The sequence below is a fragment of the Macrobrachium nipponense genome, chromosome 39 (genome assembly GCF_015104395.2).
Source record: "Macrobrachium nipponense isolate FS-2020 chromosome 39, ASM1510439v2, whole genome shotgun sequence".
Taxonomy (NCBI): domain Eukaryota; kingdom Metazoa; phylum Arthropoda; class Malacostraca; order Decapoda; family Palaemonidae; genus Macrobrachium; species Macrobrachium nipponense.
Genome location: NC_061099.1, coordinates 41,895,970 through 41,968,058, shown reverse-complemented (window position 1 = coordinate 41,968,058; position 72,089 = coordinate 41,895,970). Strand labels below are relative to the sequence as shown.

At 37.0% G+C, this 72,089-nt stretch overlaps 1 protein-coding gene across 1 annotated transcript; it reads left to right on the top strand.

The window, feature by feature from the left end:
* The first annotated feature begins 17,680 nt into the window (after positions 1-17,680).
* LOC135210316 (uncharacterized) lies at positions 17,681-66,135 on the top strand. Its single transcript, XM_064243197.1, has 3 exons — positions 17,681-18,013; positions 59,882-60,025; positions 64,673-66,135. Exons 1-3 carry the CDS (start codon positions 17,720-17,722, stop codon positions 64,748-64,750), a joined length of 516 nt encoding a protein of 171 aa, XP_064099267.1. The 5' UTR covers positions 17,681-17,719; the 3' UTR covers positions 64,751-66,135.
* Positions 66,136-72,089: the final 5,954 nt, after the last annotated feature.

Genomic DNA, 72,089 nt, shown 5'->3' with positions numbered 1-72,089 from the left:
AACACAAAGAAAAAAAAGGAAAAACAAAGGGGGAGTTCACCACATGAGAAAAAAAAATTTCTCCCCCCTGTGTGAGAACAACCCCTCAGTCAAGCGGCAGAACAGCCCGAGGCATACCAGCATACCCCCATCTCCCTTGAAACAGTGTCTGAGGACCCTTCTCAAGGTATACACTAGTGCCCTCCCCTGCACTATCTCTCGAGGGAGGCAGTGGTACCTTCGCAATACCCTCCCTCCTCAAGGCAGGCCATACTCCCCTTGCAACAATGTGCTGAGCCCGTAAACGTTGTGGCCCGCTCTTGTCTCCTAAGCCAGATATGCTTATCTAAGCACAGTTCACATGCATAGAAAAATACACTCCTATGTTTTAAACAAAGACGAATGCATACGTCTATTATAAACACGTGCAAATAAAGAAAACACGTCACTATGGGGCAAAGACAAGAAAAATTGTTGACCTCTTGAACCAATACCATTTCACTGAAATATTTAAACAAAAACCCTCTCCCTTCAAAACAATAGTTTAACACTCACCACTCCATAATGGCAAAAAAAAGAACTCAAAATTCTCGTAAAACGCGGCAGTGATACTAACAACGACCGCCGCACGGGTATCTCGGAACACACTCACCATTGCACAAGCAAAAGTCACACTGGGTGCGCTACTGCTCTAGGCTGACTCCCTGGGAAAAATTGCTGAGTCCATAAATCCTTCCCTCCCTTTAGCACAGTTAACTGACAGATATTTTCTCATTTTTTCTCACTAAGTAACTGAAAACTAACAGTTTTAACGATTTTCCACAATCCCACAAAGCTTTGTCGTTCGAAAACTATCGCTAAGCCATAACCCCTTTTATTTTCTAACTGGCCACCATCTCTACATTGGCGTTCCTAGGCATAGAAAAGAAAGAAAACTTTTATATCCCCTCTTAACCGTCTGCCACCACTGTAACTGGGGGGATTCTTCCCCCCATTATTCATAAGGTAAGCGTGGACACGAAACGGAAGGCAGACCCCATTACTCATAACCTTTCTCTCTCTCTCTCTCTCTCTCTCTCTCTCTCTCTCAACCTACTTTCTACCTCTTTCTCTCCATTCTAACAGGTAATGAAAATGAGAGAGTTGCATCATAACATTAACGTTTATTAACAAGAATAAATAAATCAATTAACCCAAGTAATCCAGTCTTACAGACTAACTCAAAACAGTACAATGTCTAGTCACAAAACAAGTCTACACCCCTCTGGGAACTCTTTGTCCCCCCCGCATTCCAGATCCGTCTGTTTCAAAGATACAGAACACATCCCCGGTAAGTACACACACAAGTTCAAAGACAAAGTTAATAAAATGGAACATCTTACAGGATATCAAACAAGCCATCCCTTTGGCTAAAGCACTTGAACACTTACCTAGACAACCGGACACTTAAAACACTTAATAAAAAACTCCCCCCCGGCGAATGCCACGGATCTTGCCTGTGACTTGAAGCCCTCTATCAAAATCCCTCCCATAGGCTTGGGTATGAACCTATTAAAGGGAAGAGGCACACACGCACATACGAACACACAGTTCGCTAGCGCCTCGCGGTTCTAGCTGCATCCAGTTTCACAAGGCACTTTGAGAAGAGTTCATAAAACTGTCTGTGCATTGAACTTGTCGAACTAATCATTTTATCTCACGCCATCCCCAGAAACTCATTCATCAGCTACTCTCAGGTCGTCACCTCTACACTGTTCTCCACATTCCATAGGTCACAGAGAACGCATGGATGATATATTATTAATCAAAAACCCTAGGCCTTACACATGTATATTAGACACCTCACAAGGGGATGAAGTACTTGACATAAGCCCTGACACATCAGCCTTAATAAATCATTTTTCGTCTAGCAGCCTTTCAAAAGTACAAAGGACAGCAATTCTATGTACAGCTCATGGTTTTATGTCGTTAAATTTCCAAAACGTCTGTTATCCCTTTACACAGAATACTTAAAAAAGAAACAGCCATTCTAGATGAAAATAACAACAATGGTCCCATGGAAGAGATACGCGAGAGAGCTGCTAATATACAAGTTTCACAATGAATATGAAACATGTGAGAAACGTTCCTGGAAATAACGTTCCTGGAAATACTGAACCCGAGAGTCATTCCCAGAGCATTTCATTGAGCACGTACAGAACGTTTACCACAGTTCTTAGATGTCTTTAGATTTCACGTCTCGACCACAGGTATTGAAAACAGCTTGTCTCGTAAACACTAAAATGCACGAGACTAAATACCAGGGAGGAAAAAAGATGAATTTGACCTACACTTCTGAAAATCCACAAAGACGCTGAGAGAAACGAAGCGTAAATGAGAGAGAATATGTTGGCAGGAAGGTCCTTCATGTAACTGTGGTTCTTATTAACATTCTTCTTACCACGCCCCCCTCTTAGAATTGGTCCTTCCCTCCACGGTCCATTTGCATCTATAAGTACTAGAATTCCCTCCCAGATTTAAAGGAAAATAGAAAACAATTAGAGAAAGAGAAGAGGTTTCGAGGGACAGGGAAGGAAGTAAATAATCACAAAACATGGTAAGCCCAACGAATCGAACTAGAGAACCAGACTATAATAGTTATAAGCTTCTGAATATCAGTTCCTGACTCTTGTTACGTTTGTTTGTTTGTATTGTGTTTTTACGTTGCATGGAACCAGAGGTTATTCAGCAACGGAACCAACGGCTTTACGTGACTTCCGAACCACGTCGAGAGTGAACTTCTATCACCAGAAATACACATCTCTAACACCTCATAGCAATAGCCGAGAATCGAACTCGCGGCCACCGAGGTGGCAGGCCAAGACCATAACGATCACGCCACTGAAGCGTTTTTACGCTTGTTAAGGGAATAACGAATAGAATTATATAGTTTTTTTTATTTTCCCTAGAGCTCGCGCCTCCCCCCCTGGAAATAACGGATGCCCCCCCCACCCCGCCCCCCCCCCCCCCACCCCCCCCCCCCCCCCCCCCCCCCCAGTGTGGCGCGCCCCTAGTTGAAAAACCAATGGAGCTATAAAGGCCGATGCGAGGAAGACGAGCATCGCTATTGATGGAATGGAAGTTAATGTTGATTTTAACTTGCAGATGATGTAGTATTGACTGGAGACAGTGGAGAGAAACTCCGAAAACTAGTGAGTTTATGAAATTAAGAGAAAAAGGATAACTGAGAAGGAAAATAGATTCGGGATAGTAGAGCTATAGCGCTGGAGAAATGGAAGCTGGGATGCACATTTAATAAAAAGTAAGGCAGTAGGGTCTTCACAAAAATTTGCACAAGAACACAAGCGTCTATTTGGGAATGTATGAGGGCATTGTTGAGCCACCTCTCCTTTACAGAAGTGAAGTGTCGTAGATGCCGAGTGTAAACGAAAGAGAAAAAAAACAACATGAATTTTTTTAGAGGAACTTTCAACTTGGCAGCTGCGGAGTAACTTATAATGAGAACGTAAGGGATGTCGAAATACGAGAGAAGATAGTTAGCGGAATTTGAGTTTATGCTGCAAAATGAAGACGATGATGCTGATGCAAAGAATGAATCATCTGGGAGTGTCAGGAGGAAGAAGGAGAGAGAGTTACGTACACAATGTGTGTTTTAATTTTTCCGCGAAGCAGTTTCCCTCTTAATTAAACCAACAACGCAATGATTCCTATAATGAGCAGAAGTATCTCTCGTTCCTCTGTTCTTTTGGGCATAGAACGAGACACCAAAATAATGAGGAACTCTTTTCCAGATGTAAAGGAAAACTCCAAACCAGTTCATCTGTTTCCGCGAAGGCTGCGACCCATATAATTCGCGGTTCAAAAAGAGAACCGTGTATAGCGTAACGCAAAAAGGGGTGGACAAATGAGGGGTCAATACTGTTATTTGGATCTTAATTACCGTGTAATTAGCCTCGCTATACGATAAGAACGTGGTCGTTAAATGCATCTCCGTCTGGTTTGGAAATCTCGGTGGAAAAGGCGATTATTATCATTTATTTATTATTTTTTATTATTGTTATAATGAACGAATATTGAAAAATTATAGGATCGTCGGTTCCAGCTGCGTCGATGAGTAATGACAATAGAGATAAAATCCATTTAATTCTTAGGTCAATCTTTTCGATTGTAGGGAACCAGTTGCCTAAAAATGAGAATTTGCGTAACTTACCTAAATGAAACAGTAAAATCATTAAAAAGAAGATGATTCAATAACGTTTATGTATGAAAAAGTAATGGCGATTTTATTATCGGAATCCAAAGAAAGAAATATATTCAGTGTCTGGAATGCTTTGTTGTTCTCTCAAGTGGCCTCCTGATTTTTATTATGTTCATTCTTATTTCCTTTTCCTATAAGACTTACATGATTAGCGTGGGTGTATACTGTACGTAGGATGACTGGACTCCGAAAACGGCAAAATCAATGAATAAGTGGATTGTTAAACATTTCCTGTCATGGTTTTTCCTATATCCTGTTACTCTCTCTCTCTCTCTCTCTCTCTCTCTCTCTCTCTCTCTCTCTCTCTCTCTCTCTCTCTCTCTCTCTGAAAAGACTTTTTGGAAGCGTGAAAAACGAATGTGTTCTTTGTGGAACTTACGTTACTTGTCAATATTTAAGGTAGAATAACGGATGTATTGCATAATTTTGGAATGTATTAGGAAAATTTTTCCATAAAACATAAAACCTATATAACCTTTTATATATTTAATACTATAAGGCATATTTTTTTAGTATGATGGCTGCTCCATTTGTATTTGCTTGTGACATATGTTGAATTAAAGTGTTAGCTCCTTTCATAGCCACCATCATTGGCTTTGAGGGCTCGTGTTTTGCGTCGTTATGCAAATTGGATGGGTGGTTCGTCTCGTTTTTGTCAGCGCTATCTGTAATTCTTGGGATCTGCATCCCTGTCATGTCTGTTTGCATATGTCGCATCCGAAATTCAAGTAGTTCTCCCTTTCATTTTCACATCAGTGTATATCATTCCTTATTTCTATGTATAAAGTAGCGCGGTGATTACTTCTTTATGAATATCTAAGACAGAAATTATAGTTGTGCGACTTATCCGTGTGATCTCAATTTTAAAGACAGTAATATCAGTTGTGCGTCGTGTAATTTCAATTTCAAAGACTAATATTAGTTGTGCGTCGTGTAATCTCAATTTTAAAGACAATATTAGTTGTGCGTCGTGTAATCTCAATTTTAAAGACAGTAATATTAGTTGTGCGTCGTGTAATTTCAATTTTAAAGACAATATTAGTTGTGCGTCGTGTAATCTCAATTTTAAATACAGAAATTTTTGTTGTGCGTCTTGTCCGTGTAATCTCAATTTTAAAGACAGATATCTTAGTTGTGCTTCTTATCCGTGCAACCTCAATTTTAAAGACAGAAATTATAGTTGTGAGTCTTATCCGTGTAATCTCAATTTTAAAGACAAATTTTAGTTGTGCGTCTTATCCGCGTAATCTCAATTTTAAAGACAAATTTTTAGCTGTGCGTCTTATCCGTGTAATATCAATTTCGTGTAGAATTTAAAATAAATCATGATAATTGGACTCCTTTTTCCATTTCCATTTTCATTATGAAGGTGTTCTGATAATAATTATTCTGGAAACCCACTGGGTGCTCGCCACGTTCAAAAGGTTGGGGAACCCTTCTTTTAGATCATGGAAAGAGGATGCGACAATGCCAGTAGAAGCGCTATAGGAAGGTGAGGGTCCCGTATAAACATTGCCTCAGCGAAGCTAAATATTTGATCCAAGGGATGAATGACTAGGACCCGTACCATTTCAGAGGGATGAATGTAGGAAATATTCAGATATTTTGGCAATAAAGGTGGGACCAGGGAAAAAAATGCCTTAGTTAAAAAAAAATGGCCGGCAACCAACCTCCTTCAACGGTAAGTCCTATAAGCATTTTGTAAAGAATATTTTAGGTAAGTGCCCCTGCTTAGTAACCAACCAAAAAATAATGTTAAGGACACTTTTCTAGTTTTAAATGTCAAGTGAACATTCTGAATGTCTTGGCCTCACGATTTGACGTCTCCGCACAGCCATCAACATATAGATGCGATTCCTGAACGAAAAGCAGAAGAGAAACTTCAGGAATACTAAAAGATTCTCTCGAGAAGCCCAAGATATGAAAAGCAAAACCACGACATTGCTATCGAGGGCTTACGAATAAGAACAGAGGATTTTCTTTTAAGAATTCGTCAACAACTTAGACTTTGCAACCAGACCTTTTAGTGGATTTCAGTCAAAGGGCGAAGGAGAAATATTTGCGCTTCTCTGTCTTTGAAACTAACATCGAATAGGAAAAACCAGCTTTCACGACGTCATTTTTGTGTAAAACCTCCAAAGGATTTCCGGGTGACCTCCTTCGACGCGAGAGATTATGAAAATAGTGGGAAATACGTAAAGGTGCTATTTCGAGTGATGGGGGAGTTTGCAAAATGTCGACATCAAATTTTATCTGAATTTACCACAAAGGCCGTACTATACCAATAATTAACAAAATAGGTCTACGTGACTGATAAATTTGCTGTTTCACTTTCTTTATTCCAAATCCAGTGAAGTAACTCCCACGCTTTCATATATAGCTTCATTGGTTTTCCAACTTGATCATTTTTACTATAGTGAACATATTGTAATGAGTAATTCAAAGAGTATATTTTCATATGAATGCCTTCAATATCATTCCCATCACGTCAAGTGCAAATACACACACACACACACACACACACACACACACACACACACACACACATATATATATATATATATATATATATATATATATATATATATATATATATATTAACTTAATCACAAACAATTGTTCGTGCAATATTACAATTACTAAAAGGACCTAATTCAAACTGGATGGCAATCTAACGGAGCTATTTATCAAAACGTGTAGCTTTTTTTTTAATGAATAACTCCGCTAGATACCATCAAGTTTGAACGTCCTCTTAGTAAATATATATATATATATATATATATATATATATATATATATATATATATATATATATTATAATGTGTGTGTAGAATCACGCTCAGATATTATTATACAGTATTTAAAGTGTTGTAATCATGTAAATTCTTTTTAACTACTCAAAGAAAACGTTACTGTGAGGTGGGAGACTAGTCTAAGATATCTTGGAAGCAATTTCTTGGCCAGAGACCACGAATTATGTTCTCAAAACAATTATCGATTAACCTATGGAAGCCCTCTCTTCGGCGATAAGGTTCTATAAAGTGTTTGATTAGACATTCAAGTGTCCGTAAATATTGTTAACTTTTTTCAGAATGGCTGGAATCTTTAACTGGTGAATGTGTTGTCAAAAGTCTAGCTTCCTTACATTCCCGCACAGCATCATGAATCGTGAGTTATAGCTGTTGTCTAAAATATAGTTTATTTGAAAGCTTATTACCTAATTATGTCAGTAACCAAACGGAAGAATTAACACATTATATAAATATAAAGCTACATAATTACATATCCTAAATATTACCACCACAAATCTCGAAATAATGAGTGGTTGTGCTTAGATAACTTCCAAACCATTTTGATTACTGTCACTTAGTATTCTTTTAATTAAACCACGTAGGGTAAATGCAATCTTTCAAATGTGCAGAATGAACTGCTGTTACGTCCCTAGTTTAAACCAGTTTGTAGTGTACATCGCTGATTGTTAAACAGCCGATTAATCAGTTCCACAATATATTTTACTTGCTTATAAAAGTATACATTCTCCACTAGATACAGTACCAGGAATTCATAGGTATATTTCATATGCTTTGATGCTGCTAATGCCTAATTGGAACTATTAAAATTTAGGGTATTAAGTGCTTCTCTTTCAGTGGGGGTAGCGGGGAGTTATTCGTGTTCTCAAGTATGAGAGAAGTAATGAGCAAAATTTGCAAAGCTCTTCTTCTGAGAAAATATCTTCATCATTATATGATCATAGAAATGTGCAAATGTTAATGCAGTCTTGAAGGTCACTGTAGAATTCTGGTCTATCAGTATAGCCTGGATAACGTTTTGTTAGATTTGAACATTTTCCTTGGAGATTTCGGTCACAATCTCCAAAAAAGGGTATTTAGCACACCAAGTAGAAATCCAAATGAGTATCTATATATCTCTTCATGATTTCCTGTTCAGCTTCCAGTCTGCATTTTCAAGGGATATATTCGTTTATGGCGTATTTTTCTTCTTTCACTGGTCAATCCTTATTTTCCATCTTGAGTCTTGGCCGCAGTAACGGCTTTTTGACAGGGCTTTTCATCCTTCACTCTTTTAAAAAAAGGATCAAGACCGGCGGCTACCTCTTGAAGATATTTCTGAACGCTGTTAATGGATGATGAAAGACTTTTCTATAAATGTAAAAGCACTAGATAGTCAAATTATAATCATACGCTGCAAAGTATTATGAGGATCACAAATTATTTTATGAACGTTGCTTTCTGTTTCAGTCGTGCTGGCGTTCTCACTTAATCGCTCTAACAGTCAAAATAATGCATCTTGTCTTCTTTTCTTTTTTAAGTTGAAATTTTAATGTCAGTTTTCTTGCACTTGAATGCGTTTTTTTATAGGAAAAACGCAAATATTTAATAAATATTGTATCCTGACTTGCAGCATTAAGACATTCTATGGCCAAGCAATGGCTGTTGCAGTTCACAAGCGCAACTTGTGGATTTTTGTTGAATAATTACATCTGCAGAACGCTTAAAAGATAACCTAACGATTTAGGCCAACTGTTCACGCTGGGCTAAATCAGCTTTGGAACCAAACAGAATACTGTCAGATTTGCTTCTACGAATTGCTAACAAACAATGATGTAGGATACGTGAAACCATGAGACTTAAATGAAACTATTTTGGATTTCAGGAGGATAAGATGTTCATATTTGTTCGATTCTCACACGTTTAAAAGTTCCATCATTATTATTGGGTCATATTTTAATAAAAACCGCAGAAGTAATTAAATTTTTTCAGGGTTTTTATTCGAGATTATATCCTCAGCATGACTGCAATATGCATGATTCTGAGAAGCTGAATAATGTGTACATCTCTCCTTTTACTTTCTCATTGCTCTATTTGCTATCGTGGCATTTTCAAGACGAATATGATGCTTAGTTTCTTTGTACGGAACAAAGGACTCATTGTGTATATTACCATTTTCATGAGCATTTAACGTCTCATTTTTCCCCTCTTTGAGAAAACGCCCTGCCTTGTATGTACAGGAAAATACACTAACCAGTAAACTAAAAATTCAGTCTATTTGTTATTAAATTTTTTAAGGTGTTGCTATTCGTGAAGCTGAACCACAATGATTTCACAGTAGGTGTCCTACTTGTTTTTACAAGAGTAGAAATTATAACTCGGCCATTACACGACGATCCCCTTGCTACACCTCTATCTGATGGTCTGTGAAATGTTTAACAATGACATCTGGGTTCAAGGATGTAACGAAAATTTTAACAATCAATTTATTATTACGAATATAAACTTTAATACCTAAATAAGCATACCCTAGTGTACTGTAGACCAAAATAATCTTTTAATTGTTTATAAACAGTTATTTCACGAAAGTATTTCACAGTTCAGCATTACCACCGGATCGCTACAAAATGTCGAAGTGCGCGACGGATGTTCGAATGTCATCACCCGATAGCTTTAGATTAGTTCACCATTCATAATTACCACTTTCTCTCATGCCCTATTGAGAATGATATAGAAAACGTAAAATCTTGTTACTATTGAGGCCTAGCTACTATAATATATCATATCTTTGTACGTACGTGATACGTACACAATACCGTAGAAAAAATCATTTGAAAATATAGTACCTACTTGATTGCATGACACATACTATATATGATAATAATACTTATACGTGTTTATGCATATATATATATATATATATATATATATATGATATTGCATATATATCTATATATATATAGATATATATATATATATATATATATATATATATATATATTATACGATATCCATATACAGAATACCACAGGAAAATAAGAGTCAGAAATCCAAGCGCTTTCGTCTTTACTCAGACATCGTCAAGGAGTTAATGCCTTGACGATGTCTGAGTAAAGACGAAAGTGCTTGGATTTCTGACTATTATTTTCTTGTGGTATTCGCTTATTATGAAGTCACGTGCATCTACAGTGATTTTTAAGCATATATATTATAATATTATATATATATCTATATATAGATATATATATAACTATATATATATATATATAGCATTATACGTGACCTGTTTCATTTAGACCCCTGTATTTGTAACATGTTTAAGAATGACCTCAAATATATAATTACAGAATTAAATAAAAATTAGTTGCCTTAGAGATAACTTCGTTGTATATGGATGTTTAATATGTATTGTGAAAATGTATTGTGAATATGTTTTTGTTTACCAAAGTTCTGAATAGCTGTCACCTATAATAATCCTTTAATTGTCTTGTCCTTGTGTCTGAGGAGATTGTCTTAAACTTTCAATTGTACCCATGTTTTTGCTTGTTTGGGAAGGTTACTCATCTTCCAGGTGTGTCTGATTCTAGGTACTAATCTCTTTATAATCCCTATCTGTCAGTTATACGACCTTTCGTGCATTGTCATTTCCTCATGTATGTCAGTTCATCTGCTTAGTAAAGGACGTTTGAACGTCGAAAGATCTCGCAGATACTCCGTTGTTTATTTTCCCTTCGTGGCATATACCTTTATTTATTGATTTATCACGTTCCTAACTTTCGTGATTCAGTTATATATACACACACACACACACACATACTATATATATGTATATATATATATTATATATATATATATATATAATATATACATATATATATATATATATATATATATATTATATATATATACATATAAAAATATTATATATATATATAGGTATGATATATATATATATTATATATATATATATATATATATATATATATATACATATATATATTAGATATATATATATATATATATATACATTATATATATAATAATATAGATTATATATATATATATATAATATAGTATCTGTATATATATATAGATAATATATACACGTATTATTACGTGTATGTATGTGAGTAGTTGTGCGTGGGTGTGTAAGTATCAGTGCCACAGCGCACTAAAACAAACAGCCTATACTCTTTCCGCGGAGGAGAAAATACCCTAAATTCGAAGATAAAGGCGTAAAAAAAATTAATAATAATATTAGCCTTCAGCATACGAACCCCTGGTGAAAAAATCTATGACCTCCCGCTGGTACACTGACCCAGCTCCGGCTCCATCTCCCTCACCTAGGCCACCTCCCCCCCCCCCCAACAGTGAGGAGTCATCGCGACGAAGAAATAGGACGGGACGTATAAAGGACAGCAAAGTTTCAAATAAATGTTTTGCTTTTTATGATTACATGAATAATAAAGAGTGTTTATATCCAATACTGAGAACAATGATTATATATATATATATATATATATATATAGTATATATCTATATATAGTATATATATATATATTATATATATAATATATATATATATATATAACTAATATATATTATATAATATATATATAAATAAAATTAAATGCCACGAAGGGAAAAATAGACGGAAGGAGTCTGCGAGATCTTTCGGCTGAAAAGGGCTTTCAGCCGAAAAAGATCTCGCAGACTCCTTCGTTTATTTTTCCTTCGTGGCATTTATCTTTTATTTATGGATTTATCACGTTCCTAACCTTTCGTGATTCTGATATACATATATATAATAATATATTATAATTATATAAATATATATTATATAACCATTGGCAATTAAAATAAATAAATTTTCATACTAGACAGGTTCTCAAAATAAGGTTCCTACAGGGGAATGTCTGCAACACCTAAAAAGATCAAAATGACGTAACATTAGTCAGTCTCTTCGGAAAGAAATGAGAAAAGCGATGACGGCAGAAATCATATTCGGGGGGAAATAATTCGTTTAAGAAGACTGCGTGTATATGTGTATGTTTTTGTGCTGGTTAGAAAAGGAGTGTATTTTTTCTTTTTTTTTTTAATGATCGAAAGGCAGAGTCTAATGAGGACATTCATCTCTCGCAAGAGGATTTACAGAGTCCAGAATTTGCTTCTTCTCATAAGCACTAATTACAAATGAAAGTGGGGGGGGGGTGGGGGGGGGGGCAGGTGTTCCAGTCTCCACACTTTAAACACTGCAGGGAATTTGAGGAAAAATATTTTCGAGCGATGAAAGTGAAATTGATCTTGGAAGTGTAGAGCTGAACATGTAAAGTTTCCAGTCAGCCTCCGTCCGGTGTATTTTTCGAAGTCCCCTTTATCAGTAGCAGACATTTCTGAAGAAAATTGGGATGAAATAGAAAGGAGGCATAAAAAAAAGGATGATAATCTTGAAAGAGTAGAAATAACTGGTGGGACTAAGAGGAAACTGAAGAGTACTGACAAAATAACACGAAAGAACGAAGTGGCAATGGACACTTGTCAGGAAATTGTTTGTTTGTTTGTTTGTATGGAGTTTTTACGTTGCATGGAACCAGTGATTATTCAGCAACGGGACCAACGGCTTTACGTGACTTCCGAACCACGTCGCGACTGAACCCCTATCACCAGAAATACACATCCCTAACCCCTCAGTGGAATGCCCGAGAATCGAACTCGCGGCCACCGCTGTGGCAGGCCAAGACCATACTGATCACGCCACTGAGGCGCTAGTTGTCAGGAAGTGAACGGTATCATGACTCCAGAATTGTGGAGGGATGTTATCGTATCGAGTGAGATCGAAAGCTTTCGGATCTCATGAGCAAAATCCTCCTGTCGTCAAGCAAATGGATACCCTTTGCAAAAAGCAACTACATGCAAAGGCTTCAGGTGATGAATACAGTGGTGAATGGCTGTTGATAAGCCAATCACAGGGCTGGAAACCCTCAGTCTCTCGAGAAAGTTCACATAGGCAGGATGCATGTTCCATCTCTCCTGAGGGATACTTTTGAAAGATGTATCCCTCATGAGTGATGGATCATACATCCTGCCTATGTGAACTCTCGAAAGAGACTGAGCGTTTCCAGCTGTGTGACTGGCTTATCAACAGCCAATCAGGAGCGTCGTAAGGGTCCCTTAGACATCAGATGCACGGTTGTATGTGAATCTACTATAGTACCCTTTTAGCCAAATGTTTTGCGTCGGCTGGTAAGTGCTTTCTCAGTAAGCAGCGCCTGAGGTAATTAATAATCCGTGGATCTAGTGCACGAAAATAGGAGGTAGGTGGACATAATTCTATTGGTGAGTAAAACAGTCCACTACCTACATCTGCAAAGGAACAGAACAAGATGGAACATCAAGTTCCAGAGTTGGTATTGGTACTACTAGCTCATCCGTATGGTTTTTCAGTTTTAAATTTGGGTGTTTAGTTGTCAGTGTGATTCCTTTCATTGATAATTGTATCATGTGTTAAGGAACAGTGTTTTATAATTATTACCATCCCCTTCAGTTAACAATTCTTGTGATCAGCTTACATTTTGTTCGAAAGGTCTGGAGGTATATCGTCAACGTGTGATTAGTATTTACTGAAATGTTAACCTGTGAAATAATTCATAATTGCATCAGAGGAGGATTATTTGAATTTTGGTTTACTTGGTATGGTACATGGCAGTTACTAAAGCGAATGTAATGATCGTACTGCGTTTACCAGATACTAATGTAATGCGTTGAGTATCTTGAAAATTTTTGGTTAGATACGAAAATGACAGATAGTCTTACGCCCCGAGGCCAGATACTTGAAAATAAGATAATACCCATGTAATACAAGAAAAAAAATGTATATATATATATATATATATATATATATATATTATATGATATATATATATATATATATATATATATTATATATGTGTGTGTGTGTGTGTGCATATTATATATATATATATATATATATATATATATATATATATATATATATATATATATATATATATATATAGTAGAGCGTAGGAGAAAGAAGGTTAAAACTGAAAGAAAGAACAAAATAGGGCACGATACAAAAAGGACCATCTATAGCATCAATTGAAAGCGTACCTACAAGGAAAGTGGGTCTCATTTAAAAATAGAAAATAAAAAAAAAAAAAACGGAGCGTGGTGTTCTATAAGGGATGTTGGAGAAAATGGCACCAGTGTCTATGATAATGTACTAAGGCTGGCATATTCTTAAGCTCCTCATCGGATCGGACAATACTACGGGCTGACGTCGGCAAAGAAACCTCCAAACGAAAGTCGACTTCTTTTGATCCTTCTACATCTGGTCCACGTGAGTCCGAGATGAATAGCAAATCACAGGACACTTCCACAATGGGATTGAGAGAAAGGAGTCTCGGTGCTCATAATGGAATGTCACGAGAAGTGTAGCATTTATCAAAAAACGCGAGGGCGTGTATGAAGATGGGTGTGTATGTAGGTGGGATTGTTTGATGCTGGAACGTTAAAGAAACGAAAGAAATCTAGGGGATAGTTATGGCTTACAGCTCTAAACTCTTCATAAAATATTGTTAAATATTAATCATAAAAGTAATATATATGATATGTATATATTTGGATATTTCACCAGTCTTACGTCTATATGTTCTGTGACATAAACAGGCTTTCCCATTAATTGATTTAATTAATCAAAAATTTAAGGTAATGATTAAAATAACAAATTACGAAACTTCACACAGATTCACTAATAATAATAATAATAATAATAATAATAATAATAATATAATAATAATAATAATAATAATAATAATAATAATAATGTTCTAAGAGGTCCACAATAATAAGAAATGTTGCGAGTTTGAGTATGATTTAAAAACCTTTTACAACGCTTTCGAACCCTTCCCTGGGTTCATCTTCAGATTTTGGACTGACGATGAACCCAGGGAAGGGTTCGAAAGCTTTGTAAAGAGTTTTTAAATTATACACGAACTCGCAACATTTTTTATTATTGTGGAGCTTAGAACAATATATATACTTTCGCGATAGAGAGTTTTTCCCAAATATGCGCCTTAGTCAACATACAAAAAGGCAAAGTAACGAGAACTGAAGGGATAAAACTACCAGATGGGAGCAACATCAAACACATAGATGAGACAGGATACAAATACCTGGGAATAATGGAAGGAGGAGATATAAAACACCAAGAGATGAAGGACACGATCAGGAAAGAATATATGCAGAGACTCAAGGCGATACTCAAGTCAAAACTCAACGCCGGAAATATGATAAAAGCCATAAACACATGGGCAGTGCCAGTAATCAGATACAGTGCAGGAATAGTGGAATGGACGAAGGCAGAACTCCGCAGCATAGATCAGAAAACCAGGAAACATATGACAATACACAAAGCACTACACCCAAGAGCAAATACGGACAGACTATACATAACACGAAAGGAAGGAGGGAGAGGACTACTAAGTATAGAGGACTGCGTTAACATCGAAAACAGAGCACTGGGGCAATATCTGAAAACCAGTGAAGACGAGTGGCTAAAGAGAGCATGGGAAGAAGGACTAATAAAAGTAGACGAAGATCCAGAAATATACAGAGACAGGAGAAAGACAGAAGAACAGAGACTGGCACAACAAACCAATGCACGGAACAATACACCAGACAGACTAAAGAACTAGCCAGCGATGACAATTGGCATGGCTACAGAGGGGAGAGCTAAAGAAGGAAACTGAAGGAATGATAACAGCGGCACAAGATCAGGCCCTAAGAACCAGATATGTTCAAAGTACGATAGACGGAAATAACATCTCTCCCATATGTAGGAAGTGCAATACGAAAAATGAAACCATAAACCACATAGCAAGTGAATGCCCGGCACTTGCACAGAACAGTACAAAAAGAGGCATGATTCAGTGGCAAAAGCCCTCCACTGGAGCCTGTGCAAGAAACATCAGCTACCTTGTAGTAATAAGTGGTACGAGCACCAACCTGAGGGAGTGATAGAAAAACGATCAGGCAAAGATCCTCTGGGACTATGGTATCAGAACGGATAGGGTGATACGTGCAAACAGACCAGACGTGACGTTGATTGACAAAGTCAAGAAGAAAGTATCACTCATTGATGTCGCAATACCATGGGACACCAGAGTTGAAGAGAAAGAGAGGGAAAAAATGGATATGTATCAAGATCTGAAAATATAAATAAGAAGGATATGGGATATGCCAGTGGAAATCGTACCCATAATCATAGGAGCACTAGGCACGATCCCAGGATCCCTGAAAAGGAATCTAGAAAAACTAGAGGCTGAAGTAGCTCCAGGACTCATGCGAAGAAAGGTGTGATCCTAGAAACGGCACACATAGTAAGAAGAGTGATGGACTCCTAAGGAGGCAGGATGCAACCCGGAACCCCACACTATAAATACCACCCAGTCGAATTGGAGGACTGTGATAGAGCAAAAAAAAAAAAATAATAATAATAATAATATAATAATAATAATAATCCCTCAAAAGTTCAAGAAGGTGACTTATATAGCAACGTGACTGTCTTTGTTTATAAACAATAGAGACATAAACGAATAATATATCCCAGTAACGAGACAAAACGTACCGTGAAAATGTAACTGCCATTGTTTATAAATAATAAAAACATAAACGAATAATATATCCCAGTAAAGAGACAAGACGTACCATAACAATGTGACTGCCATTGTTTATAAACAATAAAAATATAAATGAAAAGGCGTTCAAACTTTGATCACTACGATGTCAAGTTTTCGTTGTAATCTGTTTTGAGGACCCCAGATTGTTGAATGGACAGCAAAAGCAATTGTAAAAGTAATACTCCAACCCCAATACTCGCAGATTACCTACGATACATGCACGTTTAATTAGATACCCACTTAGCATCCTAAAATCAATCGCTAAATAATTTGGCACCCTTTCAAGTAATATATTCATTTAATTTCTGCACGTGTAAGATATATCTAAAAAATATGTTATGAATTCAAACACCATTTAATAATATGTATATACGCATAAAGGGATGCAATCTGATTATTGTATGTTCCAGTAATCATTAGTACTTTCTGATCTTATCATTTTCGGATATCAGTATATACTGATATATATATATATATATATATATATATATATATATATATATATATATATATTATATATATATATATATATATTTGTGTGTGTGTGTGTGTATGCATATATATGTATGTATGTGTATATCTATATACGTATTTATATATGTGCGTGTATCACAGCAACGGCTCGTTAAGTAGCTACGCGGCCACATTAAAAATAATTAATTTTAGCACTAAGGGGGAGAGAGAGAGAGAGAGAGAGAGCAGAGAGCACTCACGAAAAAGTTAATATAATCCTTAAGCCCTTGTGCTATAAGCAAACTGTTGCGCAGTGCGCCTGGCTTATAAAAACAAAAACAAAAAGCAAAGCGTTTAAGTGGGCGTTGCTGACTTCCCATCTCTCTCTCTCTCTCTCTCTCTCTCTCTCTCTCTCTCTCTCTGAGAGTCGACTCCACCTCCTCCACCACCTCCTCCTCCTCCTCCCTCTTTCCAGGCTCTGGAAGCTACAATACCAGCTGGCGGACGCCGGATCGGCCACAGTCTCCCCACCAGCCAGGATGAACGGGAGGGCAGGTGGAGGATCTACGACTTCTGCGGCCGGAGGGAGAAGCACTACCGTCGGCGCAGGGAATCGCTCGCGTTGCTGCCCTTTGGCGAATTCCCGCTGCTCGATACCCTGCCTCCTGTTCCTCCTGCTCCCGGTCCTCACGCCCCTGGTGATGATGCCCGCCGACGCGGTGCCTCACTCGGCCCTTCAGAGACCGCAGTACATCGAGGCCATCAGACCCGTGATGCCCAATTCGGCGGTTTACCCTCCTCAACAGATGGTGATACAGCAGCTGCCTGAAAACGTGAGTGATTGCATTTCGATTTTATTTTTTATAGTTTATTCCTTTTCTTTTAGATCGCTTAACCTAATTTCCAAAAGCGAATATCCCTTCTATACAGTTGCTTTGTAGATCGCGTTCAAAAAACAAATGGATGTACTTTGTCTGCGAGCACAACGTGGCGAATTTGCTTTCACTTCGACGAACAATATCTACTAATTTCTGGTCATTTTGGATCTTGATTTCGATAACAGCTTGATAAACGTATTGTACAACGAAGTGAGTTCTTCCCTTTTCTGTTCCTTAAAATATTAACGGGTTTGTTTGTAAAAAAGCTTTCACTTCAACGAACAATATCTATTAATTTCTAGTCATTTTGGATGGCGATTTCGATAACAGCTTTATAAACGTATTGTACTACGAAGTGACTGCTTCACTTTTCTGTTTTTTAAAATATTACCGGATTTGTTTGTGAAAAATTTTTGGCGAAATCTCTTCCAATATACTTTGCAGTGACTCCTTCCCTTATGTTGTCTTCAAAATATTCGCGGATTCCTTGTGAAAATCGTTGGTGAATTTTTCAGTCACTTTCGTTCATGCGTTTTCGAAAACCATCCTATAAATGGGTATACTTTTGCAGTGAATCTTTTTCTTTTGTGTTCTTTAAAATATTAATAGCTTTATTTTTTCAATAATGTTTTGAATTTTCGGATAAATAAGAGGACACACGATTCTTCTGTTTAATGAGAAGAGTTTGCCGCTCGGAATAAAAATACATATATACAAAATCTTGGTCACTTGACGATAAATTCTATAGATTATCATAATCTTCAACGTAGCAATCTACCACGGTTGTGTTTTACCCTTATTATTATTATAATTACCTTTTTATCTTTACTATTTCTACTATTGCAGTTTTATTCCGTTCGGTCAACAGTGTTGAGTGTTCTCGAGTTCTGTCTTGTTTTCAATATCTCCAGTACTTTTAGTCGATAGAGCACATATCAGTTTTTTATTTATTATTATTTTTTTAAGTCCGTTTTAAAAGACGTGGTAAAAATGGAGTCATCAGTATATTTCAATCTTTTCTAAAGTCCTCAGTAAAATAACGAGTCAGTGAGTTACTAATTTCATTTGTCTAATCTCCCATGAAATTAACAAATCAGTAACAGATAAGCGCCAGTGAGCCGCTCATATATATATTATGAATTACCGTTTTAAAGGGTGATATACTCGTATTCGGTTATTAATTTGTTTACTGATCGACTATACCTGCTTGGTAAATACTTACACAACAAAGTAGCCGTTAGGGCAACCACAAATGAGTTTAGGTTATTTTGACAGACTAAAATAAAATGACAACAAACCGCTAACTTTGAGTCAACTCTTATGAATACCAAGCCTTTTTAAGTATGAATACCAAGTCTGGCTAGTATGAATACCAAGCCTTCTTAAGTATGAAAACAAGGCCTTGTTAAATATTAATACCAAGCCTTCTTAAGTATTACTTATTAACATCATAATAATCACCTTCAGGTTATGTGTTTGTTATCCCTGTTCATCTTTAGATATCCTTCTTTCAAATTTGACTTTGAATGTTTCTTAATGTCAGTAATAGCACATAAAGTAGTATTTTTACAGCGTAATTCATAATAATAACCTTCAGGTTATGAGTTTATTATCGCTTAATTTGTTTTTGTTGTTATTGTTATTGTTTTTGAAGGGTAGGAAGGCCTTATGGAAAGGCCAACAAAGGTCCAAAAAAAGGTGTTTCGCGTCGAGTTAAAGATACAGGAATTTCAAGATAGGATATTTATTATTTATTTATTAGAATGAAAATTTTAAAAGTATGGTAAACAGTATTGAACAATCATTTCTAATAAAATTTTGCGTTTTTATTTGAAGTGTCGTTGCTGAAACAAGGCATTATTTGACCGTAGATTTCAGCACAAATAATTTATTTGGTGTACTGAATTTAAGCTATGTTTCTGTTCGATCATTTTGCGTTTCCACTTATAACTGAGAATACATGAACGTGTTTCATTTGTGTCCTTTTTATTTCATCCTTGTTGTTAGTATAATTAGCACTAAGTATGAGTATTCATTACGAAGACCACTTCGCGTAAAGTTAGGCATATAATGTTTACAGCTTATGCGTGAGGGTAAAATCTTGCACGCCTTCCCGACTAAGCTGGAGGTCGCATCACGCCTTGTTCGTATTCATCTTAGTTATCGTTCTTTCAATTTCTTCTTTTAATTTCCTTAATGTCTGTAATAGCAAACAGAGTCGCGTTTTCTGCAATGTAATTCATAACAGAGCCTGTTTGAGAACTCTCATTGTAATGACCTCTTCAACGCATTATAGAGTTTTATACCCTTACTATTTTATTTTATTTTTCTTTGTACCATGAATATTCTAATTCATCTTTCACTTTATGTTTCCCCTCTGAAAAAAAAAAGGTTTTTCTGTGTGCTTCATATAAGAAAAAAGTTTTCCGATTGAGGAAAAGATTTTCTGATGAATACTCATCCACATAATGAAATATTTCTATAAAACAAATTGCAAATTGAAACCTGCATATTCGATTTTGAAAGGATACAATGTATCAATTATAAATTTTTTCCCCATTGTCAAAACTGCCCAATATTTAGATATTTATTTGAAGGGGCAGAAATGGAAGGCCATCGATAAATGTTTTTAGATAATGATATTTATCATATGATCACTGGATAAGCTTCTCTTTCTTTAAACATAATGTAGTCCAGTTTCATTGTATGCACCGTTAACCGAGCAAATTGGCTTCGATTTTATGTCATTTGAGTCAATTAAAACATCAACGTACGAGGCTTTTTGTAAGGCGGTTAAAATACCTTTGATTTTTTTCCTTTTTTTGTGACAACATATTTCTGTGCGATAAATGGACTATATAATATACTAATACACTGTGTTATGCATTAGCGCCTAAACAGTGAATGACTAAGTCATTCAGTACCGTATCGTATTAAACATATATACTAATGAATCTGTTGTGTTTAATTTATCAGATGGAGTCTTTCCACACAATGAGACTTGTGAGTAAGTAATTCTGACAAGTTCGAGGATTCTAGTGAAAGAACATATTCATTTTAATAAATAATACTTCATTCTTTTCTATTAAATGTTTACCCATTCTTTTCACATCGTTCTGATTTATCTTCTAATCACTTAACTGCTAATGACTCAAAGCACTTAGTTCATTAACACGAATTAATGTGACCTTTTTTTCAGTCTTTTTGTACCGGCTGTTTTCAGGGTCTCCATTGCTCGCCCATCAATTTGTCATTTCACTTTTACAGCGTCGGGTGAAAAAACACTCGATATTTTATCAAGGAAGAAGCGTAAAAGGAAAACAAAAGAGAGGCCTCTTGGATGACCTGTCATAGCTGAAGTGGAGCTCAACTTTCACAAAACAGGACTGCGAGAGAGAGAGAGAGAGAGAGAGAGAGAGAGAGAGAGAGAGAGAGAGAGAGAGAGAGAGAGAGAGAGGGATATTCCTTGATCAAGTTATGGAGATGTTTATGAAAAAAACCAGTAGTGGACAAAAGTTGACGTTGATCTCATGAAAACATAAGATGACCATGTAACAGAAAAGAACATCCTTAACCAAAATTTATTTACTGAACTTATATAGAAAAAGTTTTATAACTGCAACTCGATAATCAAACAGACGTGATTTGTTCTTAAAAAAAAAAAAAAAAAAAAAAAAAAAAAAAAAAAAAAAAAAAAAAAAAAAAGTAAAAAAAAATAAAAGCTCCGCGATGGTAATTAAAATATGGGGCAAAAATATGGAACAAAAAAAAAACAGATTAAAAAATTTTTCGATACATATAATTATTCTAACCGAAACTTGATAACAAACGAATAAGCATTACTTAAGAAAAATTGCCCTGAAAAGAAAAAAGTTACCGGAAATAATCCGAATATTTTAAGGACTTAATTTGCGAAATCCGTCATATGATCCCCCCAAGACATGTCATTTAATTTGAGACTTTAAAAAAAAAATCCCCGAAGAAGCACAGAAGTTTATCACGGTCATCTGTAAAGTTGCCTAATGACTTCCTTTGCGTAGCCAATTTACCATGATAATTTGGCATACTTTTCAGGAGGGGCGTTCTTCATCTTGCTCTCCGGCTCATTTGTGTTGGTTAAGATATGAGCAGAAGATTTTGACTTCCAATCTCGCAGTTTTATTTGGCTGTAGAAGAAAACTATTGTCCCGGCTTTGTCCGTTCGTCCGTAGTTTATTCTTTCCCCCCTCAGAGCTTAAAAACTACTGAGGCTAGAGGGCTGCAAACTGGTATGTTGATCATTCACCCTCCAGTCATCGAACGTACGAAATTGCAACCCTCTAGTCTCTGTAATTTTTTTTTATTTGAGATAGTTTCTAACAGCGTCAGCTCTCTGCTGACAGTAACGTAAGAGACTTAATACTAAGCACAAAGCTACCAATACATGGAATACGAAAGAGCATCAGCAATGCATTTGGTAAACCTAAAACGGCACAATATGGACCTCATTGTTATCCCTACGCATCTGTAAAACTAACCAGTCAATTTCCTTAAAATATGAAACAGCTCCTACATCGCTAGGACAAATTCTATGATTAACTTGCCTATACTCTGTTTTTTTTTTTTTTTTTTTTTTTTTTTTTTTTTTTTTTTTTTTTTTTTTTTTTTTTTTTTTTTTTTTCATCTATCCATCCGCCTGTGGTGGTCGCGCATAGTAACACTGCGTCCCGGGCATTAAATAGTTACGCTATGTGTACGTTTTTGGTAAATAAAAGAATATCTAGGTGTACATTTGCAACTGAAAAGTGTTTTAACAATTTACTGTATGCGATTACACCGTTAATATTCGAAATAGGATATTATTTAAAGCCCGGGACGCAGTGTTACCATGCGCAAACACCACAGGCGGATGGATAGATGAAAAAAAACAGAGTATAGTTGACAAATAATAGCTGTAGACCGAGCCAGTCTCCATCACAGCACTGAAGACTGGAGAGGAAAATAAACGCTTTGGTGTGAAGAACGTGGGAGAGTGCACAAAACAGAAAAATAAACTGGCATTATTGTCGTATTATCAGTTTCAGACTCACATGACGTCTCATCGGCGTAATAAAAACCATAAAATATTAAAAAAACGATTTTAACGAAATTAATCTATTTCGATAAACATTACGAAGACCGGAATTGAAGAGGGTATCCACTGCCGGAAAAGTAATGGAAGTCAATCAATCAACACTTCGAAAGCCGCGACCATTGTTTGTGGAACTTACACTGAACGGTCGTGATTGCAAGAGCTGGAGGTAGCAAACGCATCAACCAAATATCAATCCCTTGTGTTATTATTGCCTTGTACATTTCACGATGACATCCTTTCAGCCTGATTACGTCCACTCCCATTCTTTTCTAATCGGATCTACCACCTAATACAACTACCTCGTTATTCCAGGCTTCCCCAACTCTCACAATTTCTCTGACGCGGATATATGCTTCCTTTCCCGTATCTGTTATAGATTTTAATTCTTTAGCCCCAGTCATCAGTTCAATATCCCTTGAGCGTCTTCAGCGTCACAGCTAAAAGAAACGCGTTGCCCTTAGAATTCATATCTCGCATTCGAGCTATTTCAAATCAGTCAAGTGGGATTAAGGTACAATGATTAAATGTGCTCTAGTGACTTAAAATGTGTCAGTGAGATTTGATGAAATATCTAGATGGGCGAACAACGTACGTCTGTTTACTTTAAAAGCATTTTGCCGTAGACGAATTGTAGCGTTATGAAGCCACAACCTTCATGTTCTGGCTGAAGACGCTCTTGATTACAAAAATCCTTGTTAGAGGTCGTTCAGTCATTCAATACGCAAATTCACTGATTAGCTAATTAACTATTGATTGACCGTCATTTTGGTACAGCAAATGAGACCACATTTACGAGGTGGTCTGTAATGACTGGCCGTGATCGATACGGAAATTGTAATTTGTAATGATTCAGACAGATTATATGCACGGGACGATCTATAGCTTGCAGCCACTGCTCTATGCGAATCACATCGTTCTAATCCAATGGAATGGAATGATACAGTTAGCTTAATGGTATCCCGTTGACTTACCGGATTATAAGGTTATCTGAATTTTCGTGGCTTTCAGTTTATAATAACTAAGAAAATTCCCAGGTCTTTTATTTCAGTTTCCCACAGGATATATGTATGCAGGGGAAAACCATTAGTTTATTACACAGAAGTAACACTGAAAGCCTCAGGTTTTGTCAGGATAAAATACTTTTGAACACAAGGGTTACCATGAATGGTTACTTATTCAAAAGGGGGAAAAAGTCATTGTAGGCCTAGCTTTCGTACATGCCATGACGTAACAGAAAAACGGAAGCTTATGGTAGTATTAGGTCACGTCGCACAAAAACGGAAGCATGCAATGACGTAACGGAAATTCGTAAAACTGAAGCATGTAGTATTAGGTCACGACGTAACAGAGAAACGGAAGCATGTAGTATTAGGTTACGACGTAACAGAGAAACGGAAGCATTTAGCATTAGGTCACGACGTAATAGGAAAAAAATTTAAGCATGTAGTATTAGGTCATGACGTAACAGGCAAACTGAGGCATGTAGTATTAGGTCACAAACGGAAGCATGTTATATTAGGCAACGACGCAACAGAAAAAACTGAAGCATGTCGTATTAGGTCACGACGTAACAGAGAAACCGAGGCATGTAGTAATAGGCGTCTTCACCTTACCACGTAAAATACTATATAAGAAAAGACGCCGAACTGCCCCCGCCATCACGGAGCGAAGATCAGGAACTTCAAAATTGACAAACGAAGGAAAGAAAACGAAGATAAAGACCTATAAAATCCTCAGTCTAGGTCGCGTCTGCTAAGAGATCCAATTCTCTTAGCTACATTACTCGTCAAATTGAAGAGACAAATAAAATTTGACGTGCGGAAGGTCACGTCGGGGTTTGGGGGGGAGAGTGAAGAGCCTATCAAATGTTGTCTTTGAGATACTGAGAAAAAAAAAAAGGGGGGGGGGGGGGGGGCTTTAGCGCAGTAATTTTATGGCCTAACAGACGATGACGAAAAAAATCTGGATTGATATGAAATTTATATGAAATATTTGTGACGATCCTTCGCTTATTTTCAAGATACTACGTCTTGTTCTAACCACCTACTCACTAAGAAACAAAGAATATGGTTGCGCTCAATGCAGCGTTGCAAAATGATGACCATTCACAGTGATCCTTTCAAAGTAGTGGAGTACTAGAGCCTTATACGGGTTATTCAGCGCCTTGAGAAAAATCGCCAACAATACCCTTTCACAAAAGTATACTCGTGTCAGGGCGACAATAGGCCGACGTTCATCAAAAGAGACAGATTCGAAAAGCCTTCCTTCAAAAAAAAAAAAAAAGTGGGGGGGGGTTCCACAAAGGCCGAGAGGGGAAACTTTTTTCTTTCTGATATACCGTAATTGCTGGTCCCGGAATATAAAACCGAAAATGCTGTTCGAAACGTCGTATTAATATTTGTAAAATGTTGCATCAATTATATCGTTAATGAGAACAAAGGAAGATGGTCCAGTTTTGGGAGACTATAAGATCTGGATACAAATTTCCCATTTATATCCTTTAAGCACATACACACAGACACACACACACGTCCAGTGTGTCACGAAAAAAAAAAAAAAGGATCCTTGGTAACAGTAAATTCAGATTTGTAAAAAGAAGGCATATTTCAAACGTTAATTCTCTAAAAAATAGTGTTTTTAAAGCACACAAAAGGTCAAAACGTTTTAATGCAATACTTTCATATCAATAAAGTGATAAGAATTCAATTATTAAAAAAAAAAATATCGAGGCCGTTATCAGATAATATAGTATCAACACACTCCAAAGGACCATTTCCCAGGGATAAGATATTGTCAGAGATGTAAAGGCATTACTGTTAGTGATAATGGAAGAACATATATATATACTATATATATATATATATATATCATATATATATATATATATATATATATATATATGTGTGTGTGTGTGTGTGTGTGTGTGTTCGTTTGCTATGGGTTTGGAACGTAACTATGATCATTTTATTTGATTATAAGTGTTGATAGGAATGTTTGAATCGCTTATTTTCCCCGAGGACTTTCGTGGAACCCTACGATTTCTATCAACAAATATACATACATACATACATACATACATACATACATACATACACAAAAATATCACAAGACACAGGTGGCGAGAGGAGGAATAAGATGAAGTAAAAAAATAGGCAGAGGTTTCTTCAGCACAAACGAGTTTTCTGTACAGCGTATAATGAAGACCACCAAAAATACATCTACCTTTCGGTGGTCTCGTAATAATGTTGTATGAGCCGCCACCCATTAAATTTCGACCTCGGGGCGGTGGTGGCCTGTCCTATATCGTTGAATGTTAGCTAACCTTACCATTACTTTCACCTGGAAAGGGAAGAAGTTGATTCAAATGTCAAATAGAGTTAGTGAGAGTCTAAGTCTGAATTAACCGTAAGCTGCAAACTCGACGTCTCCGTCTGTCTGGAATTGGGGCATTATCTCCTCCCCTGGCACTCTGGCCTACTCCCCTGTCTATCTATCTGTCTGTCTATCTGACTTCAGAAAGCAAAACACGTAGCTAATGTTCCCCGCCTCAATTCATTTGCTTCATCAGACGAAAATGTAAACAAACCCTGGAAAATGATTCCTAATTTGTCTTTCGTGTTCTCACTAAACCTATCCGTAATTAATGAAGGCAAATCAAATCGCTCATTAGCGCTGCCCATAAGGAAATGAGCAATTCTTGGATCAGCGCCTCACAATTACGAAAGCGAATAATGGTTCTGAAAACAGACGACTTTGAAAATAGACGGGTTCTTTTCGTTTCATTAATTTGTTTACGGGAATTTCCGTCCATTGGAATACACGAATGTACGAAGGAGAAAGCCAGTTCAAAGCATTTTCTGCGTGAAAGTCGTCCAGGAAAAGCGCAATGGCTTCTCGTAAAACACAGATACGAAACGCCACTTTCAATCTTGCATTTATAGCTTTACCTTCAGACAAGTTTCACGAGATCTTTGCAGAGAAGCTACTCAGACTCTAAATCCTTAACTAATCTTCAGGCGAACTTTGATAAAAGGCTTCTCGAACTCTGGAGAATCATTACAAGAAGGTCTGGAATAGATTCGGCCGAACTCCGACTAATTTCCCGCAAGAAATATTATAGGCGATGGAAATAGTGCTGCCTCTCACGGTCAGTCAAATACCAAATCATCAGCTCATAACGTCTGCTAGTAGACCAATCAACTCAAGACGATTCTGGTGATAGAAGTTCACTCTCCACGTGGTTCGGAAGTCACGTAAAGTCGTTGGTCCCGTTGCTGAATAACCATTGGTTCCATGCAACGTAAAAACACCATACAAACAAACAAACAACTCAAGACGAAACTTGTGAATGACTGCAATAAGATAAAAATGATAATTGAATAGTTTCCTAAGCTAGCTTAATGGGAACTTTAGATAGCTGTTGTCGACCAAATCTGAATATTAAGATTTGTTTGAATCCCTAGCATACGACGTTAAAAGTGAAACTGTATATTTATGATACTTTCGAACAGCAGGTCGCTATAAATCTCCCACTAGCATTATTTCTTGTATACAATTCGATCGTTCTACGTTAATCTTCTTAAAATAGTTCCTGTGGTTATTATCAATTAACATTTAACTGATATAAAGCATCATTATTCTTTTATTCCTTCACTGCATATTTCCTATGCATCTGAAAGTAAAAATAATGAAATGTAAACCTTCAGCTAAGCTGCAAAAGCAAACTGTGTATATATACAGTGAGTAGGATGAGTATACACGATGGCTTATGGCATCTCCAGCCTGGGAATGAACTTGGCTTTCTCTTAAAAAAGATCAAGCAAACACTGGAGCTGAATAAGTCACTCTGAAATCCCACGAGGTCAATTCCCTTGTGTTAGCAATGCTTAGTGGGGACAAATGGCCTTTGAGAAATACAGATTCAATTGAGATTTGAATAACACTTTTTTTTTTCGACCTCTCCGATATGATGTTTATTCGTTATCAGAAATATTGTATACTCCACGGGGAGGACAAACTTTTACCAAACGAAATCTGGGATGAAAAGAAAATAGGTCTTACACCACCATCAGAAACGAGAAACCTTTGATAGAGGAAAGCTTGCGATGAACTCACAAATCAGACGCAGGAATGAATACGTATTTATTACTAAGAATTTGTTATCTTTTTTTTTTTTTTTTTTAATGATGACAGTTGAACCTCAGGATATCAAACACAATTCGTCGGACAGAGGGAAAAAATAGAATAACAAAGAAATGTAGCTTTAATTATAAAAGGTATAATTTAGGACAACACATGAACAAATCCATGGTTAGTCGCCCGCTATAAACGGTAGTACTTTCATACATCTATTTGAAGGGAAGAAAAAAAATCATAAAACAGTTAAATCACTTGCAAAAGCTCATTGGTATCGGTAATAATTATAGTTTTTTTTTTAATGTCAAAACACCCCATAACTCACTTACGATATGAAACGAGAAAACTATATTGATTAGCGGAATCTGTTCCTCTAACCGATGAATTTTTTAGTTAGTTTGAGAATACATTGGAATGTTTACCTGTATTTCGCTAGTCACGAAATATCTTCCTCTCTTTTTAAGGTTTTTTTTTAATCAAATTTTTATCAGTCACTCCTTCAATAATGATATCATTTTCAAATAAGGTTATCGTTCAAACCGACCACTTCACCTGCTCCTATCTCTCTCTCTCTCTCTCTCTCCTCTCTCTCTCTCTCTCTCCTTTCCTTTTCAGTAATTAGCAAACTTTTCATGCGCATAAAATTATCAGCATTCAATCGACGACAAATTATATCATTAAAAAAGATAAATATCTTTCATATGCACATAACTATGGCTTCTGCTTTTCATTTCCCCACTTACAAATAAGGGGAGTTAGTGTACTGCAATAAAAAAAAAATATTCACATATGAAATACACGAAAAAACGAAAAGAAATAATAAACGGAAAAGTATCAACTTTCTGACTGGATATCGAGGCGCCATATGCCATTTCTTTAGTTGGATGTTTTTGTATCTTTTTATATATACTACTCGATTATTTTTCTTGATGAACGGAAGAGAGAAAGAGGGTAAATGGGCGAGTTGGATGACAAGCATTTAGTCATGATGAAATATGAACTTTCCTTATAACTGTACTTCATATGGAATTAGTAACTACTAATACATGTCACAAATATTCCTTGCCAAGGGAAACTTTTCAGTCTAAATACAAAGACGATATCTACGATACAGAAGAAATATTTGACTGCGGATTCCAGCGATTCAGTCAAGTTCACGGTTCATAGATCTCCCATCTTAATGTGTTTTCCTTTTGATGGAGATAAAAATTCAGCCTCTTCTTGCAATCATTTTAGGCGTTCATATTACTTCAAGATTTTTCGTGGGGAGATCGCGTCTCTCGGTCGCATTGTCCCGAGCCCAGAGGTCTACACCACACCAGAGGTCCCCTTATTCACATCAACACCTTACGGTACTGCAAATGACGAGCCACCCCCGTTGTAAGCACCTGTCCTGGCATAAGGCCAGGTTAATCTCAAACCAACTGAACAATGAGAAATCATGCAGTGGTTGTTCACATGGCTGATTCTGCTTTCAGGTTACTAAAGCTTGACGTTCGCCTCATCAATTACCGGCTGGATTGTGTTTGTTTGTTTGTTTGTTTGTATGGTGTTTTTACGTTGAATGGAACCAGTGGTTATTCAGCAGCGGGACCAACGGCTTGACGTGACTTCCGAACCACGTCGTCTGGAATGTCAGGGCCCCTGTCTCATACTTCGGGCGTTTCATTTTCTTATTCTCTTTCTTACTTCCATCTCTTCTCTAGATATTTCTTTTTTTGTATCTGGAACAAATGACCTTGTTTTCCATGGAGACCAGCATTCACCTACATCCTCTATTCCTTTCGTTCTACCTAAGGTCTAGAGTCTCTAGACCTTGGTTCTACCCAGGACCTGGTTCTACCAACCTGCTCCGTGGTCCTTCGTATAGGCTGCCTCTTTCCCGCGAGGGCTCTTGCCCAAGGTGACCGGTAAGCCTAGTAGGAGGTTGAAGAGGATATCACTCATGCCTCTTGCTGACCTCTGGTATCACTCAACAAGGTCGCAGAGGCAACCAGGATTAGGAATTCGCTCGCTCTCATAGTGTCCTCTCCATCTTGGCTGTTTTGCAGCTTGTATATATTGCACCCTGCTTTTAACGAGCTGCCTTCGAGGAAGAGTCCGTGCCAGCACAAGGTTGCTTATTCGAGAACGAACGAAGCCGCCTTTTCCATCTCTCATACTTTTTATGTTCCTTTCAGGCCTGAATCAGATTAAAGAATGAAATTTACCCATCCTGTCGGATTATTCAGTAAAGCATAGACAATGCTGCCATGAAAACCCAAAAGGAACATTAAATGGAGCTCATAAAGTTAACATACTTTGAAAACCCAGAAGGAACATCAAATGGAGCTCACAAAGTTAACATACTTTGAAAACCCAGAAGGAACTTCAAATGGAGCTGATAAAATTAACATAACTTTGCTTTACAGCTACTCAGAAATTTACCAAAAAAAAATGAGTGAGCAACGAACTCAAGCTTCTTTTCCATAAGATATTTAAAAAATGAAAAAGAAGAAGAGTAGTCAAAAGGCCGTGACGGACGCAATAACGATTCTTTCGAAATAAGAAGTTAGGAAAACCTCCTCCAAGATCCTTAGCAATCAAGCCAGACCTTACGCGCGAATAGACATTCAAACAACCTATGAGAGGCAGACTTCATTTTCTAAGGGACTCGCCAACGTGTCCTACAGTCTTTGAAGATAATCGTCGGGGGAATTGATCTTCGCCTCACTTTACCTACTGAGAGAGAGAGAGAGAGAGAGAGAGAGAGAGAGAGAGAGAGAGATTAATGCTGTGAAAACTCCGGCAACTCCCATCATATCAGTTCCCTAAATATACATTATAAAACCCCTAGTCTGGTAAACGAAGTTCTCAAAATATACATTATAAAATCCCTAGTCTGGTAAACGAAGTTCTCAAAATATACATTATAAAATCCCTAGTCTGGTAAACGAGAGAGAGAGAGAGAGAGAGAGAGAGAGAGAGAAGAGAGAGCTCCACATTTATATTGAATTTGGAAAATAATAAATTCGTGTGTGCATGAAGCTCTAATAAATCATTTCAATGAAAATATTGGAATAAACCAAGTTTTAGACCAATGAACAAAAGACACACAACCTAATAAAAGTGCTCTTTATACCAAATATAATCCTCTGAAATCTGAGAGAGAGAGAGAGAGAGAGAGAGAGAGAGAGAGAGAGAGAGAGAGAGAGAGAGAGATAGTAATTCCGCACAAACTCCAGCAAATTTACGAAGTAATTGCGATGGAAAACAAATCACAGATAACAAAAAAGAAGAAAGATCCTCTTTCAAGAGGCTAATCTCTTCTCACAGACAGATGAGACGGGACTCGGCCTTGGCATTTGGCGCTATCAAATCAGGCTCTCCTAAACTATAGGCCTAGATTTACCCTAACTGATTTACGCTACAGGTAATTTTTTTTTCCGGGTAGGTTAGAGGGAAAAAAAAGAGTATGGAGAGGCAACGCTTATACTTTTATACTTTTAGTAGTTAGCAAATCGGTAACCTTCATATTTCACAGTAACTATATACTACTAAAGAAGCGGTTCTTAGCCTGTGGTACATGTAACCCCCAGGGATGCAAAACCTTAAACCTGGGGTACGAGACTCCAAGGAGGCATCCTTGGAAGAGGGTACGAATCCTTAAACCTGGGGTTACGAGACACCATAGCCAGTGCAATGGTAATGTATATATTTACCATGTTTGTATTGTATTTATATTGGATTATATTGGATAGGGGTACGAGAAAAATTTTCTGAAACATCAATGGGTATACGGGCACTGAAAAAGGTTGAGAACCACTGTAACTAAAGAGAAAGATGAACTTTCATGTATTTTTTTTTTTTGTAAGACTAAAGTTTATCAAGTTTACATCAAAAAGATGTGAGAAGAGTATCTTATACTCAAACGTTCCTTATACCGATATTTTTAGCAAGTAACGAGAATTGAGCGTTCGAGTGAATAATAGGAAGTTTATTATTATTATTATTATTATATTAATTTATTTTATATTATTATTATTATTTATTATTATTATTATATATATAGATATATATATATATATATATATATATATATATATATATATATATATCATATATATTTATATATATACATAAGAATAGACTGGTTGAGGGTCTAGATAAGTAGATAGTAGCTGTTGAAAATAACATTAACTTTATTAGGAATTGTATAAGAGAGAAAATATGTCCGAATACCATATATGCATATATAAATATATATATATATATATATATATATATATATATATATATATATATGTATGTATGTATGTATATGTAAACATGTGTAAAACGTTCCCGAGGATGTGTAACTAAAGCATGTTCATTAATTTTGAACCATGTAATGTGAAAGGAAACACGGGCACAGACTTCACATTTTCCCAGCGCGCTCATTACAAATATACCGCAGCATCCACGTACTATCTATACTATGTCGGGAGCTGTTCTACAGTGAACCGAGGGATACTGATAGAAGAGATATGTTCGTCTCTATATTATAGGCTGTCTGATTCGACTGTTCAGTATTCTTATGCTCGTTCCCAAAGAGAGGCAGGATTGACAGCCCGTAGTAGGCCTATGGAGATGCGTCCGCAAAAGGTATTTCTAGGGTCTTATTTTGTGAGTTGGATTACTGCTGAAAAACAAAAACAAAACAAACTTTTTTTTTACTCTATGATCCATGCTACTGGGTGTAAGTAGCACGCACTTATAGCTAAGATGTGAAAGTATCTTCGTGAGAACATGGCAGTTGTGATTTATTTTAAGAAGACAGTAAAAAGAGATCGTTGAAAGGTAGAACGGCCAGACTCAAAGGAAGTAGAGACGGAGGTAAAGTAAAAGGGTAAAAAGTGGGTGCAGGTTAGGGGACCGATGGAACGCTGAAACACCCATTTAGTAATGCCTACAGTTTGTTTGTTTGTTTTTTTGTATGGTGTTTTTATGTTACATGGAACCAGAGGTTATTCAGCAACGGGACCAACGGAATGGAATGCCTCAGTGGAATGCCCGAGAATCGAACTCGCTGCCACCGAGGTGGCAGGCGAAGAAAATACCGATCACGCCACTGAGGCACTATAATGCCTACAGTGCACCGCACGAGGTATTCTCACGGCACTGCCCCGCTACGGGGACATTTATTCATTCGATTTTTTTACGTACCCATTCCATTTTTCAGGAATTTCAAACCAACATTTTATTTTAGCAGAAAGTTTACAAGATCCCAAAGAGAATTTGCATAAAGGTACCCTTGACAACTTGGAAGAAGCGGTCGCCCCCTCACCCTCCCATCTGAAATGAAAACAAAATGGAAACCGAGCGAATCTGTAAATTGGATATGTAAAATCGAATTGAAAACATATGAAAAATCCACCGGATCATCCCCTCTGGATTGGAACAGTGGCGGAATGACCAAAACAATAAAAGCCTCGTGTCATCAGACTCACTTGTCCGCGGATCGAGAGGATTAATGTCGGAAACTGTAAACTATTTTTCTCTATTGTTTACTGTTGCCTTGAATTTCTGCCACCTCCCCCCCACCCAAAGCAGTTGAGTCTCCTACAAAAGTTATTGTCTTACGAAACCGTTACGAAAACGTCTACTGTCAAAAAGAAAGTAGGGGAGGTATATTTCTCTGGATATGCATCGCAATATTTTTCCAATTTTCATTTTAGTACTACTGTTGTTGTGTTATGGTTAACAAGAATTGTATGTTTCGACGCCCCCAAGCAAAGTCGTTTGAGCAGTGGATAAAGTCCCTCTGATCTTCCTTTTTTTGAAGCTAATCCTCAGTTCACTCTTTTGAAATTTCTTTTGTCCTTTTACATGAATCTAGAAATGGGGAAATCCTTCTGAACGTGTCCATAGAGCGAATTCAGTAGAAAAGTGCTCACATCTCTTGCCTTTACTTTTAGAGAAGAATGATGGAAAAAAAACTCCACTAGAAACCTAAAGTGACCTCAAAGGATCTTGTACTAAAGTCCTCAGTCTTCTCCTTTGGGTTTGGATATGAATCTGTAAGTAAAAGTATGAGTTAAAGGAAACGACTGTCCTTACACCCAGTATAGAACCATATGACTTAAATGATAAGAGTTTCTTTGTTAAAGGTAGTTTCCTGAAGCATTTGGAAGTTATTAAAAATACTGTAAACTGCGGTGTGAAATTCGGTCTCAAATGGATATATGTATTTGATATATTTCCAAGATTGTTGAAAACCTTTACGAACGAAGCAGTCAGAAGAGGAATAAAATAGAAATAACAAAATGGGATAAGGAAAGCGATTGAGAACCTCACAGAAACAACCGATGATAAAGAGCGCGCGCGTGGATTAAGACCAAGGTGAGTGATGCAGTGTGTTAAGGGGCCGATGTGCTGTTAGTGAGAACCCTGATTTGGTATGTGAAACCATAATAACTTTATTCGAAATGTGGACTAAGTCCCATCAGTAAATGAATGCTGATTTTGCCAGTTTTTTTTTGTTTTTTTTCATACGATGTTCACAGTATATTCATGTCAGTGGCTTTTCTTTTTCTAGAGCCTCCTCATGGGAAACGAGGCCATATTATATATATAATATATCATATATATATATATATATATATATGTATATAAGTATATGTATCTTATATATATATATATATATATGATATATATATATATATATACTATATATATATATATATATATATGTTATATATATATATATATATATATATATATGTGTGTGTGTGTGTGTGTTGTGCTGTATACATATTCACATATATACACGCATATATATATATATACACATATATCTTACTATAATGGGCGAAATGTCTGTCCGTACGTCTTTCATTCAATCACGGCCAAACGGTTGGTCAGATAGGCATGAAACTTGGCAGGGTTATAGTGGGAACTCCCAAGGTGGTTTATAATGGGGTTTCATCCTACTTCCCACCCCACTCCGAAGGGGGTGGGGGTGAGAAGGGATTCCCTGAAACGGAGCTGGTTCTGCCCGTGAAACGAGGCAGGTTATGCCCGTAGATTTAGTTGCTTTACGAATTTTCATACTTGATTTCTGTAGACATATGTTTGCTAGTATATTTGATTACTATTTCAACAATAAGAGAGTGTTTCCTCGACAGGAAATCAAAGAAACAAAACGGCGCCAACTGGCGGGGCACTTCGATGAAAAAGGAAGTACATGAGAGAGGAAACTTTTCCTCTCTGACCACAAAAAACAGAAATATTTACTCAATATACAGCCAGACCTTAAGTACACTTTTCAGTACCTTACTGCTCTAGTGACGAAATAGCAAACCCAGTGAAATATGATGAATATTCAGCGTGGATTGAGGTACGAATTGACCTGCTGAGGATTAGCTGACCCGACCTGAATGCATGAAGTCTCGACCTGAATACAGGAAGTCTCGACTTTAATAAATGAAAGTCTCGACCTGAATACATGAAGTCTCGACCTCAGTACATGAAGTCTTGACCTAAATACATGAAGTCTTGACCTGAATACATGAAGTCTCTACCTGAATACATGAAGTCTCTACCTGAATGCAGGAAGTCTCGATCTGAATGCATTAGTTTCGACCTGAATACAGGAATTTATAGAACTGAATACAGGAAGTCTCGACCTGAATGCAGGAAGTCAGGTCATCGGGGCGTGACCGAATGCATGGGGAGACGATCAGCCCCGAAAACGAGCAGACAGTCGCCCCTCTAAGTACCGAGTTGACCCGGAAAACCGGCACCTTTCGTATGCCATGAATTCTTTGCTCCCCGCTGGACAACATTACACACAACTCTACCCCCTAGTGGCTGGTCCCATCGCCTCTCTCTCTCTCTCTCTCTCTCTCTCTCTCTCTCTCTCTCTCTCTCTCTCTCACTCACCGGATTCCCTCGTAAACTCCCACAACGGCAGCACCCTCGCCTTCCCCAACATTCCTCTTTTTCTCCACCTCCACCACCACCACCACCACAACAACAACAACGACAACAACACTCAACTAACAACAGCCTGGCGTAATGGCCTCGTCTTTGCAATGTCCTCTCGTTTCCCTCTGGCGATTTCTCTCTTTCCTTCTTTCTTCGATCTTGAAGTAGACGGCGCTGGGAATTTCAAAATGATGAGTGTGGAATGTGTGGTTATTTGCAACAGTACGAGTCCACTTGGTGGGATACTAAATTAAAATGTGATTTCGTTAGCTACAAATAAACTAGTTGGTCACAATTATTTACAACAGTACGAGCCCACTTGTGATTTCGTTAGTTACAAATCAGCTACGGGGTCATAAAACAACGAAACGAAAACTTTGAAGTGGTAAGACTTTATAGCTGTGAGAAATCAAGGCGATGAACAACTGTCTTAAATGTGAAATAAATGTCATGAGTTACTTTGCTTGGCGATATGTTTTCAAGGTATTGTTCATTACGAATGATTAGTAACTCACTCCCGTTTTTTCCATAACGTACCGTCCAGGACAGCTGCTCATTTTTCCGAGGTCTGCTTTCAAATTTATATTTTGCCGAGACAAAAGTTATTGTTTCTCTTCAAAACTAGCATTTAACATACGTAGACGTCCTAATTTGACGCTAGATTATAGAATGGTTTTCCATAATGATCTAAGGTTTGGATAAAGTCGCATAATTATTCCAATTAAGGCGAATTTTAGATCGTTTTCAAGGTCCTTTAAATACGGCCTTGCTTGTCGTCATATTTCCAAATCTCTAGCGAGACCATGCGGACATAATTATATGGAACTGAGAACACTCAGCTGAACAAGAGTTCCAAGCCAGTTGTTAGGGACACTGGCTACCGGGATATCTGACCAACGTATACGTAGGAGTTATATATGTAGCACCAATACTGCAGAGGTGTTTAGATGAAATTACAAAAAGCAGGTGGGTCTACGCCTTATTTTCAACGATTCACTTTTCTTTTATACCCGATGCTCTCGGTTTCCCTTCAGTGCGCTTTAATAATTTTGGAATAACATTTTGGAGCAGAAAAAAAAGTATTGTTCGTTGCAAGAGTACTATTTTAAGGAAAAAAAGTTAGATGACCTCCTATAGGAAAGACAGATCGCCCCATTTTTTCGCGAAATATGCTCATTAAGAGTTCTATTCTATAGAAAGCGAAACACGGGTTTTTCAGGGTGAAAACTAATGACTTATTCCTTTTAATATATGCAACTGGGCGTATGCATACTCTATATGGAATAAAGGAAATACCTCACTGACGCAATTCTCAGAGAAACTGTAGAGGATGCTATGAAAAAAACTGTAAAGGCCCACATACACTGAACGATTGTCTGAACGATTGTCTGAACGACTGTCTGTATCGTTCGCAAAAAACACTGTGTATGGGCTCGTCTGAATGCAAAAGTGGGCGGGGCTTCGTGTCTGAACGATCTCAGCGGGAATCTGTCACGACCAGGTTGCTGGCTAGCGACCTAAGTCTGTCATACACAGATTGTTCAATGTATGGGTTTATCTGCCGATATATAACGCTATCGCGCGCGTTTCTTCTAAAGATGATGCCTTGTCTTCTCGAGACAAAATCTTTGTTCAGACTGAAATCGGTGTGGAGATCGTTCACACTGTATGAATAGTGTGTGTGTGTGTGTGTGTGTGTGTGTGCGATAACGACAATCGTTCAGACAGTCGTTAAGACAATCGTTCAGTGTCTGGGGGCCTTAAGATATTGCTGCAGAGATTGTGAAGGATGCTGGTACGTGAATAAAAATAGATAAATAAATGAATAAATAAATAAATAAAACACATAGAATTTACAGTTACGGGCCGGCCAGTATTAACCCTTCTGGGAATTCAAAATATTCAGCAAAAAATAATCTACGATACAGCTGTTAGTGTTACGTGCAGAAATGTGCTCGGCTCACGTCTGCTGGGTCTGTGGACTTCCTCTGGGATACCAGTCCACCCAGCTGTAAAGGGATACCGGCGTGTGGCGGATTAAAAAAAAAAAAAAAAAAAAAAAAAAAAAAAAGCCAGCGGTTAGTGAATTTGTCTATTTGTCAGTCTGTCCACATATCTTAAAATTGTATCCGTGGATTTCACTGGATTTTCTGCTTTGTTATGGAAAGACGTGTTTATTTATATTTAGAGATGGCTGTGGAAACCGACAAATGCCTCGTCTCTTGTCGATTGCTTCAAACTTAACCAGTCACGGCTAGGAATAATAATAATAATAATAATAATAATAATAATAATAATAATAATAATAATAATAATAATAATAATAATAATACATAAAAGACCCCGTTATCTTTTTTAAAAACATTACATAATATTTGTTGCTTCAAGAGTTTCTTTAAAGTTCACAGCCAGGAATAATAAATAATAATAATAATAATAAAATAATAATAATAATAATAATAATAATAATAATAATAATAGCGCAAAATTCGTTTCACTTTTGACAAAGAAACAAGTCGATTAATGTTCTGAGTTATCTTGTGTCATTGTTAAGGATACCGTACGGTACGATACACGAGAATATGATCTTACAAGACAAAAGGAAGATGTTCATTATATTTTACATGTCCCAGAGCCTCTGGAGAGTAACACCCGCCCCACCCCCCCTCACCCCCGAAAAAAGTAGAACATTGTTGGTCAAGGTAACATATTTCATATAAGACCCCAAAACTAGCGTACGTTGGATTAAGGGACTTGGGGATATAGGCTCCATATCTTATTCTGGGATAAGGGAAGATAAAGACAGATCATACCAGAGAGATCGATCATAAGGGAAAATAGAAGAAAAATGTACCATACCGTGGTTAAAAAATACTCAAGTGTTTCTTGGTGTGCTATGATATAAAAAAAAAAAAGAACCATTGCCGAGAAGTAAAATTTATGTATTTCAGTACAATCACACACACAGACACACACACACACACACACACACACACACATATATATATATATATATATATATATATATATATATATATATATATGATATATATTATATATATATATAGAATGTATATATATATATATATTATAGAATATATATATATATATATATATATATATATATATATATATATAGAATATATATATATATATATATATATATATATATATATATATATAGTATATATATATATATATATATATATATATATATATATATATATATATTAATGTATATATATATATATAGATATAATATATATATATAAAAATATATATATATATATATATATATATATATATTTATATATGCATATCATATCATGTCATATCATATCATAAGATAAAATAAAGTACAGGGTATGCTTCTGACTGGTTTCATCAGTTTAGAGAATTTTCTTACGACTGGTACTACACAGAATGAGAAATTACATTGTCTATTTTCTGTGATGGAAGGACAGCGCATACAAACATATATATATATATATATATATATATATATATATATATATATATATATATATATATATCTATATATGTATATATGTATATATATATATATATATATATATATATATATATATATATATATATATATTTCAAAACATCTGATACGGTATATCACTCGTCGTAAAATAACAAGAGCATCTGTTCAATTTACATAATTCATTTTGACATGAATGCGGTGGCAGGTCACTCGATCTTGGAGGAATAAACTAGGCTAAGCGCCATCGATCATTAGAAGTCCCCTTGACCTCGAACCGGCCATAATATCAACAACTGTATAGCTGCAAAACGAGTTAGTTTAATCTACAAAGTACTGTAGTATGTTCTCAAAATAAGCTTAATTAAACTAATCTCAATTACTGTTTATTGCTCCTATTTCCTCGGTATTGTTTTGCATATAGCTTCAAAATGCTCCTAGAATTCTTTATATCTCAAAAACACCCGATGGGCCCTTTCTGCATCCTTAGCCTAAGGTCCCCAAAGGGTCTTAATCCGGCACTGGATAAATGAATCAAGTTCAAACATTTCTAGGACAGCACTTTCGCTTACTCTGGGAGTAAGCCTACAAACTACTTTGCTGTTGTTGTTTTTAAGAGGATTAGGGAAGGCCTATGGAAGAGCCACAAAAGGTCTGAAAAAGGTGTTTCGCGTCGAGTTAAAGATGCAGGAATTTTAGGAGAGGATATTTATGATTTATTAATTACAATAGAAATGAAAAAAATAAACAATTTGCATGTTAAACAGTACAGGGCAATTATTTATCATAACATATAGCGTATTTATTTTATTTTTCGTCTGCGTAACAGCGTTCTTTTTGAGCGTAGATTTTAGCACGTTTTAATTTACGTTAAAAGTTAGGAATACAAATCTAACAACTTAAGCGTTGGGGGGAAATCTTGCGCGCGTCTCGAGTAAACTGGAGGTCGGCTCACGCCTTGTTTCTCGTATGAAACTGGATTAAATTTAGTTAATATACTGGTGTTTTGTTAGGGAGAGTCCACACTTAAGTAGAGAGATGTCATAAACACACGCTGCATGCCACAGAGAACAAGTCAAGCACCGTGGTTAATAAACGAACCTTTGGCAAAAGCTGCATAATCGTGGGAAGGAATGACTAGAAATACTGATAAGTCGTTAAATTGTATTCAACCCGTTTGTGATATATGTGCAACAAGTTCCCGACGTGTTGATTATGACGTGTTTTACTGAAGTGTGCATTCACAATTTGAGTCATATTTTCAAGGAACATTTGCAGCACAATACCCAACTATATTATGGACTTATTTAAAGTCTTTCTGTTCATTAATAAATAAAATACATAAGTTTTCAATTAATGTTCATTTAAAGTCACTTTTGCTAATCAGTGCTTGTATATGAGGGAGTTGCCTGTAACTGAATTTCCTATAAGTAGAGTTATTTTAACATAATTTTCTGAGATCCTTAATTAACATAAAAAAGGACATCCACACGTCAATCGCTTTACGCAACCATATTTCCCTGCCCTACCCCAAAAGTGACTCTACTACTTCAATCACCTCGCCAGTACGAAAAAAAAAAAGCGTGAATACACTCGCAAAAACACTCACTCAGTCTTCCCTCGATCAAACAAAGAATACGATTGTCATCCCACCTGTCAATCAAGAGATCAAAACAGCCTTTGATAATATGCAAATGAACCCGTATCGGCGCCAGTGTCCGCTTACGTGCGAGAAAGAGAAGTAAAAAAGAAAAAAATGGGAATCGTATCATTGAGGCGCGAAATTTACATTTCTCGAACATCGGCGGCGTCTATGAAGGAGGTCGAGTCTGCGTCGCACCCGAAGATCAAAATATTATTATGCTAAGTTTTCGAAAAGGGGTTTTGTTTGTCAGGCTGTCTGTCTGTCTGTCTGGGAATTGCAATAATGGCAATATCAATCTCAGTCTTCGTAGACGGGAAAAAATCTATTGAAGTCATAAATATCGCCCAGAAATCTCCTCCGGATGTGGTTTCAAAATATAAAGGAATATAATAAATGGAATATAACAAATGCTAGAAATGGAAGCGATTATTCATTTCAATTATTAACGGTGTAGTCCCCTCAGTGCACCTTATGTGGTGTACTGTAGGCAAACATAAGTATAGAGAAATTATGTATGAAAATGTGTACCGTAACTAAGTCTACGGGCGTAACTAGCCTCGTTTCACGGGCAGAACCAGCTCTGTTTCAGGGAATCCCGTCTCACCCCAACCCCCTTCGGAAGGGTGCGGGGAGGTAGGATGAGACCCCATTATAAACCATTCTAGGGGTCCCCGCTATAAACCTGCCAAGTTTCATGTCCATCGGACCAGCCATTTGGCCGTGATTGAATGACAGACGGACGGACAGACATTACCCCCATTATAGTAAGAAACCTTCTTTTCGCCTTCAGCACTGATTGGTGCCCCAGTGCTCAATTTTCATAAATCATATCAATTGATTTATGGGTAAATTAAGTGTTTTCAGCACATATATATATATTTCACAAATTTCCATAAGAACAAGGTGTGATCCTACCTCCAGCCTACTCGAGACGCATGCAAGATTTTCCCCTCACACACAAGTTGTAAACATCATGTTCCTAAATTTTAACATAAATTAAGACGTGCTAAAATCTACGTTCAAATGGAGCCTTGTTTCACCAACGAATATTAGAATAAATACTCTATTTCATTAGAAATAATTTTTCTGTACTGTTTAATATGCACATTAGTTATTTTTTTTTTTTTTTTACATTTTCATCCTAATAAATAAATCATAAACATCCTATCCTAAAATTCCTGTATTTTCAAAACACCTTTTTCAGACCTTTTTAGTTTATTCCATAGACCTTTCCTACCCATCCCCCACCACCCATCCCAACCATAAAACAACATCAAGGACGAAAACAACAACAAAGTAGAGTGTAAGCTTACTCCCCAAGTAAGCGAAAGTAACGTAAGAGAAATCCATTCCTCGGTTTTAATGAAAATTTTTTTAAAAAGCATATATTTTTTAGATAATCAATTAGAATTTACCTTGGACGTAAATATAGACATATCATTAAAACGGCCAATGAGCAATCACAGGATAGAAGGAGGACAACAGATTAGGGTCTCCTCCAAAGAGCCCAACAACACCATTATCCCTGAAAAAGGCGAAAGCCCTGAGGGCACATATAACGAGTCAACCCCTGGAACGCCTAAATTAAAAGAGATTTTAAGGGTCATTAGTGACGTCATTAGGGATTTCAAACTTTTGAGAGGGTGAGAGAGAGAGAGAGAGAGAGAGAGAGAGAGAGAGAGAGAGAGAGAGAGTGGACCACCTGATAAACAATTTTCTGGTTAGTGATGGATCCGTAAATCTCTCTCTCTCTCTCTCTCTCATGCCCCCTTTTTTTTTGCCTTTTGCGAACGAGAAACGAGAAAGACGCATAGCAATGGTCGAAGCACCACTAATAAACTGGCCACTAATAAACTTTCGTCTTGGCAACAGGACTGATATCATATTATGGTTTCTTCACACTCAACGTTACCAAGTCATTTTTAAGTCGAGCGAATATACATACTGCACTGAAGAGAACAAGTTTCCAAGTTCACATTAAGGCATTACCTTCCCAGCGAACCCATTGCTGACTTCGTGATCTTAGCAGAAGATCATTCGCTTCGCTTTTCAAAATATATAAAGTCGAGCTTTTTTTTTTTTGGCCGAGTCACCAGTTTACAATTCCTGAATGCCATTTCCGAGTAAGTCACCGTCTCTAGGCACTCAAAGGGTTTCCAGGCTTCCAGCAATTGTGCGTTGCCCCAGAAAAGTTATTACACGTATACGCTTAAAAAAACACACACACACACACGCACACACACAAATATGAGAAGTTGTCTTGCAAAACACAAAGCTACATAAGATGAATAATTTCTGTTGAGACCTGCATTTCGAAAGCGGCTTTCAAGGTCGGTTTCAAGCCCGTTTGACCAATTTGATCTTGTCCACGCGCCAGTTAACGTCCGAAGCGTTTTTCTTAGAGGAACAGAGCGCTACCGAAAATGTAATATGAAGTATTATTCTTCACATTATTATACTTAACTATATTAACGGAAAACTTTCTCTTAATCATTTTTATATTAGACATGAAAAAGTAGTCTTAATGTCTGCAATTTAGTACTATAATTGGGATCCGCAATTCCTAAGCACCGCCTGTTGTTGTTGTTTGAGATTAAGCTGGCCTTATGCCAGCACGGCCTCTTGCTCATAGAGCAGTCCGTAGAAGCACCGCCCCTAGCTGCTTTGGTTCATTTTACAACGAAACTGACGTACGTCTATGTGACACGCAACGAAGGAATCGGTCTAGACTCTAGTCTAGAGTCTAGACTATACTCCTAAGTACAAGATTTGTTGATTATTATAGCTACTAAAACTGGCGTCGCAACACCCAGTCGTAAGTACAACATGAGCTTTAGTAAAAGAGAGAGATAAACACCATCTATTCTAAATATCCAATACGCAAGTTAGCAATTACAATTCAAGGGAATTGCAAAGCGATATAATCAAGGGGATATAGCTTGCCAATGACATTATTTCATGAAAGTTTAGCTGCATCTTTGAATATTCATATAGTCCAGGAACTGATATATTTCCATATATTTAAGCAACATCGTTATTTTCAGAGAGTTTGTTTGTTTGTATGGTGTTTTTACGTTGCATGGAACCAGTGATTATTCAGCAACGGGACCAACGGCTTTACGTGACTTCCGAACCACGTCGAGAATGAACTTCTATCACCAGAAATGCACATCTCTAACACCTCAATAGAATGCCCATACCGACCACGCCACTGAGGCGCTTTATTTTCAGAGAGGAGCAAGGATGATGTTGTCCTCAATCTACTATACCTCAGTATGCACATTCTAAGACGATTTATCAAAGTGACGACTCCCTCGGCAGAGCACAATTCTCTTAAAACTAAAGCGCATAACATTTCGAAAGATGAATACGTCAAAAAAGGGGGAAAAGTGATACATCTCCTTCACCGTCAATATACTACTCCCAGGAGGCTACAGCCTCTACTCATTTCTCATCCCGTTATAAACCTGGGTCCCTCTTCTTCGGTATGTCCCTACCAGGACCCACTAAGTCCTGCTCCCTACAAAATTCGGAAGATACTTATCCCGAATTTTATGAGATTTTGTAACCAACTCCCACACACAAAATGAGAAGAAGAAGACGAAGAAGAAGAAGGAGGAGGAGGAGGAGGAGAGGAGGAGGAAGGAGGCGGAGGAGAAAAGAAGGCAGGAGGAGGAGGAGGAAGAGGAGGAGGAGGAGGAGGAGGAGGAAGAGGAGGAGGAAGAGGAGGAGGAGACTCCAGGGAAGACCAGACTGTTCCTTTTCTCAAACTAAGATCGTCCCTAAGGAAATTAAGATGATGTGGTTGACTGAATATTCGGTTCGATCAGTTCAAGAGACCCGCCAGAGTTAACCGACAGCAGATGTGTGTGTGTTGTGTGTGTTAATACCTGCATTCCCGAGTGGTAATGCTTCCCCTGCATGCAATCTGGATTTGCTTGGCATGGCTGTGAACACCTCGAATTAATCGACCGTTGAGAACACGATTCCGAGCTCAATCATTTCTTGAATCGTCAATTTGTTCTCTCCGTCTCTCGGGGAATGTTTCGAGTAGACGAATCCTAACAATCTCCATCGTCGTGCTGTCCTTCAGACCAAATGGAAACCGAGCTAAAATTTCTCAATCAAATAGTATCAGTAAATTGGAAACGAATCTATGATAATTTTTTGAACGAATAAAGAAGAGATAATCCCATAAAAACACTGTAATGTAATTAAATCATAACTATGAGTTGTGCAATTAAAAAAAAAGTAAATAATAACTTTAATTGCTGATTCTAAAATTCAAAATAAGTGTGGCTCTGATAATTCAGCCATGATCCTTTCATAAGATTTCATAAGATACCTAAAAAAAATCCTGTTTTCTTTTATTTTATTAGTTTTATTAATCGATGTTTAGTTTTACTGACTAACCAGAATTTCAAATTGTATTCAAGCAGGTGAGACTGAGTGAAGTATATATATATATATATACATATATTATATATATATATATATATTCAGTCAAATACTGATACGTTGACACTTTTAAGTTTCCAGGAACTTAATACTTTGATATCCTCGTGGAAATGGGTAAATCAACCAAGTGACAAATGCAAAAGCAAGTACCAAAAAAAAAAAAACGAGCGTTAAACAGAATAAATAATCGCGAAGCCTGGTGGAAAGTCTATTTGCACCTGCCAGAAATGTCGAAGGAAGCACAGTTAATGGAGAAGTCTGGTCGGAGCCAATGTCAAGCGGATGTTCGGACATTGCAAGTACGTCCGACATTATGGTTTATAAGCGGGGAGGCGTTGCTTAGTATGAAGCGAGAAATAAGAAAAAAAGAATCCTATAAGTAATTATGACCGAAACATCTGAATGAATCCAGAAAATGAATTAAAAGTCGGGGGACTAATTCTCAAGCAAGAAATTGATAATGCTGATTTGGAGACTGTGAATGGTAGACGAAGAAAATATTTTTTTAAATAAACCGAGAAAAACCATATGTATAAAAAAGAGGGTGTAATGAATGTCTACACATCAATATATTGGGAAAACCAAAGACACTTTGGGTGGAAAAAAAACCTAAAGAATTCTAAAATGGGACAAAAACCAGATACTTTGGTTGAAAAAAAAATACCTATAGTATTTTTAAAATAAACCGGGAAAAATATTTACAAAAACGAAGCTTTAATGAATATCTATTCATCAAGAAATTGGGAAACTCTGGGACACTGTGAATGATAGATAAGGCCGAAGAATATTGGAATAAAATTGAGGAAAACCATAGACAATAAAAGAAACTTCAATGAATATCTGTACAACAATAAAATGGGAAAATCAGAGACACCTTCATTAAAAAAAATTAAAACTAATGTTTATTTCAATTAACCGAGTAAACCCACAGATATGAAAAGAAATTCAGTGAACATCTATATAACAATAAAATGGGAAAATCAGATACACCGTGAATTTAAATACTATTATTTTTTTAAATGAACGAATAGAAAAAAACTACTTTTTTAAATTAACCGAGTAAACCCACAGATATGAAAAGAAACTTCAGTGAATAACTCAACACGAAAAAATAAGAAAATCAGAGAAGTTTTGAATTGAGGAACAAGACTGAAGCATTTTAAAATCAACGGCAAAACTAAGGAACGAGAAGACAAGACACGCCTAAATGCCAGCAAAACCAGAGATGAACGGGGCATTGGATTCTTGGTCTCTCGTAAGTCCGAGTTCAGAGGACACGGAAAGATTAAGGCGACTTTGTTAATGGAGAGAGAGAACAGAGACAGAGATTACGTTGGTCTTTGCTCTCCTTCCGGTCTCCTCTCTAGTTGTAGTTCAAAGGTTGTCTGTCAGTTTCAGAAGTCTTAATTTTCTTATTCATTTGTTTATTAATTGTTTTTAATCTGCATTGGTAGGTGATGATTTAACCTGAGAATGCATATGTAATGACCTATGCCTAAACGAAAATGGACGGACACGAATGGTCTTACACATGCACACACACACACAAACATATATATATATTTCAAGTGGCATTTACAATCTTGCATTGAAGATTGCTGGTATTTCGATACATTTTCCTCACGACAAAAGTCAGTGTTAGGAGGGGAAGAGTTGAACAGCAGTAATGCGTTTCATACATTCTCTTATATGAAGATCACTATGCTTTGTAATTATATAAAGCGAAGGGAGACACTTTTCCTCAGTCAGCTCAGTGATAAAATTATGGGCAGACCAAAGTCTATACGTACTTCTGGTTTTCAATTTCACCAAAATCTGGCCGTCAGGCAAAGTACCAGTACCCCTCTTCATGTAACTCTTAAACATAAATCAGAGGGAAGAACCAATATTGAGGATGAAGCCCAAAAGAGCTAGCCCCAAAATAGCTAGTCTCAAGAGGCAGGCCCAGAAAGTGTTAGACCAATTTCTAAAATATCTAGTGCGCCTAAGAGCTAGTGCTCCATAAGAGCTAGATTTTAATACTATATACCATTTTTGAGTGTGCAATGTTTAACCCCCCAGGACCAGAAAGACGACAAAGTAGTGCAAAGAACATCCCGCACAGTTCTTCATCAGGAAATAGCAGAGGCAAGGCGAAGCTTTAGCTACTGCCATCGGTAGCAACAGCCACCTGAATGTTTGCAAACAGAAGTCGACATCCATCCACAGAACCGATAAGACATCTGGTTCTTTGACTCTGAAACAAATCGATGAACTCGGCAGTAACCAAGAGATCGTATTTAAAGCGTTGCATTCACCTTTCGTGGTATGCTCATCTGGGAAATGATGGAGTGCAAAAGATTATCTGTATTAATCATTCTAATCTTTTCTGAACAGTCTCCCACCACTTTTAGAAATTGGAATTCTTGCATCTCTCTCTCTCTCTCTCTCTCTCTCTCTCTCTCTCTCTCTCTCTCTCTCTCTCTCTCTCAGATTTCGGAGGTAGAATAAAACTGTTGCGATTAATACCTCAGAAAGGAGCACTCTTTTCAAATCCTGAATAAATATGCGCAAAATGCTTTCCAAACTTCTGAAATATTACATTTTCTTTTCAATGATCTAGGAAACGTTATTATCAATCAAAATAATTAAATTTTTTTGCTCTTGAATTTGCTTGGTCCACGAGCTCTCCTTTCAAAGGAAAAAGGCCAAAAACAAATGCAAGAAAAGCGACGAACAATTATAATCTGTTCCCATAAATGAAATATGGAATTCACTACGCCAAAGGCCCAGTTTAGATTTAGGGCCGAAGCAGATGCACTTTTCAATGTTAATCAAGGACCACCTGGCCTGGTGAAAAATAAAAGTCTTTGTGATATAGTCCTGTATATTATTCCACACTATAGACAGCTAGACACATACTAATTTTACCAGCACCACCGGGTGGCATATTCCCGAACTGTAACCTAGAGTAGATTCACATCAACCGTGCATTTGATGTCTAAGCCAGTCCCTTACGACGCTCCTGATTGGCTGTTGATAACCCAATCGCAGGGCTGGAAACTCTCAGTCTCTCGAGAGAGTTCACATGGGTAGGATGTATGTTCCACCTCTCCTGAGGGATATAAGTCTTTCAAAATCATCCCTCAGGAGAGGTGGAACATACATCCTGCCTATGTGAACTCTCGAGAGAGACAGAGTTTCCAGCCCTGTGATTATCAACAGCCAATCAGGAGCGTCGTAAGGGACTGGCTTAGACATCAAATGCACGGTTGATGTGAATCTCCTATAGTACCAGGACCTTCCCTGAAACAAGTGGGAAGCCATATTTTAAAAACTAACCATAGAATCTTCTTGAAAATAACCTTACCTAACCCGACCTAACCTGACCAGGGGCATGGCAAAAGAAAAAAAAACTGCGACTGGTGGAATACTACTCGGGAATTTGCCACTAGGTGACTGACTAAGAGTAGGCGCAGTGACACTAGGGACTTAGGCCCGTACCCAGAGCTTTTTCATGGCGGGGGGGGGGGCGGGGAGCGCTCGTTTTTCCCAGAACTGGACATTTCCTTCTATAAATGTCATTGCATATATACGTTGGTATAAACAAGATGAAATACTTTAAAATGTTATTTTAGTTATACTAAGAAGAAAAATTGGGTATGCAGTCTATGACCTTCTACCCGATTAGATGTTATTCAAAGAACTGACTTTGGTTGACAGAATTTTACCTAAAATCATTTACATATATGGTAGCCTATGTCATATTCCTATCACCAGATGATTGTGAAAGGTCTCTGTCATCATTCATCTGGCATCATGGAAGTAATAGAAGTGGTACTCGTACTACCTATGAGCCTAAGACCTCCCAATGCAATTACAGACCACGATGAAGAAGGAAAGGGTAGATAAGATAAGATAAGATGAGATCTGAAATATAACGACGGTTGAAGGTAGAGTGAATGCTTTCCATAAGGCTAAGCACTGTCATCCATGTTTCATCCATGTTCCTGGTTTGCACAAAGCCCTATACCTGTGAGACGTTTGTTTGGCGGCCGCTGATTGGCTGAAAGCTGCCTACCTCCTGGTACCAGCCAATCAACGGCCGCCAAACAAACGTCTCTTAAGCACAGGGCTCATTCAAGAATCTACCTTAAGTGAACCAGCTATAGTTCATTGTTTTTGCTCTTCATGCAAACAAACTTCTGATAGGTTTGGGGAAGACTGTACGTAAAAAATTATTTATATAAATATATAAGATATGTAATATATAAATGTGTACATATGTAAATAAACTCTTCTGTTAAAACAGGATACGTCTCAAGTATAAAAGGTCCATTAAAACACTCTGGTTTAAAACCAAGGACTTTATTTCGGTGGACTGACTACCACCCTTATCAAATAGTGGTTGATAAGGGCGGAAGTCATTCCAACGAAATAAAGTCCTTAGTTTTAAACCAGAGGGTTTTAATGGACCTGCTATACTTTGAGATGTATATATATATATATATATATATATATATATATATATATATATATATATATAGTATATATATATATATATATATATATATGTGTATATATATATATATGATATATATATATTTATATATTATATGTGTGTGTGTGTGTGTGTTGTGTGTGTGTGTGTGTGTGTTTATGTATATATATATATATATATATATATATATATATATATATATATATATATATATACTGTGTATGTTATACGTTCGTTTCCTTATAAAGTGTAGGCCTCTACTTCACTGCTCCGTATTTTTGTGCGTATCAGAATGCAATTACGGAGAGTAATTGAATGTTACTCCTTCGCCATGCCCTTGACAGCTAATCATGGACATCAAAGGCCAAAGTCTTCTAAGCGTCCGTATTCAGATGACGACTTAAATCGACTTGAATCGCCATATTCTTTTTCCGCTGGAGGTAGTCACTGCAGTAGTTCAACTCAGAGAATTTGAAACGGGATTCTTCAAAAGTAGCTCATTTCGAAGGGAGGTGATCCGTATGTCGTAATTCATCAAAATCAGACTCGTATCATTTGGAAGGCTTAAGCGATCTGGCAAGATGAAAGGATGAAGAGAATTGGCTGCCTGAACTCTAGAGGAAGCAGAACAGGTACTATGTTGCTGACCCCGGAGATGGAATTGAATATCATACCAATTTTTCTCAAAATGTGCCGTGGAAGAAGTATATAATAAGGCCATGAAGAATGGTCCAACCAGTACACCACACTACCAGACTTGGATGGAAACTTTATAAGACAAAAGGGGAGAATGTTCAAAACAAGGACGACTTGTGACAAGTAGATGGCGAAATAAAAAAAAAAAATAACGATGAAGTATAAGGTTGATACCAGAATGTCAAATTTGGGAAGGTCCTAATTTTAAGACAAAAGGAGAATAATGGCGAAAACAAAGACGGTCTGTAACAGGAAGGCAGACGAAGGAAAAAGGAGAATAAAGATCAGGTGAGGCTTATACTACCGGGAATAGTATTGTAAGAATACGGTTGAAAATTAAAGATCTGCACTTTCCAGATATATGAAATTTTACGCCAACATCATGATCTAACAAAATTAATGTTCAAAATAAAAACACAAAAGGAGTAAAAGGAGTAGAAACTACGCCATTATGTTTACAAAGAGGGGACAAGTAAATGAAGAGTGTTATCCAACCAGATTCCACCTCCTGCTAACAAAACCCATGCAAAATGGGGAGCAGCACTCAAGCTGATGAAGTATACATGATCATGAGAATGAGATTTGGAGTGTGCCATTGCGAGAATGAGGCCATATATTTAATGCAGTCACTCATTTCGAATTTAGAAGTGCAGGGAAGAGTGAACTAAAACGGATTAAGTCATAAAATCATGAAAATACCGGAGCGTAAAAGTGACCTTGCCGAGAAAAATGGGCAGTTTCATAAAACTGCGATAGGAAGCCCAACAGAAATGATCATTATTATGCTGATGACGAAGCAAAAATTATTTAACTGAAGCTGTTCGATCTATTTGGGAGGTTATGAATTCCTTCTCCCATCCCCCCAAAAAAAAAATCGTCAGAAAGGGATCCTATTTACTCCTCAAACAACAAATTAAGGATCGTAAGGTGGAATTTCTCTTAAACAATCGTTAACGACGAGACAGTCGCTTTCTCAATACGTTCCTTATCAATGATAAGAATTGTCGTGCAACGTTTTCCACATTAGCAGAATCTCTGTTATCTCATTACAGAGCCTTAGTCTCCTTCATATATCTAAAAAAAAAAATCAAGGCCACGCTAATACGTCCTACAGGATACAGTCATAAAAATCCAACATAACAACCCTTCACATCTGGATAATGTGATTTGATGTCCAATCCGTCTTTGAGGGACGTTTATTTTCTTTTTCTCCCTCCGTGATCGTAAGAGTGAAGTAGTCGATTGCCTCGTAATGAGGGATAGAAGTGCAGAAGAGGCGAAAAGACCTTGTTATCCTCGCTCTAAACAGGGGACATTTGAACCAAGGCGAGAGAGAGAGCGAATGTTCCTCCTTGTTGATAATGATGTTTTCACAGTTATTTTTGTCTATTAATAATGCTATTGATGGTGGTGAGCATAAAAATCACGATGAAACTAATAATAACGCTCTCGATGCTGTTGCTGACAATTTTGATGGTGCCCTGGGCGATGACGGTGTCATTTTTCGTACTCTTGATAATGGATGAAGATTTCCGTGACTGATGAAAATGGTGGCATCCCAGCGCAGCGGCGGATAGGGAAGGAAACTGATGCTGAGAGAGAGAGAGAGAGAGAGAGAGAGAGAGAGAGATAGAGCGAGAGAGAGAGTAGAGAGAGAGAAGAGAGAGAGAGAGAGAGAGAGAGAGAGAGAGAGAGAGAGAGAGAGAGAGAGAGAGAGAGAGTCATTGCAAGATGCTACTGACTGCTTAAATTTGATTTTCCCTGGAATTAATTTCCTCAGAGGATCGTATCTTTAAATAAGCAATACCAGCGACAATCCCAGGCGACCAACGTCGCTTTCGTTTGTAAAGATCCAATCTTCCCCCCAACCCCCACCCACCTCTCTCTCTCTCTCTCTCTCTCTCTCTCTCTCTCTCTCTCTCTCTCTCTCTCTCTTTCTCTAAGTCTCTAGAATTATACTCTGATTTTAAACGCCTGGCTGCTAAAGGAAATTTGGATTCAATTATATAATTTGGCTATTTTCCATTCAGAAGGGCTGATGGGTAACTTTAAATGAACAAGTGACCGTGACTATGCTTACGCCATATATTATTACAACGATAACTATACGCTGGATGACAATCCCAAAACATTTTGAAACAGGGATTCAATAATAGCAATGACAATCCTTGAGATTCCACATGAGTTACCCTCTCAACCAATTCGTTTTCTTTTATGTAACAAATAAAGTAGAAAATGAAAGACGTTGATTATTTTAATGCCTAACTAAAACATTATTTTCATAGGTAAATAAATAAATCTGTAGTGGAAAATTATACAAAAATTATTATATAACATTAATACACCACATAATAATAATTTTACATTAATAAGCGCATTAATAAATCTATTTTTGCATGCAAATGCAAAAACAGCCACTTCTAATTGCTCGTCAGCATTAAATATTTATTTTATGTTTAAAACAGGAGTAAGCATATTGATTTTCATTTGTTCATATAAGAAATTCTGTTAAAATGCCTTCTCACGCATAATCAATATTCCTACCGAAGCTGAAAAATAAGTAAGGAGAGCATTTATGAGTTTTATTTCTTTCATATAAACGCAAAAAGGTAGAGAAAAAAAATAATCAACTATTGAACTTTGTGGTAAAATTTGCCGGTGTCCTCACTTAAATGAAATTAATACTTGGTGGAACAATATTATGAAGAAAAAAAAAAACACTGAAGCGAATTCTTTAAGAAATAAACTTAGAATGTAAACTTATATTATGAATCCTTATTGCGTCAGTACTCCCAGCTTCGATTAAAGTTATATAACAATAACAATCAGCGGGTTTCAACATTTAACAAAAGTCAGAAATAATTACTCGAGACGTATAATAGCAGTTACTCGACAATTCTGTCAATTTCAGACTAGTTCTATCTATACTCTTTCACTCGAGTAACTTCCCATTCTCCTCCTGTCAGATAATTTGAGTAAGAATGATTATAGAGGGGCTGCTTTCATTGCGAACCAATAATTTCACTGTTGGAAGAACAGCGAGATTATTTTTTTAAATGATAATGCTGACAACTTTATAAACAAGCTTAAAACCACGAGTACGGGAGTAAAACTGAACATCTGTCACAAAATGTAATGAACCTAAAAACTTGAAGCTAGCATCCACAGGGACGAAGTCCGTCAGTGTCTCTCCCCTTACCTTTTACGATAGGATATTGAATCAATCACTCATGTATAGGCTTCTTTGGAGAGTAGAGAAAGTTATCTCCGGAACTGATTATCAACATTTTTGTACCATAGACTCACTACATACACTCCCTCATACTACCTGGCTTTCCTCTTGCTCGCAGGATATCTTTCATGAAAATACTTTTCCCGTTTACTGCCATTTTCATGATTTATTTTTACCATACAAGAGATTTTGAAAAACTCGTTTCTACGTTTTCCATTTCATTTCAACCTTGTCAACATATTTTTTAATTTTTATTTATGTATTTACTTTGTAGGTAACGATATCTCAGTCTCGGTAACTGACTTTGACTAATGAAGATTTACCTTCTTTGTCATTCATAAACGATTTTGTTGAATAACAGACACATAGATTTTTTTTCAATCCTTCTTTCATGAAAAGGGAGAGTCGAACTTAGCAGAACTAACGAACCTAAATGAGAACAATTCTATTCAAAACTCGCCATTTAAGCCAACAGAGTCTACACATTCGGGCTGAAAAGTAAAAAAAAAAATAATAAATAATAAATAATAATAATAATAATGAATAATAATAATAATAATAATAATAATAATAATAATAATAATAATAATAATAATAATAATAATAATAAAGAAATAAAGAAATAACATTCAAATTGTAAACTTTCTCGAATCCTCAAATCAGACAAATCATGCGTGATAATGTAAATGTGGTTAATCCGACCTAAACTATTTCATTGTTTGTTAGTTTGTATGGTGTTTTTACGTTGCATGGAACCAGTGGTTATTCAGCAACGGGACCGACGGCTTTACGTGACTTCCGAACCATGTCGAGGGTGAACTTCTATCACCAGAAATACACATCTCTCACACCTCAATGGAATGCCCGATAGTCGAACTCGCGGCCACCGGCTATCTATCATACCATCCCACGAGCTATTCCCTTGAACTTGTGATGCCAGGTCACCATCTAAGATGCCAGGGTCGGCTTGTGACCTCATTTCGTCTATTTCATTACCGGATGCAACCAGTCGAAATTCTATCTCTTGTGCAACGTTGGTCCATTTCATAGACAATTTTGTTATTCTGGTAGCAGTGTTTGAGTTCATCATTCTATATACTTAAAGGACTCAAGAAACCTTCGTGAATAAGACTATAGCATTCTGTACGGGGAACTTTCCCTCCCAGAACACAGAACAGAGAATTCAATTGTGTTGACTGAAATGGTATAGCTTTTTTTTTTTTTCTGGGGAAGATAATTCCTCTATTTCAAAGGCTCTATCACACAGGCGCGTTTCTCAGAATATGTTATTTGTTCAAACATCTCAATCAAGTCTTAATACTCCTCATCTTACAGCAAAGCAGGCAGGTGTGATCAAATTACCATAAACGTGATATATTTGGGTTCAACGCATTCTTCAGTCATAAAAATAGTTTTGCACAGACCAGACCTACGGAACACGAAGGCATTTCAAGGTGAACAGGACCCTACGGAACACTAAGACATTAACTAGTTGCATCCAAGTGCCATTCTTTAGTTGCTAAGCCCCTATGTTTTATTCTTAAGCATTTTCGTGCTCTGGTTAGGAATAATGTAAAGTGGCTAACATCAAATGAAGCTATCTTGACAATGCATTATATTACCTGGAACATCATTATTTATTTATATTTTAGCTGCGTGAGTGTTTTATGCAAACGAATCTTTCATTAATCAATTTGTAATCATAACTCCTGAAACTGAAATTTGACTTAGTTACTCCTCGAACTTTTATCTTACTGTTCAATGAAACCCTGCAAAAGATCTAGATAAATCACTATAAAATCTACTATATTGTGATAACCTTTGAAAAGTTAGTCAGCACGGCCCAAGGAAAGTTCTACGCAAAACACAACTCTTGACTGAATTTGTCACTCAAGGGTCTAGTTCAAACTTCCATGCAATCACAGCCAAGGGATCGCTTAAGAGAGTGAGATGGACGTCCGATACACTTCGGCAAACCAGAGACTTTTTAATTCAGTAGCCCCTCCAGTGCAAGCAATGGCTCCCCAATTTACTGTACGTTGTCACCACAGGATTTCCAGAGGACGTGACAAGGAAATAAAACATTCATATTCTTATCTTTCACGTCCTTGGACGATGGCGGTCAAGGATATTTCCATGTGTTACTATGGAAGTGAGTTAATCGCCGGTCATTCAATAAATTCACCCGTCTGAGATCTGGCTTTTTTTACGTGATTGTTGATGCAGTATTGTGTCCAAATACTGTAAATGCGTAAAATAATTGCCTTAATAATTATTATAATAATGTTAATCGTATTGTTATACATTTCCTTCGGACGATTTCGAGAATGTGATGCATCGTGATAATTACCAGGAACTATTTTTTTTAATTAAGTAAACGCCTTTAAATATTGGTAATGGTCAAAGACCCAAAACTCGTTTAAGTTATTAGATTTAGATACTAAACTGCAGCTTGCTTTAAATGAAGCTTTCTGGTTCCACATTATACGGAAAAATACTGTTAGACTCTTTGGTTGTTTTAAGTATCTGATTACTTACAAATTTTAAGTAATATTACCCATAGCAAAATAAGTGCAGTTAAATATAATATCATTCCAAGTTAAAACTAGCCCAGGGTGGAATTAAGTACGAGGAAAATAATTATGTGTGGGCAAATTAGCTTTTAAGAAACTTGACAGGCTTCAGTTATGGGATGATATACGAGAACAAATCATACAGCAATAAGAAATTTATTCAATAGCAATGAAATACAACGAAAAAGAACAAAAGAGGAGAAACATTGTTTCTTACTATTTGAACAACTTAGCTATCTCCTATTTTGTTAACCAGTTATGGTAACACTCACTTATTCGGTTGAGATGCTCAAGATAGTGGCGTTGTTTCTTGTTCGTTCTGATGGGTATATCCGTTGGGAGAGAGAGAGAGAGAGAGAGAGATAGAGGGGGGGGGGGGGGGTGGGGGCAAAGGGGGGGGGGGTTAACTGGTGACAACGCGTGGCAGGCTGGCAGCTTCTTGGTAACAAGGTCGTTCTTGGGTCGTCATTGGCAGTTTCATGAATCTTACATTACTCACGTCAATGGCATCGTCATCATTAACTTCAGATAACCCTGCTATCACTGATACATCACTGTCATGAGTTGCAATGATCCCAGAGTAATTTTTTGCACTTTGCACGGTAATAATCACTAAATAAAGGTAAAAACACGAGTTTAATGAATTTCGAAGCCAGCGGCGAGAGCAAAACGGTGTTGACCAGGAGTGATAGAAAGAGAGAAACAGGGAAAGGACTTGACAATACTGATTGGTTGAGAACGAAGGTGTGGCCGCGTTTGCACGGTTGTGATTGGCTAGTGCACAGCATTAACAACCCGACCCCCATGATTCTTTCCCGTAACTTCTCCGTCTGTGTTATCGCTAGTTGGGTATCTAAATTCATTTCTGAGAGATTGGAACGATATTTCTCATTTTTTAAATACGATTCTAAACATCTTATGCAGACCGAAATTGAACTTCCACAACATTCCACCTTAAAGAATGGACGCTTATGGTTCAACAGAAGCAAATTTCCACAATCTGTGGTGAGGGACATTCACAGTTTGTAACAAGGCATTAAGTTGGCCATACGTCTAGCTATCACATTAAATGAGCTTAGTTCTAGTCAATTCCTAACCTGTTTACCAGATTTTCGAAGCAGCAATTATATTCAAATAAACAAGAGAAGTGATAGTCTATTGCGCTGCTACGCATCAGTTTCAGAGGTTTTCGAGATATACAATGCTGCTTCAAATGCGAAAGTCGCGTGTGGGGATGTCATCGTCCATTCAAAGTGTTCATGTTCCTGTTCTCCATAATTTCCCAAAAAGTAGTACCCCAGAATCTTAAATCCTTTCTTCTTCGAGTATTGCAGGTAATAATTACGGTACTAATTTAGAGACAAGCAAACAAAGAGCGGCTTCGATTTCTTCGCTCCAATTGATTTAGTGTAAGATTCTATCTTTTAGGTGGTTTTCTATCGTATTTCAACGTTGCACAGCCAAAAAACTAATACAGAATATTTTCACAGCAAAGCGAAAGACTATTCATACAAGTGCACAACGAATATTATCATTACGCATATTTTAACTGCTCCCAGCATTTAGTTGTTGTCGCTAAAGGGAGCAACTTTCCACAAGGAATCATTTGCTTGAAAGGAGATAGGCAGGAGACCAACAGTGACAGTCATGAAAACAGGACTAAAAGTGGCTAATTTGCATTTACCTAAAGATATATGAATATTTCTTATCCGTGAATTTATATATGCTTATTATTATAAAGTGAACATAAATCCTGTAATAATTTATATTGATTCCTAAAAAATGACTTTTTAAGAAAATATTCATGTACGTATAAAAACATAGCATTTCCGTTTTCTATGATCTTTTCATTTTCACTTCAAAGAAAACTTCTTTCTTTAATGGGCAACTTGTATGAAATTCAGTTACGCATTCCTAACTTGTCACAAACTTTGACCATTCCTATCGATATGGTGATTGGCAGGGCCATGAAATAAGCTATAGAGTTCTTAAACACCTATCAAAGATTTATCTCGAGCTATAATGCACTACGATGAGTTTATTTAGAAAATAAATTGTTCAAAATATACAAAAAAATATTATTTGAGCCTTACAATATTTGTGTGGTTTTAGTATTTTTCGTTTGAATTAGATATATTCATGAGTAAAAACTTGAGCAAGCTCGCCAATATCAATGATGTTTTGTGTTTTTAAATTTTTTAAGAAAATATATATAACTGTGTGGCACTTAAATTCTACAGATACACTCATTAAAATAAACTTCCATTAGAAACTTTACAAACTAAAACTGTCAGGTAAATATAGGGGTATATTGATGCTACATTTGTTGTGATATAAAGCCTGGCTATAACTAAATATATTTGGAGAACGTTCTTCCATCAATTGTTTATTATTAGTTGTACAACATTTTACTCTTAATTTTTCTCTATAATTTACCTCTACGCTTTGTGCAAAGTTTACAATACTCTAAAACAGCTTAGAGTATGTGTTCCGTACTCTGAAATGGTTTAGATTGTGATGTATGGCTTATTAAAAATAAAATAAATTTTAATAGCACGTGTCTAACAGAGATCTTCAGGTAAACATTACTAACATTATTTGAATACCAAGATTTTAAATGGCTATTGATTTCAGACTTAGGGATATGGCTGATCTGTAGCTATCTCTTTCGTAAAAGAAAGTTTCACGCAAACCAGAACCAGAAAATAAATTTAATAAGGGAAAAGTATGAGATTTGGAGGTGCAACTTTCATTTACATATTGTATTTTGTCATCTAACTACCCCAGTCATCATACATGTGTAATACACAAGGAAAATCTATTCGTTGGAAGAGTTGGGGATACCTACCTTTAGGAACTACTTTTTTATTAAAATTATTCATTAACTATTTATACAAGTTCCCTGAAGCCATTAAAAAATAGACTAAATACTGCATGAGATGTGTTACATCCCTTTATGAAATGCATTTTGTTCTTTAGTCTTCCTAATTTTCTCATGCCCTCTAATAGCAGAAAATTCAAAGCAGAATGAATGTAAACTTCTTCTCATTCCCTAGGTCCCTCCACCAAGGAAGCGAGCTGCCATCGTGTTGGACAAGTTGATGTTCGCTCTCCAAAAGGCTCTGGACGATACCCCGAACGCTACTTCCCCGGGGCACCAACAGGGTCTCTCTGGGAACAGGGCATTTGCAGCTGGACCGGTGGGTTGAATGTCCCTTTTCGGTGATTTTAACCAAAGATTTTCTACTTTTCTACTCTGCTCTATTATTTTTCAGCGCTGTTGAAAATACCTTGAGACTTGGTTGTTCCAACTGACTGATTTAACCCAAGATGCTCTTCTTTTCTAGTCTGTCCTGTCTTTCCTACAGCTTTGTGAAATATCTTTAGTCTCAGTTGTTCGAGTAATGACTAATCTTACCCAAGATGCTCTGCTTTTCTAGTCTGTTTTATTATTTTTTAGCGCTTTTTAAAATACCTTTAGACTCAGCCATTCTAATAATGACTGATTCTACCCAAGATGCTCTGCTTTTCTAACCTGTCCTGTTATTTCTACAGCTTTGTAAAATAGCTTTAGACACAGTTTTTGCAGTACTGATTGATGATGAGACAGGGTTTATAAGGCAACATTGTTTCAGTTAATTGTGCTCAGAAAATGACCTGTTTTTTAATATATCTGAGATTTCTCATGAATAGTCAAGAAGGGAGAAGAAACTTGGCCAGCAACTTGAATTTCTACGGGCACATTGATTTTAGTATCTTTTATGTATTTACATTTACAAAGTGTTTGAAATTGGATCTAATATCTAGAACATTAAAATTACGAGAAAATATGAATAGACCAAGATTTTAACTCCTATGGATGATATTATGTTAAGAAAGCAGGTAATATAAAAAGGAAAAAACTCAATTCTGACTTCACTTTCACGACAAGAAATGGAAAACTGATCTCTTTCTCTCAAGTCAAAGCATGTTTTTTTTTTTCATTTCTATCATATTAAATTCTGAGCTCCCTTGAGTTTCTACTCCATAAATCAATTTTTCACTTCGAGAAATCGACCCATGAGATTAATAATTCATTTTTCATGGTTTTTCCACTCCTGCAGAAAACGCTGTCAAAAGAATGTCATAAAGATGCTTTTATAATGAGTTTAATCTTCCATGTTAGACTTACAAATACTTCCTTTAAAAGATACAAACGTGTACATAGATATTATGCCTAAATTCACAAACCTGAAGCATAAATATATATGTATTGAGTTGAGGAGGAAAACCTCGCAGTTGTACTATACGCATCAGTAGTTAGGAGAGGGTGGAAAGTAAGATGGAAGACAGAGAATATGCAAGAAAGTGCAGTAAAAAAAAACGAAAGGGGTTGCAGCGAGGAGGCGAAGGGACGCTGCAAAGAACCTTCAGTAATGCCTACAGTCCACCGCAAGAGGTGCACTGAGGGCATAGATATGCGTGTTTATCACTTACCTGATAAACTTATGCATATATCTTTTCATTGCCGTGCAATAAACAATTTCATATTGCAGGCTATAGCCGTTTATTTCAATCTGTTTTAATAGCAGGCTCTTTTATATCAATGCCTTCCCCCACCAATGGTACCCCAACCCCCTCCTCCACCCCAACTTAACATACATTACGAACCTCAAAGGGGACTAGTACTTACTTTTTATTCTTACTTCCTACCTTTAAATCACGGCTGTTTTTCATGATGTATTCAGCTTACACATAATAATAATAATAAAGTACTATTATTATTATTATTATTATTTTTTTTTTTTTTTTTTTTTTTTTTGCTCTATCACAGTCCTCCAATTCGACTGGGGGTGGGATTTATAGTGTGGGGTTCCGGGTTGCATCCTGCCTCCTCAGGAGTCCATCACTTTTATTTACTATGTATGCCGTTTCTAGGATCAAACTCTTCTGCATGAGGCCCGGAGCTACTTCAGCCTCTAGTTTTTCTAGATTCCTTTTTTCAGGATCTTGGGATCGTGCCTAGTGCTCCTATGATTATGGGTACAATTTCCACTAGCATATCCATATCCTTCTTATTTCTATTTTCAGATCTTGATACTTATCCATTTTTTCCCTCTCTCTTCTTCAACTCTGGTGTCCCATGGTATTGCGACATCAATGAGTGATACTTTTTTTCTTGACTTTGTCAATCAACGTCACGTCTGGTCTGTTTGCACGTATCACCCTATCCGTCCTGATACCATAGTCCCAGAGGATCTTTGCGTGATCGTTTTCGCTATCACTCCCTCAGGTTGGTGCTCGTACCACTTATTACTGCAAGGTAGCTGATGTTTCTTGCACAGGCTCCAGTGGAGGGCTTTTGCCACTGAATTATGCCTCCTTTTGTACTGGTTCTGTGCAAGTGCCGGGCATTCGCTTGCTATGTGGTTTATGGTTTCATTTTTCGTATTGCACTTCCTACATATGGGAGAGATGTTATTTCCGTCTATCGTTCTTTGAACATATCTGGTTCTTAGGGCCTGATCTTGTGCCGCTGTTATCATTCCTTCAGTTTCCTTCTTTAGCTCTCCCTCTGTAGCCATTGCCAATTGTCATCGCTGGCTAGTTCTTTAGTCTGTCCTCATGTATTGTCCGTGCTTGGTTTGTTGTGCCAGTCCTCTGTTCTCTCTGTCATTCTCCTGTCTCTGTATATTTGTGGATCTTCGTCTACTTTTATTAGTCCTTCTTCCCATGCACTCTTTAGCACTCGTCTTCACTGGTTTTTTAGATATTGCCCCCCAGTACTTGGCTGTTCTCGGTGTTGACGCAGTCCTCTATACTTAGTAGTCCTACTCCCTCCTTTACCTTTCGTGTTATTGTATAGTCTGTCCGTATTTGCTCTTGGGTGTAGTGCTTTGTGTATTGTCATATGTTTCCTGGTTTTCTGATCTATGCTGCGGAGTTTCTGCTTCGTCCATTCCACTATTCCTGCGCTGTATCTGATTACTGGCACTGCCCATGGTTTATGGCTTTTATCATATTTCCGGCGTTGAGTTTTGACTTGAGTATCGCCTTGAGTCTCTGCATATATTCTTTCCTGATCGTGTCCTTCATCTCTTGGTGTTTTATATCCCCTCCTTCCATTATTCCCAGGTATTTGTGTCCAGTCTCATCTATGTGTTTGATGTTGCTCCCATCTGGTAGCTTTATCCCTTCAGTTCTCGTTACTTTGCCTTTTTGTATGTTGACTAAGGCGCATTTTTCTATTCCAAACTCCATCCTGATGTCCCCAGATACAATCCTTACAGTCTCGATTAGGGTATTTATTTCCTTGATGCTCTTACCATACAGCTTGATGTCGTCCATGAACATCAGATGGTTGATTCTGTTGCCTCTTTTCTTATTATTATTATTGATTATTGATTATTAATTATTATTATTATTAGTATTATTATTATTATATAGTCCTTTTTAGTAGAAATGAGTTACCATGATTCCAACTTGAATTCAGCTTCCCAGTGAGGACTGGTTAGCACTTATGCAACAGTGGTCGTGGTCGTAAATTGTCCGAGCACAATTAACTGAGACAACGTCTGCCATATAAACTCAGAGCCTCAGGGTCAAAGAGCATCTGTGCATCGACCTTGCAACAAATTCCTACTGATTTATCCTCCTTTCCAACGGTTATAGCTGATTAAATGCACACCACTACAACTAACTATATTTGCTCGTTCTTATATTCCTTTCAGAAACGAAAGCAAACAAGCAACAAATGCGCAGAATTTCTTCGGCGCAATCGAGTATTCTGTACGGCGTATAATCAATGCCAGCGAAAATAGATCTATCTTCCGATGGTCTCGGTATAATGCTGTACGAGCCGCTGCCCATGAACCTACTATAACCACGGCCTGTTGGTGGCCTTTCCTATAGCATTGCCAGCAGCATGATTATGGCTAACTTTAACCTTAAATCAAATAAAACCTACTGAACGCTAGGTGGCTGCGATTTGATATGTTTGATGATTGGAGGGTGGATAATCAACATACCAACTTGCAGCCGTCTAGCCTCTGTAGTTTTTAAGATCTGGGGGCGGACAGAAAAAGTGGGGACGGAACGACAAAGCCGGCACAGAAGTTTTCTTTTCAGAACACAAAAACGTCAAGCCATTGACAGTGTATCGCTGATTAATGCTTTCAAAACTTTTTCCTGCGGAGAATGATGTAATCATTGTGTATGAAACTACGAGTTTATACAAAAAATGAAAGAGAGTGAAGAACAAATAATGGAAGACATTACGCGTGCAGTGGACATGAATTGGTCCCTTTTCGATCATTTTAATCTGTCCAGAGAAATTTGCAATATTCTATTGATTTATACATCATTATTTCTTTTCATTTATTTCAGATTAGTACATATTATTGGGCAACAGCTTACAAAGCTACGAATGTGATTAAATTATCAATATTTAGTGTATTATTGCTTTCGCAAAAGTCTTTATTTCATTTGTTTCGTATTGCTTGCTTCTTCAGACGAACAGTTGTTAAGAAAATCGCTTTTCTAATTATTGTTTTCACTCTTATAATTCTGTATCTATTCCTGTTATAGAAAGATTGGTCGCAGTTGTAAGAAAATTTTTTTCTAATTATTGTTTTTATTCTTATAACTCTGTATCTATTCCCATTATAGAGAGATTGATCGCAGTCGTAAGAAAAAATTTTCTAACTTGTTTTTATTCTTATAATTCTGTATCTATTCCTGTTATAGATTGGTCGCAGTTGTAAGAAAATGTTTTTTCTTTTAATTATTCTTAATATTCTTCTATGATTCTGTATCTATTAGTATTACAGAAAGATAGCATACTGACATATGATATGTCTCTCCCGCAGATGGACCTACAGCGGCGCGGAAATAACGACGGAAGACTCTACTGGCGATGCTACTTCAACGCGGTGTCCTGCTTCTAGATAGTTTTAATTAAGAGCCTCTCACTACTTCCCTGACATCGCCATTTCCTCCTAGCACCATTACCGTTTCTAAACAGAGAAGTCAATTCGTAAATCATGTACCGCGCACGCTCTTAATTAATAAAACAAAAATAACTGTGAAAAAAAATCCATTGGTTCGAGATGTCTTTCCGCCCGTACTGTTCTTCAGACCTGTGATTGATTTGAGATTGTGTCTTTCTTCGCCGAGATCGGCTATAAATAGACGAGTTGTGTGTTTGTAGCGGTCTTAGTGTATGATTCGTTTATGTTGCTTTTTATTTTATCGTAGATAGGCCTCAACTCTGTAACCAAGGGCACAGTCTCTGAACATAAAAAATCATGCTCTGTATATTTAGTTTATTTTATACTCATTTAGGCTGAGGACTTTTGCTAAGTTATCATACAAGAATTGAAACTGAAGGCTAAAATGAAGGCTAGTTCCCCAAACGGTTGTTACAATTAGTTACGACATTCGTTCTCTTAAGTTGAGCCAACCTAAAAAAAAAAAATGCTTCGGTATGAGTTTCATTAGGCGAAGAAACGCAAATCCAACTAATCTGTCATGGCGAGACGCAGCAGTGGGAAATAAAGACATGCATCATTATGCATTACACGATATCCACTCTCTCTTTTATGGATCCCAGATATCTTTGTGTTTAGATGTTGTTTGCCATGCTCTGTATATACACATATGGAAAATACCATGACGTTAAATGTAAGACTATACACATCAGACACTGAAACAGCCAATTGTAGGCCTAGATGTTCGTGACGTCAAACACCAGTTGCTTTCTGATTGGCCGGAGAGGCTTCCATCTTTTCCACTTCTTTGGGTTTTCAACGCAAAAGTTGGACAGAGCCTCGGGAATTCGCTTCTACTAAGTCATATAGTGCTATTTCATGGTCATTCTTAGATGTAATTCAGGGAGGACTTGAGTCGATAATGGAAATTCAATGAATCAGAGGAAAGGGGTGAAAATAGTCACGTTTGTGATTATCGGTCAGATACATTTTTTCTAAGTTATTAAAATGAGAACTTTACTCTATCCTAGCTTTAAGTTTTTACTTTCTTATTGATGACATCACCAAATCCCTTTTTACTCGAGCTAAATTCTCAGTCTCTGCCTTTCCATCGACCTGTTTTTTGAGTTTATTGAACGCAAATGAAAGAGGAAGGAAGATTCGAGGGAACAGTATAGAACCACTCTGGAGATGGATCCCCAGACACGATCTTGGAAAATACTGATGGAATAGTTTTTCATTATGTATCCCATTAAGGCTTAAAGCCCTATCGCTGACAATCCTTACTATTACTGCTCTGAGATGTTATAAATTTTATTGAAAAATAAAGATTCAGTATCCGATTTCGTCTCTTTGCCTTCATCCAAACAAGGGTCGAGCGCCTCAGTGGCGTGATCAGTATGGTCTTGGCCTTCCACCTCGATGGCCGCGAATTCGATTCTCGGGCATTCCACTGAGGTGTTAGAGATGTGTATTTCTCTGGTGATGGAAGTTCACTCACGACGTGGTTCGGAAGTGACGCATTATTCCTCCAAGGTTGGTCCCGTTGCTGAATAACCACTGGTTCCATGGAACGTAAAAACGCCACACAAACAAACAAACACGGTCGCTTTGGAGGTAATGAAGCGTTTGCTGTGTTCCAACGCTGGAATCAACATATAATAGCAGTTATCATATCAGTATTATAGTGTATCAGGGAATTTATTATAACGTCACATTTTTGGAAAGGTTTCAATCCAGTTTAATCACTGTAATCTAAAGGACATCACGTAAAACGTCTCTAACTTAAGAGGCAGATTGAGCCAAAGAAGCAGAAAACAAGATCAAATGAACTCAAGGAAAAGGGAATGATGAGGTACGACAAGCAAAATGCAAGCAAAGAAACTGACGATGGCATTTTTCATGGCTTGTATCGTTTGCATGAACTACAAAAACGATACTGGGCAATGTCCAAAAACATTAATTGTATAGTAACTTCGGAGTCTTCTTTCATGGTCAATATACGGCTCTGTGCTTTTACCTCTTATGTAACACTACTTAGAAGTTAAACAAATATGCAATGCTTGCGCTGCCATCCTTTCTAGAATAAAAGACAGTAAATGAAACGAACGCATTAGAATACAAGCTGGTACAAGCAGTAAGGTCCTTGCAAAAAATAAATGAATAAATAAAGCTTCTAATACCCAAATGAAACAAGAAGCCTTAAGCTAATTTTGTGAAATACTAAAAGTCGTCTGCTATCTTCCAATCATTTATGGAAATAATTAAATTTCTAATTGTTCCACAGACGGTAGCTGAACCCTTTTTTTTTATAGTTCCATAACACGACCTTTTCGTCCATGTGCCAAGGGGGATTTTTTTTAATCACAGGCATCCGTCGTTATAAGAAAAAAAAAAGACACTGCATCCAACTGAAGACTTCCACTACAATACAATAGAAGACGCCTGGTTGCTGTGAAAGGGAGTATGAATTCCGTGATGAGGAAATGGGAAGAAAAAAAGGGAAATAAGAGATGCAAAAGTTACTGGTGATAAGGCAGAATGAAAGTAGGTCTAAAAAAAAAAAAAACTTCATGAAAAAAATTTTCAAAAATAATTTACGGCCAAGTTGGGGAATAACAGTAACTAATCGATAAATTCACATTCAGTTATCACAATTATAATGACAGGAGAGACATGGAACCATTTTCCCCTAGAATAGTCTGTAATGGCAGCGGTATACCAGTAATAAACAAATGGTATTTTAGCGGTTTTTGCATAAGAAGCTCTCAGACAACACATGAACTTGGTTGCTGTGTGAAAAATGAGCACGATCATTTTACAGCACAGCACAGCACAGCAGAGCAGGCACGGCTGCACACAAATCACTTTGTATTATCTTTGGAATTTAATAACACCTGTAATTCTGAATTACAAAACAGAAATTTCAATATAATGGATAATGTATGGGTAAGCGGTACGAGTCGAGAGAGAGAGAGAGAGAGAGAGAGAGAGAGAGAGAGAGAGAGAGAGAGAGTGAGAACCAGCCTGTGATATAGGCATTTAAAGAGCTTGTATCTGCGCATGCGTAAGGCATTAACCAAGCCTCTACTATAGGGCTCTCACCTCGGTATGTCAACTGAGAGAGTGGTGTATTTATCTGATATAGGGTTCAACCTAATTAGCGATGGAGAATGACTCGCTGTTAACAGCTTACATCTCCGGGGAAATAACTGTACGAACGTATCGTAAAACATGAGCACATGAAAATGTACGCAATGGGGAGTAACTGTTTTGACCTTTCCAGAAAATCACTGCGGAAGGTGAGTTGATAATCTCATACGTCCTAGAAGTTGCAACGCTGGTAATCATTAACGGTTTACACTTCGTGAAGTTCCATTAACCCACTGACATGAAGAGCGCGTCCACCCCTCAATAATACGGCTACTTTCCTTGTTGATTATTAAATGTATGTATGTGTGCATGTATATTATATATATATACATACATATTATGCATATATAAATTTATATAAATATATATATACATATATATATTATATAAATTTATAAATATTATATAATATATAATATTATATATATATTAATATTTATTAATAATCACCCTCCACAGTAGTGGCCTACTGGTAATCTTCTTAGGCACGAAGATGTGGTAATTCAGTTGTATTCCACATTTTCTGAGACATGCCATTTCATTTTAGTATGTGGAATACAACTGAATCACCCATCCACATTAATTGCATCATTTTATATACATACATATTATGCGTATATAAATTTATATACATATGTATATGTATATATATATATATATATATATATATATATATATATATACTATATATATATATATATATATTAAGTATCACCCTCAACAGTACTAGTAATCTTCCTTAGGCACGAAGATGTGGTAATTCAGTGTATTCCACATTTTTCTGAGACATACCATTTTCATCTTCCTGTGTGGAAATACGTGGAATACAACTGAATCACCCTCCACATTAATTACAGTATTTTGAAAATGTGCAGTTCTGTACTTACATCAAGTTTGTAAGAAGTGTATATATATATATATATATATATATATATTATATATATATGTGTGTGTGTGTGTGTGTGTGTGTGTGTGTGTATGTGTGTATGTGTGTGTGTGCGCGAAGATATAGTAAATGTAACTATCAGTAGTGCAAGCTTCAGGATCAACTGCGTCATCTTTAATATCTTGGTGAGCAAAGCTCACTTGTAAAAAAAAGAAAAAAAAAATCATCAATCTAAATCCTCATAATTGCAACCAAGCCACTAAATCGTATCACCACTGGTACCAAACAAAGATTACTAGTGGTTTCAGTGGAAAGAAGTACAGAACGAATGCCAACGAGTCTAGATACCAAGGGCATGGCCAGGGGTACAAAGGCCAGTGGCCACAAGCCACGAAATCCTTAACCATGGCCACCAAACAAGGAGCAACAGTTTCACTGGAAATGCCAACGAGTCCATATGCCAGGGGTTATCAAGCCAATTGGCCAGGGTTACCGAGAAAACGCCAATAAGTCAAAAGAACAGGGGTGCTAATAAGAAATTAACAGATCAAGTGGCCAGTGGTATAAAGCAAATACCAAAATGGCCAGGATTAATGAATAAAACAAACAGCCCAGGTGTAGTTAGTACATGCAAAAACTTCAAGTGACAGGTGGTACTGAACCTATACTAATTAGAAACGTGGCCAGGAACACTGACCAATTGTCAACATTTTCCGTGGCTGTCCACTAAACAAATGTAAGTCAAGTGGCCAGGGGTAATGAAAATGGGGCCAAAAAGCAGTCAGAGGTACTGAACAAATGCTATCAAGTCAAGTGGCCAGGTACAGTAAAAAAAATGGTGGCAGGTTAAGTGACCAGGCCACTGTACAAATGTTAGAAAGTCGAGTTGCCAGCTTATATTAAATTACGATTGGTCTAAGTTATCATTAAAATTTAAATAGCTTAAAATAGAAAAATGACTAGTCTTATGAACTATCCACCTAGAAGACATACATGAAAGCATTTGTTACCTAGCTGAAACTGGTAAGAGGTCATGATGATTCGGAAAGGTTAAAATAACAGGAGCAATGTTTTACGACTGATCATATTTAGATTGGTGTGTGATCGCCCAGGATTTTAGCCAGGTCCCACTGATAGTAAGATGTGCAGGCTCGTATTAAACTGGAAGTCGATTCTCGTTTAAGAAAGGGGCATCAGAGAAAATAAGACTATATATCTCGCGTCAATCCACATACATGCCTCACTACTGCCAAAAGATGAGTTTACATTAGGCTTCACCACACGCTGCATACGCAAGACTCATCACCAACTCCTCCAAAATTCTTGTTAGCCCCGCCTACTGGACGGCTCATCAAGACTCACGCCACACCACTAACTTACCCTAATAAGCAGTCCAGTAGGCGGGGCTAACAAAAATTTGGGAGGAGATAGTGATGAGTCTTACGTACGCAGCGCGCAGTGAAGCCTAGTGTAATCTCACCCTTATATGCACTCCCTAGCTATCAAGATTTTTCATTCCAACCCATCTATTTATCGTTGTCCTCTTTCATCACGGCACTTCCGAATTATACGCTTTTTACCGACCTTTCTCCGCATGCTTTGAATTGAACTGAATACAAATTCTAGACCAAAGACCAAGCAGTAGGACCTATGGCGCCATTCAGTGCTGAAACGGAAATTGACAGTAAAAGATCTGAAAAGTGTAACGGGAGGAAAACCTCAAAGCAGTTTCGCTATGAATCAATTGTTGGGAGAGGGTGGACTGTAAGATGGAGGAAAGAGAATATGAAAGGAGGTACAGTTAAAATAACGAAAGTAATTGTAGCTATGGGCCAAAGGCAGCACGCTGCAAAGAACCTTAAGCAATGCCTACAGTTCACCGCTATCTCAAAAAGTTCTGATCCGTCTTGTCAGTTGCGCTCACTCTTCTATTATAATCTCCACATGCGCTCAGATTTCTCATTAGTCCAATCCTTTGTGTTACCTAAACACTGCATAGAGAATTCAGCTTCACAGCTTCTAAGACTGGCATTCGATATCCCCACTTCATATAATAACAATAAGGACAGAGATGCCTAAGAAATAGTAGTAGGGAGCGTACTCAACGTGAACGAAAATGCAAAATTACCGAAACACTGGAACTGGGAATATATTGGAGACTTTCATTTCGAAGTGGTTACTATAAATGTCACGCTACTCTAGCAATGCCTGCGAATGAGAAGTATATTAGAATAATTGAGTCTCTCCAATCAGCTGTCCCAATAAAACGATAACGCATTTTTAACCAGCGTATATACGGAATGGTACCGTGCAATGCTGAAAAAAGGAAATTAAGTCTGGCCTAGTAGTGCAATGAATGTCTAGTAATCATACAGAGAACATTGGATGCATATTTCTCTTCTTGTATTTTTCAAAGCCTGTAACGGTCGATCGTGGCGTTGGCTGAGCAGTGGCTGGGATATTAAACATTAAATCAGAATTGGCATAAAGATTACCTGTATTTGTTTATCGATCCATGCCGTCTGTCTATCAATTTAGCTTCGTCTTTATGATAAAGGCATGTATTTTTCCCTTTCGAAAGAGTACGTCCTTTTTTGCAACCGAAAACGATGTTCCCTATTCATTTATTGTTAATTATTCTCCACCCTAAAATGAAACCAGTCACTGTATAGTAGTTGATGAGAAAAAAAAAAGTTTGTTTAGATGCCTCAGTATCTTAGATAAAAAAAAATCAAGCAAGAAGGAAGAGCATGAAAACATATTAATCTCACCCAATCAGCTTCCTCCCTCTCCTCAAGCATTTTGAAAGCAACTGATCACAAACACTGAAAGGAAACCTGGTGGGTTACAGGTCAGCGTCAAATTAGTTATTAGTTTAATCTGTTCTTGAAAACTATCTAAAGAACCTAAACCGAAATAAAAAAAAATCAATTGGATTAATATCGCGCGTTCTCGTAGATTATCGTAGAAGTTTTCTGTTCATATGCCCTGCTTGTTTTTTCTTGGGTCATTCACCGGTGTGGGAAGGACATATTGATAAAAGTACGCCAAAAATTCTTAATTAATCAATATGGCCGGTAGTCATGTCAAGGGCCGTGAAAAGTGAGTTATCGAGCTAAATTAGGAATCGAGTATATATCAGTTCAAATTATTCCTCTCTCTCTCTCTCTCTCTCTCTCTCTCTCTCTCTCTCTCTCTCTCTCTCTCTCTCTCTCTCTCTCTCTCTCTCTCTCTCTCTTGGTCAAAGATAAACGTTTC

Bases quoted from the DNA above. Each gene is read 5' to 3' on its own strand.
- LOC135210316 (XM_064243197.1), top strand. From the start codon at position 17,720: ATGAACGGGAGGGCAGGTGGAGGATCTACGACTTCTGCGGCCGGAGGG. The intron at 18,014-59,881 runs GTGAGTGATTGC...CTCATTCCCTAG, and splicing joins TACAGCAGCTGCCTGAAAAC to GTCCCTCCACCAAGGAAGCG. The intron at 60,026-64,672 runs GTGGGTTGAATG...TCTCTCCCGCAG, and splicing joins GGGCATTTGCAGCTGGACCG to ATGGACCTACAGCGGCGCGG.